Here is a 72089-nt window from a genome sequence, read left to right as displayed (position 1 = left end):
TGCTCAAGCTTTGCCCAGTATAGTACACTCGCTCTTTTTGCTGCCTGAGCCTCAAGATGTAGAACTTTCAGCTCTTTCTCCAGCACCATATCTGCATGCATACCACCATGCCTCTATTATGATGATAATGGACTAAACCTCTGAAACTGTAAGCCACCCCCAATTAAATGTTTTTCTTTATAAGAATTGCCATAATCATGGTGTCTTTTCACAGCAATAGAAACCCTAACTAAGACAGAAGTTGACACCAGGGATTGGGGTTGTGCTGTGATAGGCCTGACCATGTTTTTGGGACTTTGAGTTATGGAAGCAGTGGAATTCTTTAAGCCCTGCTTAATGGGCCATATTAGTAAGAACCTGGAAGACAATGGTGCTCAGGGTGATTTGAACTATGGAGACCTGGCTCAAGAGGTTTCAGAGGAGAGGAATGTTAATATGTTGCCTAGAGAACAGTCTTGTGATATTTGGGTGAAGAACATGGCTGCTTTTTGCCCTTATCCAAAAAGTCACTGTGCAGCTAAAGTGAACAGTTTTGGATTAGTTCCATTGACAGAGGAAATCTCAAAACAGCCTAGTATTGACCCTGTTGTATGGTTATTGGTGTCCACTCTTATGAAGATTCATAATGAAAAGAAGCAAGCTGAACAAGTAAAAATGCAGAAATGTACAGGTTGAGGAGAAAAGGGGAACCAGGAAGTAGAATGCAACTAACTCCTATGTTCAAGGAGATAAACAGATTAAAGAAAATGTAAATGATGTAAAATGGAATAAAGGGAGTGGTGACTGCAGGGCGAACTCCTTCCTAGCTAAGCTTCCAATTTGAGAAAAGGAACTAAAGAAAAGTTCAGAGCCACGTGTTATGATGCACACCCTTAATCCCAGCATTCAGAAGGCAGAGGTTGGTGGATATCTAAGTCTAAGGCCAGCCTGGTCTACAGATTGAGTTCTGGGACAGCCAAGTTTAGGCAGTGAAGGAAACCATCCAAAACAGAAAGTTGGTGAAGATATAGTTGGACAAAGAGGCCATGTTCCAGCCCCATCCATCAGCAGAACTTGGCAGCTTCAGCCAGGTAGTTCTGACATTAGAGTTAAGGATAGAAGAAAGGTGTTATGGGATCTACTTCCACAGCTAAGGAAAGCTGCTGAAGTCAGGCATGCTTCAGGGGTATCCTGAATGGAAGCCTAGAGAGGCCATTGTGGGAAGCTGTGAAGTTGAAGCCTAGATTACCTTGGGGACTTCAAGATGTTGGAAATCCCAGAGTCATGGGATAGCTGTCAAGGAAAGCTGATAATAGCAAATGGAACCAGCCCAAGAGAAAAAAGAGTGTTTTAGTCAACAAAGCTAAAAGTAGTTGGAGATCTAAAGAGTGCTTTGATATCAGACATGGAGATACAGAGTTTAGAGTTTTCCCAGATAGTTTTTAGTCTTGATTTGGTCCAGTATTTCCTCACTATCCTCCCTTTTTTCCAATTCAGAATGGTAATGTATATTCTGTGCCATTTTATCTTGGAAGTATATGATCTGTTTTTTTTTTTAATTTTGATTTTATAGAGGATTACATTTAAGAGACTCCATTAATCTCAGAAGAGACTTTGAATTTTTAAACATTGTTGAGACTATGATAGATATGGGGAGTTTTGAAGTTGGTCTAAATAGATTTTGCATTATGTTATAGCTACAGGACTATGAGGGCCAGGGAGTGAAATATGGTGGTTTAATTAGTTATGGCTCCCATAGACTGATGTGTTTTAATGCTTAGCCCATAGGAAGTAGCACCATTAGGTAAAACCTTGGTGGAGTAGGTGTGGCTTTGTTAGAGGAAGGGTGTCACTGTAGCGGAAGGCTTTGAGTTTATATGTTCAAGCTATGCTCAGCATGGTAAGCAGTCTCCTTCTGCTGCCTGCAGATCAAGATGTAGAATTCTCAGCTCCTTCTCCAGCACCAAGTCTGCATGTACACCACCAGGCTTCCTTCATGATAATAATGGACTAAACCTTTAAAAATGTAAGCTACCCCTAATTAAATGTTTTCGTTATAAGAGTCACTGTGATCATGGTGCCTCTTTACAGTAAGAGAAACCTTAACTAAGACACTTATGTATAAAGATAGTTGATACCTGGATTATTGGATGTAAAGTGATATTGACATTAGGATATATGTTTTTAGTCCAGGGTTTGGACTCAGGATCTTGTGCACAGTGAGACAGAACTCTACCACTAAGTTACTAAGCTATATCTTCATTCTTTTTTTTTCCACAGAGTCTTGAAATTTTGTAGCCAGAAGTTTTCCTGTGTCCTGCCCAGTCTTCAGTCACTCAAACCCAAATAAACACACAGAGGCTTATATTAATTACTAACTATATGGCCTAATGGCTCAGGCTTCTTGCTAGCTAGCTCATACATTTTAAATTAACCCATTTCTATAACTCTATTATTTGACACATGACTTATAGCTTACTGGTATTTTACATCTTGCTTCTCATGGCAGCAGCTAGCAGTGTCTCTTCAACTCTTCTCCCTTTCTTCTTCCTTTCTATCTGCTTGTATTTCCTGCCTGCCTCTAAGCTGCCTTATCATAGGCCAAAACAGCTTTATTTATCAACCAATCAGAAAAACACATATTCACAGCCTATAGAAAAATATTCCACAGCACTTCTCCATTTCTGTCTAATCAAAAAGGAAGGTTTTAACTCTTACATAGTAAAATTACATATAACAAAACAGTTACCAAGCAAGAATTACAGTTATATAGTCTATTTATATTTGCCAAATGCAAAGAAAATATTCTATCCTATAAATAGAAAATATTCTATTTATTTGTGAGTCTAAGGTTTCATATCTAACTTATCTTTTATCATAACCATAAGGAAAATTATAACTATTTAGTCTTCAACTGCATCAAAGACCTCAGAAGGATATAATATTACCTAAGTAAACAGGAAATACATTGTAAGCAACTTCCAAAATTCTAGAATGACAGAGACAGCTGGCTACCTGGACAGTTACCCAAAGTTCTTCTGCAACCTTGGGGCATCCATTCTTCAGACTACAGACCTAGAGTATCAGTCACTTCTCTCTGTGTCCTATAGAATGCCTGGCAGTTTCTTCTGTGAAGCAGGAACCTGAAGGACCGTCTTCACCTTGCAAAATTCAGTGGTCACCTTCCCAGGGTCCTGCATGTCCAGTTTATACAACTTATTGTCAATCAGTCGACACAAGGGCATTTTTTTTGACCAGTGGCTAACTTTTGACATAAGGAAAGCAAACTACATAATGATTTTATGTAATACCCATCATTCTCCTTGAAGTAATTGGTGCTGCCAGGAGTAGACGTGTCTCATTATCCAGAAAAGTCTAAGTTTCTAAAACATTTAAAATGCCATATTCTGTAGGCTTTGAAGTGTTTGAAGATTACCTGCCTAACTGAATTATATCTATATATACCTAGAAAACTTAATATGACTCTACATTTGACTGTCAGAGAAGACTAATTATTAATCTGTATTTCTTAATTATCCATTATAGTTTAAATGAGTTACATGAATATAATACCTTAAGCAAGAGTAGAAATACATATATATATAATAACAAAATCAACTCTAAATTTGTGTCAATAAACTAAAATCCATAACAGTGTAAAACAGTTTTAAACAAGTTGTTGCTCTTTAAAAGTAGGTTTGTTAATCTACTCCTTCATCCTATCATATCTATACTATCCCCTTTTCTTCTTTAGAAAGATACTGCATTTTAATCAACCTGCTTTAAATAAAAATAGACATTCATAAACAATATTTTGGGAATTTGGGTCTAGCTTCTCATGCTGCTTCCTGCTGGATAAGGGTGCTGGCAATCTAATGGGGATCCTGAGAAAATTAAGAATTATGGTCAAGTCCTGAATGAAGTAGTCTGTGATGCTGTATTCTCTGAGCCAGTTGCTTTAAAGTTGTTTTTGGATATTGGATCATCTGGACCTCCCTTGGGGTTTTACTTGATCAAACTATATTAGCCTGGAAGCAATCCACAGGTTTCCATCTTCTATGGAAACAAAAGCAGAATGTCTTTTCCAAAGCAACGTATCCTTAGACATAAATTTCAAAATCAAGATACCTTTAAAATATACATATTGTTTTAACTCAGCAGCTTTTACAATCAAATGTCTCTCTGCAGTTAAAAACCCCAAAGACAATATTATCCAGACTCTCTGTGTGATATCCATCTTTATGTGGCTTATTTCTTATATTACCTTTACTGTCACTTTAAAGACTTTATTTTTTAAAACTATTTCTTTATATAACTGTCTATATTCATTTTATTTTCTCTTCCAAGCCTATGTACATTTTTACACACATTGTAAACAGTTTTATTTTGTCTGAATCTGTCTTAATGTGAATCTATAATCCTTTTATGGCCAGGGGAGACTTTAAATTGCTAAACTGCGTGGCCAGGATGAAAAGAGGCAGCCTTGGCTGCTGATTTCACCCCCTTTCAGCTTTCAACATGACAGAGGTAATTCACCTCCAGCTCTGGGCCATGTGTACCATCAACTCTCAGAAGCAGTGGGTCTATGCCTCCATTAAAACAGTGTACCCCAGAAACCTGTGGTTTTTTTTGTTTGTTTGTTTGTTTGTTTGTTTGTTTGTACTGGCAAAATCTATGTCCACCACGCACCGTGTTGTGCAGCTTGCAGAAACCTCTCTGTGTAACTTGGCAGGAATCCACCATGCTGTAGCTCCAGCATGCATGCCGCCAACCTGCCAAAGCCAGGGGACACATCATTGTACCTAGGCCCACCATGAGTGACATGAACTAGGAAGGTGCTCTCAGACAGCTTTATATTGTCTTTTTAATCTCTCTCAGGATTCAGGTGGAAACTCTTGCCACCACGTGTGGGAACCATTTGTAGCCAGAAGTTTTCCTATGTCCTGCCTAGTCCGCAGCCACTCAAACCCAAATAAACATATAGAGGCTCATATTAATTACAAACTGTGTGGCCTAATGGCTCAGGCTTCTTGCTAGCTAGATCTTACATCTTAAATGAACCCATTTCTATAAATCTGTTGTTTGCCACATGGCTTGTGGCTTACCTACCTCTAAGCTACTTTGTCATAGGCCAAGACAGTTTTATTTATCAACCAGTCAGAGCAACACATATTCACAGCATATAGCAAAATTTAGTTCAGGCTAACCTTAAACTTAGTATTCTCTTTCCTCACCTTCCCAAGTAGCTAAGGTTACAAGAATGTGTACTTAAACTATTTTGACAAGTTACTTTGGTCACTCCTCTTGGGAAAGTAAAGTGCCCTAATAAAGTTGATAGGCAATGCAAGGGAAATAAATCAATCCAACAAATGTACAGTTGCACATGTGTAATTACAGGCAGAAGTGGACACAAAACTGGAGAAACAGTGTGAAGAAGGTTTAAGTAACCTTGATGGCAAGTTCTGTGCAGACAAAAAAAATTAATTTGATGCTATTTTTAGGATTTAATTTGCTAATCGTTATTCCTTATGCTTTTTAATTTCATTTTTCAATTTTATTTTATTCATAAATGTAGCCAATTTTTGTGACCTTAAATAGAGCATAATCAATGTTATTTTCATATGTATGCTTAATTGATCTCACCTACATGTTTTAAGCTTCCCATTGAAATTGATTATTCTGCTTCCATCAAAATATTTTAAACACATAAGCAATTGCAAACAAAATTGTCAAGATCCTTGAGATGTTTACATCAAACAAGTGGCACCTATATCTCAGTGAGATGTTTTTGTCAGTTTTAACATCAAATATAGACTTAATACATTTTAAGCTTGAGATCATGAGTGTGAAATCAATATTCACTGTTATTTTTCAATTGGTCCCACCAGCTTATCTAGTATGCTAACATGGTCAGTATTTCAAAGTACTATAAGTATATAAGAATACATTTGGATTCTTGTTTTCATGCTTTATTGACAAAAATTAATGCATTGAATAGTTACTATAGTTACCTGTAGTCCTGATGCTGAAAAGTTATAAGTCATTCCTGCAGATAATCAAATTCTTTTACATGGTAAAGGTAACAATTCATAATATAATCCTAATTCCTTTGCTTTGCCACTGCTTTGTACTGTATAAACTGCAGACTACAAATCACAGAATCTGTTCCTTATCTGTATCATCTGTATTTGAATATCTTCATGAATTTCCATTCTTTTATGTTTTCTTCCTCAAAATGATCACCTTGATAACTCTGTCTATATGTTGTAGAATATTTAGATAATGTGTCAACAGAATAAGAAAAATAATATACTGTCAAAGCAAATGGAAATTTAGGACAGACTGCTAAAGAGAAGAAAGCTGTTCAAAGAAAGTGAGCTAGAAATATAACTATAGGCTTTACATATTTTGGTTCAGACATGAACTGTGTGTGAATAGGGAGGGGCCCTAGAATAGTGGTTCTCAACCTTCCTAATTTTGCGACCCTTTAATACAGTTTCTCATGTTGTGGTGACCCCCAACCATAAAATTATTTTCATGCTACTTCATAACTGTAATTTTCATAACTGTAAAGAATCATAATGTAAATATCTGTGTTTTCCAATGGTCTTAGGGGACCCCTGTATAAGGATCATTCAACCACAAAGGGGTTGTGGCCCATAGGTTGAGAATTACTGCCCTGGAGAATGTGCCATGGACAGCCACAAAGACAGCCAGGAGCTGACTATATTCTGATGCTTCATGGTCTTGGGGGATGTACAGTCTGCAAAAAGCCAGAGCTGGTAGATGGCCTGTGTGCCTTTGATGCTGGGTTTGCATACTATTTCATTCTAGATATTTCTATATTAGTTTTTAACTGGAAACCTTCTATAAAGAAAACAATGCAGAAACTTTCAGAGGAGTCAGGCCATTTGGCAACACACTATCTGCCAAAATGCAATTCAACCTATCTGTCCCCATTGCCTCTCCCACAACCAAAGACAGAAAGGGTCATAATGGACTCCCAGAAATAAACCCCAAGCATCAGAAAGACAACATTGAAAATGATGTTATAAAATTTTGAACTAGCCGGGAGGTGGTGGTGCACGCCTTTAATCCCAGCACTCAGGAAACAGAGGCAGGTGAATCTCTGTGAGTTCAAGGCCAGCCTAGTCTACAAAGAGAGTTTTAGGACAGGCTCCAAAGATACACAGAGAAACCCTGTTTCAAAAAACAAAACAAAACAAAACAACAACAATTTTTTTAACTCCTAAGAGGTTCATTAAACTACATTAAAATATAGGAAAGAAACTACATAAACTATATTAAAAATACATCAAAAGAAGAGGATGAATGTATTAGAAACAAGATGAGGGATTTGAAGATGTGAGCTATGGAAATCATAAAATAAACTAAGTTAAAATTCTAGAACTAGAAAGTATGATGACAGAAACAAAAAAGTCAGGGTGTTTTAACAGAAGCTTGACATTGAAAAAGAAAACATCAGTCTTTGTGTAGCACAGTAGGAATCACTCAATGTGAAATCCAGAAAGAATGAGAAGCTAAAATATTAGGTATTTAGTAATCTGCAGAATAAAAAGTAGTTTTGCACATGGCATATGTCATATTCCCCCATACGTGTGTGTGTGTGTGTGTGTGTGTGTGTGTGTGTGTGTGTGTGTGTATGTGTGTGTGTAGGAATGGGGATTTGAGGATATCTGAAGTATTGCAAGCTAGAGATAAGTCACAGTGAAATCACTTCCTGCCTTCTCTTCTGTGTGCTTTCCTTCTGGCTTGTGCATACCTTTTCCTCCCTGTAGAATGCTCCCTCTCTGGTTATATGAGTCAGAAATATTAGCACCCAACAAAGGAGACTTTCACTTCCTCTGTCTCTCTTTTGTTTCTTGTTCCCTAGATCCTCACCTATAGCTCAGTTCATTATGTGTTTCTAACTCCTTTTCAATATGTTTAAGTTTATGCTCTAGAATAACAAAGTAAACAACAGTCACCATCAGATTAAACTTAAAACACAGTGTTCACAATTCATACTTTAAGACTCATATGTCTTGAGCTCTTTGAATGGAGAACTCTACTGTGTTGAACCAGGAATTCTTTTTTGTGCCTTTTTGTCTGCTGAGGCATTAATTTCTGTGAGACACCCTGCACACATAGAGTTGTGCCTGGTTTGATATTTCAGTGAACAATACAGCATTCTAAGCTCGTGCGCGCATGCGCGCGCGCGCACACACATACACACAGACACACACACATAGATGTGTACACATGTATATGCCCTTAATCTGTCAGTTTTGAAAAGCAACATGAAAATTCTAATTGCTGAAAATATTTCAACTCCAAGCTTATGAATAGAGAATGAAACCTTAGAATGCATTTACCATGATGTGAGCTTAAGAGCTTGAGTCCAGACTCTAAATGATCCTCAGAAGCACAACCCTGTAGCTGAGGGCAGGCAAGCATTCTTGATCTTCAGGAGTGAACAGGACCTCAGATCCATGTCCCACTAATTTCTTGTCACTCTAGGCATGATCTTTGTTCTCAGTGTAGCATTGCCAGAAAAATCAGTCCTGAGGATGTTTGGTGGATTATTCACTTTGAATATTGTTACTTCTCTTCAAGATTTAAAGTATCATTTTGTGAGCTGGCTGAGTACTGATGTTATGAAGGGACTACACACAGCTCCCTATTTGAGCTCCCTTCCCAGGCCTTTTAGCAGGTGCCTTTTTCTTCAGCTAGTCAAGGCAGATTTTAATATGTCCTCCACCTCTTTAAGCCCTGGAGACTTTCTACTCAACTGTTGTGAGCCATTCTGACCAATCTGCTGAGTGGATCCATGTCGCTATTGTCTCCTCAAGCACATCTTCAGTGAACATCTTACCATCACCAAGCCACCCTGTGAGCATCTCATGATCCTGTTGGAATCATTTACAGAATCCAGCACAGGATGTTTAATCTGGAAATAGTTGTTCAATGAAAGCAATTAGTGACTTCACCTCTTCTCTCTGAAGACTTTCATTGGGGATAGAGTTGAGGAATTTTGTTTTTTGGGTTTTCTGGGGGGGGGGATTGTTTAAGAGGCTGAAACCACTAAAGCTTTTGGTTCCTTTTGTACATTTCAGCAATAATTGCCTGATATCTCCAGAACCCATAGTGTGATCTCTCTTTTGAATGTAACAAAAGTAGCAAATAATTCAACCCCCTCACAGCTGGCAAGCACATCAAATGATACAGTCTGACTTAAAATTACTCTTGCCTTCCTCTCCCTCACCTCACAACTAATTCTTGCTTGCATTCCCCAAAGATTTGCCTGTATAGATCAGCAAAACCTAACATTTCCTTCCTAAAGACCTGACACTGCCTATTAGGCTGAGCAACTCCACATTTTCCCTTCTGTCTTAAAGTCACAATGTGTCAAAAATCTTCAGATTTACACAAATATGTAGCTATAAATGGAAGCTTGTTTTTCTCACACTATTTTATGGGCTTGGTCTGAATCTCCACGGCACCAAATCATAATCACTGCCAAATATGTGTTTGGTGCAACATTTACAGCTTCACATTCACAGTTATTAATTGAATATTTGACCTTGACGTTGCTACATGTTTTAAGAGCTATTATTTTCCATTATGTAAATAATATAATCACCATCTATCAGTTTTTAATGTCTTGATTTTTTTTCCCTGCAGTAAAAAAGATTTAATCTGGAATGAGACTGCTCCAACATTTTCTTGCTCAGATGGCAAAGTTCATTTGAGGAGGAGAGCGAACATTCACTGTATGGAGGGCCCCTCCCCAACTCGCTAGTATGCCTGCCTTTGTTAGTCCAGTGTAAAAAATCTGAGCCTGCTCCAAACCACATGTGGTTTGCAGTGCTCCAGTGTGGCACTTTCTCAAACCTGTATCCCACCCCGTGTGGACCCTCTGACAGAATCGTGCATTGTTCCTAAAAAACACCATTACCTTCTGTTTCTTTCTCTTTGCGTGTAATGCTACCCAACTTTACATCGCCATAGCAAATACCTGAAGTATAATTAGCTTAGAAAATATTCAACTGGGCTCATGGTTAGGGAGGGTCAGGCCTTGACTGATTGGCTTCATTTCTTCCAATTCCACACAGGGCAGCATGTAACTATGGGAATATGCGACAGAGAAAACCTGCTTACTCCATGGGTAGGAAAGCAAAGAGAGAGAGAGACAGAGACCGGGGTCTAGCAAAACGCTGTGAGGGGACCCTTCGATCTCAAAATAGGCTGCATCCCCTAAGTCAAGACCATCTCCCCAACATCTTAAACCAAGGGTCAATCTTTCAACACTTAAGTCTTTGGGGGATAACAATATCTCCCACACTAGCACATATAATGCCAATCATTTCCTTCTGAGGGTGGTAGAACCTGTTCACCTCTAATGAGCTCATGTTCAGACACCTCATAACCAATGCCAGCATAATAAAATAGTTATTTTTATGTGCAGTCAAGTAGAGCTTGCTAGGGTTCTGCTCACCTACAGATCCTTAGATATGCTTATTTCTTGCTTCTGAAGCATAATTCACTGTGGCACATGGATGCCACAAGACCTCATTAAAGCTGAGGATTCTGCCTGGCCTCTTGTTTCTAGAGCCAGACTCCTCTTCTCTCTGCTCTGTTCAGTGCTGTAAGAAAGTAGCACTGGAGCTACGCTAGGAGCTTCCCTGATCCTTGGAAGATTTTACTTTTCGAGGAGCTGTGGCGGCTCATAGAAGACTGGAGTGGAAGGCAGAGAGAGACCTGGCTCTTTCCTGCCATGTTTCTGGGGGGTGAGTGGATCTGCCAGGTCTGCCACTTCCATTGTCTTGTCCCCACCAAGCACAGTGGAGGTCACTGGATGATGGTAATACAGTATCCTGTCCTTAAGCGTCTAGGTCACTGGTTCTCAACCTGTGGGGTGTGACCACTTTGGCATTGCCTAAGACCATCTGAAAACATAATATTTACATTATGATTCATAACAGTAGCAAAATTACAGTTATGAAATAGCAACAAAACTAATTTTATGATTATGATTAAGGCCACTAGAACATGAGGACCTGTATTAAGTGTTTGCAGCATTAGGAAGATTGAGAACCACTGATCTAGGTCAAAAGGCATACACTAGGTTGTATGACCTGTGAGCTTCTGGAGACTAACTCTCCTGTCTCTGTCTTTGATCCTTCTCTAGAATGCTACATAGCAAGGCATTATTTTTTTTTAAATTGTGTGTGTGTGTGTGTGTGTGTGTGTGTGTGTGAGAGAGAGAGAGAGAGAGAGAGAGAGAGAGAGAGAGATAAAAAGTGAAGTCACTTTTCATGTGAAATGAATAAATTAATTATTCTACCTTGGTTGGACATTAAATATATAAAATAATTTTTACTATATAGATCAATTTAAGTATAAATATATATGCTTACCAATTGAGTTTCAAATCTAGAACAGTATGCCAAGACACATCAAAATATGAAAACCAAAGTATCCAAATTTAAGGACAGATGTAGTCATATGATTTGACTCAGCTTGAGTGTGATTGTTTGAATAGACATGGCCCCCTCAGACTCATGTGTTTGAATGTGTATCCCATAGGAAGCGACACTAATCGCTTCTCGGCCTTTTGGCTAAGATCAAGAGTAGGAAGCGACACTATTAGGAAGTGTGGCCTTATAGGAGTAGGTATGTCATTGTGGGGCCAGCTTTGAAATCTCATATGCTCAAGCTAGGCCCAGTGTGACACAGTCTCCTTCTGCTGCCTGTGGGTCAAGATGTAGAACTCTCAGCTCCTTCTCTTGTAGCATGTCGGCCTGCACACTACCATGCTTTCCACCATGACAATAATGGACTAAACCTCTGAAACTCTAAGCCACCCCCAATTAAATGTTTTCCTTTATAAGAGTTGTCATGGTCATGTGTCTCTTCACAGCAATAGAAATCCAAATGAAAATACGGAATCCACTGATTATAACTCTTTGTCATCTTGCATAGTATAGAAAGGAGCTGGGTTCCTGCATTGCAGAGTCAATAACTTATGTGGGTAAAAAAGGAAGAGAAAGGTATGCTAACAAAATAAGGGAACTATTTTAAACAAGAGGTGCAGAAATAACCCCTCTGAGGAGGTGACATTTATGCGGTAATCTGAAGGAATGGCAGAAGCAGTTTTAACAGTGGTGTAAAGGGCATTCTATAAAGGATATCTGAGTAAATGAAATCACCAAATTGAAATTTGAGTTCCTTTAAGACTAGGACTGTTTGGCTGGGCAGACAGCTCTAAGTAGGAAACTAGCATAATATGAAGAGAGAAACTGGGTCATAGACTTGACCATTAGAGCCTTGACAGTCACAGATTTTATTTTATGTGCAGATGAAACCTGTCAAGGGGAGCTATAAGGAGGTAACTATGAATTGATTCACACTTAGGTTACTAACTTAGAAGACTTATGGGGAAGAACAAGGAACATCATAAGCATGTCCGTAGTGAAGAAAGAAGATATCAGGTGACAGAGTAGAGAGACTCACTGTAGATAAGGCTAAGATTAAGGCCAGTGAGAGTTCAGTGGGAAGGGTGATAACTGACATCCAGCAACTGAATTAAAAACTAAACTGCTGATGGTGACCTTGGCACTTAAAAATTTTCCAGATACTGATTACTTCCTAGTTAGAAGAAAGAGATACTTGAGCGTTAGCATCATCTATATATCCATAATTGTACACGGATCATCAAGTGTAGCATTTCTTGCTCTGCTCCATCAGTTACAGTCCATTACCAGCTTTGGTATCCCAAACCATAATATTTGTTCTGCTTAAGTTATTTTTATTTTATGTGTATGTGTGTGTATCTGAACCTATGCCTGTGTTTCACTTGCATGAAAGTTCTCAGGGAGATCAGAAGAGGGTGCCAGGTCTCCTGGAACTGGGGTTGTAGCTTGATGTGAATACTGGGAACCATGCCTGGGTCCTCTGTAAGAGCAGCAATTGATAATAACGAGCCATCTCTCTTGCCTTTTGTCCTGTTCTTGCTCAAATGGGAGGACAGACCAAGTTTCTCACTTTTTGAAGCTGGATGAGTGTCTCCTACTGCCAAGCCTACCCCATGGGTTTCATTTCATTCCATTTTTCCCCATTACCTCTTCAAACTGTTTAGTTTACACCTTTACCATCAGAATTCTCTTGAAGACAGATTTGTTCACAAATGACTATGCATAAAGTTCAGGGCTCAGTTCTGAACTTCGAGCTTTTTTTTTTCTTCTCACAGATCAAATTCCATCACAACCAAAAGGTGCATTATCCTTGTATGCCTTTCCATAGGTTAGTCTCCATTTCCATAGAAGTCCCTGAATACACTTCAATTTTTCTTATTCTTTTGTGTAGCTTTAAATTCTATATAAAATTTCTATCTTTTACTTCTAGCCAAGGTAATTCTTCTGAGTGCCAGGCTAATGTATCTTACTTTGACAAATCTTCATAAACACCTCATAAGCATCTAAAATTTTGCATGTTCATGTTTGATCTTGCTTCCGCTCCAGCCCTCAACTTGATTTCTGTGAATTGCCTATCTCAGTAAAACGATATCAGCATACAATGCTCTGTGCCAGGGCTACATGCAGCTCCTTTGCTAGACCATCAGCTACCTTTCATGTGTGTGTGAGAATCTTAATTCTTCAGTGAAGGAGCATCCCAGATGAGCCTAGGAGGAAACAATCGGGAGGCAGAGCCCTCCTGGGAGGGGTGGATGCCTTTCTCATAGGGATGGGTTGACTGTTGATTGACTGACGTCCCCTTTTCTTCCTCCTCTGTGGTTTTTTTTGCCTTTCTGAGTTCCACACCGTTCTAAGGCAGCAAGAGACAAGGCCTCACCAGACAAGGCCTCTGGATCTGGGACCACCCAGGGCTCATCTTTTAAAGAGCATCTTAACTTTAATTATTTTCTCCAGCTCATATGCTCAGTCATATGCTCAGTTATCGTCACCAGAAGCAGACAAGACATTCTCTAAATAAGGAACACTGGGACGTTCTTCCCACAGTATCGTAGTCAGACATGACCCAGAAAGTCTCCACGTTTCTCCTGCACTACTTTCCTCATAATCCTGCCTGCTTCTTCCTTTACTACTACAATAACTCACTAATTGATTCACCTGATTACCCCATTGCTTCCCTCCACTTCCCAGAAAGAAGAGAGCATACCATGGTGCCTTGTCTCCAGAGGCACAAGCAATCAAACACAGCAGGGTTTCTACTCACATGCAGTACTTCTCTTTAGCTGATTCAAAATTTATTCAATTGCACAATTAATTCAAAGAGGAAGGCACCACAAGGTTGAAATTTCAACTGAGAAAACAGGCATCCTGTGGTCCTGGAAACATGTAAACATTTCTACTCTCCTGGGTTTGTCTCTTCCTTCCTTCCTTCCTTCCTTCCTTCCTTCCTTCCTTCCTTCCTTCCTTCCTTCCTTCCTTCCTTCCTTCCTTCCTTTCTTTCTTTCTTTCTTTTTCTTTCTATCTAGCTATTTATTTATTTATTTTTGCTTTGTTTTCTTGAGAGCTTGCAACACTGTCTCAAAAAGCTTTGAAAGAAAAGCATTTATAAAGTTTATAACTCAGCTGGGTGGTGGTGGTTTACTCCTTCAATCCCAGCACTTGGAAGGTAGATCTCTGTGAGTTCAAGACCAGTCTGGTCTACCAAGCAAAAACAGTTTATAATTCATCAGCGTCATTCTTTGCTTTCTGGAAACAACAGTGTTTTGGGAGAAGGAAGAAATGAAGTCTTGTATCTCTATTTCCCCATTTCATAAGTTTTTACTCTGCCAGTCTGTATCTATAAAATTGCCAGGTAACAAGAAAGAAAAAACAAGGAACCTTTGCATGGGGGCATTACTTGTAAAGTTAGAAAACTCAAGTGTATATTCCTTTGCTGCTAAACCATAATCTGGATCCAATACATTTTAGATCTTCACAACTAAATTGCAATAAATATAAACTTAAAGGACAAATCGTTTAATCAAAATATGGTATAAAAGGATATGAGTCTTTTTAAAAATTTTTACATGCATGAGTGTTTCACCTGCATATATGTGTAACATATGTGCAGTGCCCATAGACGCCAGAGGGAGGCGTCAGGTCCTTTGGAACTGAAGTTGCAAATAGCTGTGTCCTACTATGTGGATGCTGGGAATTGAACCCAGGTGCTCTGGAAGAGTAGCCAGTCATCTTAATCCCGAGCCATCTTTCCAACCCAAGGATATGATTTATGGAGATAAACTGATGTGACTTTCAAAGTTATCTTCCTCAGTGCAGGAAGCTTTGTGTAATGGAAGACTTACAATTTTTTTTTTTTTTTGTTAAACTGTATACAGTAGCATCTAATTTGCCAACACCAGCTGACTGGGTGCTTGTTAGTTTTACAAGCATTCAGAACTATTAGGAGATTGCAAATATCCCAAACTGTTTGAAAAATGTATTCTTTTTCAGACCAGTGACTTGGCCCACAGTCTACCTCCAAAGTCCTACATTGTAACCTGATTCCCTGTTGGAACTCAGCTATCACAAGGAGGAAGGAAAGCTCTCGTTCCATGCACACAAGACAAGCCTCTCCATCACCATAGATGGTGAGGTGCTTTCCTCTGTGTGTAACTCTTCATCACTGTCCAGCCTTCTCTAAAAATCGTTCTCAGCTATATGATTTTGAATTCACATCAAAGTTTCCAGTCTGTAGTTTCTAGAACCCTTTTTATTCCTTGCCCTTCATAAAAAGCTACATGATCATGTTTCTTCCTTTGTTTGGAAACATTGCTGCCCTCCTGAAATTCTCCCCAAGTCTGTGGTGCCATGCTCAAAGAGCTATTTTGGTATGTTTATGGATAATTCTTTTGATCCTACAAATTTGAATTTGGTTGAAGCAGGAATAATTCCTTTCTGCATTGTCATAATACATTTCAAACTGCAATTCCCTTTTAATGAAGCCATCATCAGCCTTTTCCGAACTGAAGATAGACTGAAATTGATGAGCATCAAAAGAAAATCCAAAACGAACACAGACTTTCATCAAACTCCATCTCCAAGTGCTTTTGAGCAGTTGAAACTTAATATAGCCAAAAATACCTACTATTTTATAAGAAGCTTTGCTAATTTTTTCTTCATGAAAAATATGCAGCAATACTACATTACTCTAAGTTAAGTTCATAAATATTATAGTATATTTTTGAACTTTTTAAAAGCCACAAATGTCTGATTTTATAGGATGCATAACCAGATTTTCAAGTACACAGCATTAACAGAGAGAGGGAGCTGTGGGATATACATTAATCAGAAATATGTGATTCTTTCCCATCCCCCACACAATGAAAACCTGAGATTTATTTCCCTACATGCTTGCAAGAGGTGAGGGATGTGGCGCCTCAGCAGGGCAGGCTGGGGGTGAATGTTTCCTTTCACTGGTTAGTAAAGCTACATATTAAATTTAACCACCTCATCTTCTTGCTACAGTTACTACATGATAGAGTTTCAACAGCGTTTTTTTCCTTCTTCTGCTCATTATGGAGCAGATATTATAAGGGCTAAAAGGGGTCGTACATTAACTGGATGAGATCCAATTATGGGAAAAACCAGAGCAGTACTCCTGGGCAATCTCAAAGCTGCACAGAAGTGATCACATGACTATACATTAAGAAGCCTGAATGTTCACTTTTTTTCAAAATAATTTAATATATGTATATATCAGTAAATGAGTAATGAGTGTCTACTTGTTAGATATAAATACAAAGCGACTAGACTTTGTAGAAAAAAGAAACACTTTCTGCCATTCAAAAAAAGCCATTTCCTAATGGATATTTGCTACTATGTCCTCACTTAAATTATTATAGAAGTATGCAAGTGTGAAATGTAGAACTGAATTATTTACTTGAAAATAAAGAATGCTTTTGGCTTGTCTCTTTTGTCTAAAATATGTTTTTATTTTCAGTTAGTATTTCTATAATGATATGGCTGTGTTCTCACATAAATTGTTCGACAGCCTGAATTCACAGCCTTTAAATATAAAAACCATGCATCCTTCTAGGGAATGCTCACTCTCTGAGCATTAGTGACATTTTCATCTATGTGACCAAATACTTGACAAAAAAATAACTTAAAGGGAAAGGAGGTTGGGGGATGACAGTCCCTCATGAGGGGAAAGGCATGGGAGTGGGTTTGTGAGGGAACTGGCTCAGTCACATTTGCTGACACAAAGCTGAGCAACTGCAAGTATGGCCAGAATACCAGACCCAAGATCTCTGCCACCTTCCTCCAGGAAGGTTTTTCTCCTAAAGGTTCATCAACTTTCAAAAAGCCACCACCAGCTGCCAACTAAGTGTTCCAATACAGGACCCCAGACGATTCACATTCAAAGCACAAGAGTATTAAGGGAGGTGCCCCAATATACTGATGCCAACAGGAGTTCACTTTGGGGAACAGAATCTGGTCATTGTTTAATTATACATAGAACATATCATTTCAAGTATAAACTTTTGACATTAAGTGGGACTCCATACAACTCTCAGGAAATCTTAAGTCTGCACAATACTACTAGAGTCCCTTTGTTATCTTTAATGTTTCAGGGGGATTTTTCCCCTCCAGAATTTCATATTTGGATGAATAAAATAGTTGTAAGTAGATATTCCAGGGAATTCACACAGAAATTTATTTAAGTACTGTTTTTGTTATAAATCAGAATATCATAAATAATACCAAATATCACAAATTATTTCACTTGTTAGCCTTTTTTTTCCACAGTGAAGTATTTCATCACATTTCCAAATCTCTTGCAAATACATAATGTGATAAGCAAAGATTCAGAGCCAGAGCTGAATCCAGTAAGCAACAAGAATGCAGAACACTTTTCACGTGGATAGAATTGGCAAATGGAACCCTCCCCTCCCAGTGAGGAAACAAAGCTAAACATGGCTCTACTAAATGTGTAGATGACCATGGACTCATCCACCAGTAGTAAGAAAGGCCAACACATGTGCTTACAAATGAAAACAAGGTTGTTTTGTCTTTTATTATGCATCTAGTATTCAGCTAAGTGCACCCAAAGTGAAGGATGGCATCCATCCCACAGAAAAAGAGATCCAGTTCTGATTGATTATCTGAAATAAATCAGGGAACAGTGAAAAAGAAAGACAACACTTGCTTAGCCATTTATTGTCAGCCAAATCAGCCCTACAATCTAAGTCCAGATTGCCTTCATTTGGGCTAAAATTAAATGCACAACCAGAGAATATTAGAGCACGGTTGTCCCTTCCCCCCCAGCTTTATTCAGATAAAAATGACAGAAAATTATACATACTTAAAATATAAACATGATATTTGATGTAAGTAGATACTATGAAATAATCAATATAATCAAACCAATTGACATACCTATAACCTCAGTCTGTAAGTGTCTGACTGGGGCCGTGTGTGTGTGCATATGGTCAGAATACTAAGGACTCTCTTTGCAAAGTTTAATTATATAATAGGTTGTTATTAAATAAATGATTGGTGGAACTTACTCATCTATACCGGAAATTCTTCTCATTTCTCCACCCGCAACTCCTTATAATTACTGTTGCATTTTGTTTCTATAACTTCAAGTGTTTGGATTCCATATATAAGTGATGCTAAGCAGGATTCATCTTCCTATGTACCTTACTTGACATAATTCTTTCTGGTTGCATCCACGCCTGTGTTAAGGTTTCTACTGCTGTGACAATGCACCACTTGGGAAGAAAAGAATTTATTTTAAACTTGCAGTTCTACATCACGATCCATCGTTGAAGGAAGCCAGGGCAGGGAATTCAGAGGCAGGAGCTGATGCAGAGGCCATGGAGGAGTGCTGCTTACTGACTTGCTCCCTGTGGCTTGCTCAGCATGCTGTCTTATAGCACCCAGGACCACCAGGATGAGGGTGATACCGCCCATAGTGAGATGAACACTCAGATGTCAATTGAGAAAAAGCACCGCAGGCTGGCCCATAGGACAATCTAGTGAGGGGCATTTTTTTTTCCCAATTGAGGTTCCCTCTCTGCAAATGGCTCCAGCTTGTTGGCATAAAACCAGCCAACACAATATCCTTGCAAATGTCAGAATAATATATTTTGTGAATATGCTGCCATGAACAGTGGTTTAATGAACATGAGGGTAAATATATCAAAAATACTAATTTCATTATAGATACTTAGATACATAGATCCAGAAGACGGCTTGTCGCTGTGTTTTTAATTTTAAGGGAACTACCATGTTGCTTTCCACACAGCACTGCCAGTTGGCATTCCCTTCAATGAAACACAAGGGCTCCCTTGTTACACCCCCTCAGTGGCTACTATCTTTTAATAGCACATGCTGTAATAGGCATGCTACTAGTAGTGACTTGATATCTCATTGTGGTTGTGATTTGCATTTCTCCAACAGTCAGTGGCATTGAATGTCTTTGGAGGAATGGGTGTCCGGGTCCTTGGGCAAGTTTTAAATTAAGCTATCTGTCTTTTGCTATTGAGTTTTACAAGTTAACTATGTCTTTTCAATGCTAACCACTTATTAAATAAATGCTTTGCAAATACCCTCCCAGTCCCCCTTCTATAAACTGTGTTTTCACTTTGCTGTTTGGAGACTTAAAAAGTTAATGTTCTATTGTTATGTGTGCATGCTTTTGGTGTGTATGTGTAAGTGCATGCCATGGCAAGCATGTGAAGGCCAGAGGACAATACTGTAGAGTCAGTTCTCTCCTTGCACCTTTAGGTTATTTCCAGGGATCCAGTTCGGGTCACCCAGCTTGCACCGAAAGTGGATTTACCTGCTTGGTCTACCATCCAACATCCAGGATTACCAGGAACCAAGAGCGTAGGCACTTCCGGATCTCAGGTCTTAAGGGCTTCCGTCTCAGCCCACCTCAAGGTCAGGTCATAGGTAGGCATGACAGTTACCGATGGCCTCACTGGGGATAGTACTTCAAGGTCAAAGCTGGAACAGCTACCCACTACATTGTAGTATAATTTAAGATACAGTGTGTGATTCCTCCAGAGACATCCTTTCTAAAATCATCTGGGCTCTTAAGTATTTCTGGTGTATATGTGTTCTTTGTTTACTTTATAATTGATTTTTATCATTAATGCAAAACTGTCAGTGGAGTTTTGATGGGGACTGCCCTGACTGTAGCTCGCTGTTGTCCAGGAGTTGACAATACTGGTCCTAGATATGCAGTTCGGGGGCTCACCCACTGTTTAGGTTATCAATTTCTTCCACAAGCATTTTTGTTATTTTCATCTCACCAATCTTTTACCTTGCAGCTTAAATGTATTTCTAAGTGCTTCTATAAAAACACTACTACAACAGAGCTTTGTAAATTGTAGGATATTTTCCTAGTTTGCTTTTCAATGGTGATTATGGAACCTCTAACTTTACTAACTTCACTGTTTTTCATCATTTTTTGATGGATTTTTATGGGTTTTTAAAAATATGTGAAGTCATACCATTTCCTAGCATGTATAAGTTCTAAAGTTGATGAAACGTATGGCTTAATATACATTCACTCACCAGGAATTCAGACCAGAATTTCAAAATGGTTACCACTGGGCCAAGGGCCAGCTGCTTTGGGGTCTTCAAGAGGCTGCCTGCTGCTTGTTCTTTGGCGACTGATGGTAATCCTTGAGACCACACACTTCAGTCGCTACTCTGCCTGTCTGTTGCCCCACCTTTGTGTGCATATTTTCTTCTGTGGGTTTTAAATACCCCTGTCATCCTCCTTGCTAAGGACACATGATTACATTTGAACTCCTCACTTGGATAATCAGGATTGTCTTCTTCATTCCAAAATCTTGCATCACATCTGCATCTTTTACTACGTAACCTTATGTTCATGGCATCCAGGTGCTATTACTCAACATCAGTATACTACATCAGGTATCACCTTTAACAAAAGCCTAAATATTTGTAGAATCTGTTGTAAGGAAGCCTAGGTATTCCAGCCAGCTTTCATGAGAGGAGCTCAGACACCCCGTATTGCTCAGTAACACTCAGAAACAGCCACTCAGTTCCAAGCAGCTGTCTTTTTAATATTTATGACTAACTTTGCTTATTTTTGAATTACACTTCATGTTTCTGTCATTTTAAAGTTTGGTGTATACAAAATGCCTACTCTTTTTAAAACTATGGTACAATAATCTTTTTTTTTTTTTCCTAAGAGCTGGACTATTCATTCATGGAACATTTTTTTTTCCACTGTCCACTGTGAGTTAAGCACTTTCAAGTTTTCACCTGAATATTTTATAACAGGTGTTCCTAATTACATACATTTTCATAACTTCCAGTAAAAATGAATCAAATTGATTTACCCAAATTCCTTATGGCTATGGCTTGAATTAGCACATCCCGGCGAAAATGTTTTATAGAATGCTAAGTATGTCCTTAGTGTTTTACCATATTCTTTGAAAAATAAAAGGCATAAACCATTGTCAAGGAATTATAGAGTCTTAAGGAAACAGGAAAGTGATGTAGCTTGAACAGACACAGGGTCTCAGCCAGCACAGCAGGCTTAAAGCAAAGCATACGTTCATGTGGTTCCCATTATTTTATCCTGCCTGCCTTTCATTTCATACATGGAATTTAACGTTCAAGGGAGAAATTACCCCTAGGAACATGGTGTTTCCTAGAGTGAATGAACTCGAGGTCTTGGGTCCTGCAGCCACTGGTTGTTTTCATGACTCTATCATATGTGTAAGCGAACAGCTCATTTGCTTTCTGCATTGTTGCGTAGTGTGCCTAGATAAAGTAAGCCTCTAAGTTTGCAAAAGCTACCATTAATTCAGACAACTGAAGCAGGAAAACAAGAAGAAAGTCTCAGCTATGTGGCTAGAGAGGCTATGTGTGCCTTTGTGCAAGACATTTTTTTTATTTTATAATTTGATTTGATTTTACATATCAGCCACCGATTCCCCTGCCCTCCCTCCTCCCGCCCTCTCCCCATCCCACCCCCCATGCCCATCTCCTCCAGGGCAAGGACTCCCATGTGGCAAGACATTTTTAAAGATAACCAAGGCTATTTTGGAGGTACTTAGGAAAGATGTCAGAAAGGCAAGCCTTCAGCCTTTAGCAAATGAAGAAACAAAAGAAATGAGTAGAAAAGCTAACACACAAACACATACAGAGACATGCATACACACATGCATTCACATACACACACATTTATACATGGACAACATGCATGGGCACATACAGACACAGGGAGATATTCATACACACATGCATGCACATATGAGTACATGCACAACATGTGTGGACATACACATGGTGGACAAGAATGGACAGGAGGAAGAACAGGACAAAGATACAGTGAGTGAGACTAACATGACGTGTTTGTATAACTGTGAACAGCAGTCCTGGTTACATTACAGAACGTTATATAAAACTAGAAAATAATGGTATGTGATTAGTGGAGGGATACAGAACCATAGCCATTAAAAAATCAGCTAAAATGGTTAAATTCAATATGACAAGAGATAGGAAACCACTGAAGTTCTTTGAGCAGAAGAATGACATGATGGTGATAGATGATAATTTGCATACATAGCAAAAGGATTTAAAGAATACTAATCAAATGAAATTGGAAACTGAGAAAAATATAGCCTCTGAAATAGACAATTTAATGGGAAATTGTGACAGTACCCAAACAAATAACACAACAAGAAAAGGGCTTTGAAGGATATTGATTGAATGCGTCACTTAAGCAACAGAATATCTCAAATGTGCATTATGCATGCTCTAGTTCTTTGTACCTTGGACAGCTTATCTATTTACCTCCCTCCAAAGAACAGACACACTTTTCTGCATGAACTGTTTGTTTTTGATGTATAGACTTGAGCAGTGTGATAAACTGCATCTCAAAGGAATGTGGCACTTTCAGAAGTTACTCCTTCTTTACCACACATGGCTTGGAATATCATGAATAAAAATGACTAAAATTAAACTCAGACCAGCAGTAGATAACTGCCATCATCATCGTTTGTTGAGAACTTATCACTGCCAAAGAAATCACTTCAATATGCACAAAAGTTTGTAAATTGCAATTTGACCCCATTGTATAAATTTCAATAGTCATCTAAAACATTGAAAGAACCCATTCAAAATAATTATGTGGATTCTAAATTGTGTACTCAAATGCTGTGTTCAGTTCAGTCTGGGCACAGGACAAGAATATATGCCATAAAAACAAGATGAAAAGTTGAAGGTAGCTATCAAAAAAATTGTTAATTTCAAGATATGGGCAAGGATATTTTACCTCTTTAAACAGAGTGAAAATACTTTAAAGAGAAAAATGGTGTGAATATATCCATATATTAGGTGTAAAATTAGACTTCATTGCATGGAAAGCTGTGTAGAAATCTTTTCTGATAGAGAAATATATGTCACTCCCTATTAAAATGAAGCAAATGCCTTATTTGGGCATGGCAGCATGCATAATTTAATTAGATGCCCTAATATTCAGGAAAATGTCATGAAAAGGCTGCTTTGATACGTGTAGCAATTCTGAGTTTTGGTGGCATTCTAGCTAAATAGTGTGTGCTCTTGCAGCACATGTAGCAATCTCCTTCAACCTGGCTACAGAGTCTGGGCAGATTTCTAATCCTTTAATGCGACAAAACACAACAGGCCCAGGAGTGACAGTGTGTGTAAGCTGAGAGGCAGAGAGCAAGTTAGATGAACTTCCTAATGGTGATCTGAGCACACCAAGGTTTACAGTGATCTAGAAAGGCTAAGGGCTGCAAAGGCTATAGCAGTGGGGCATTGGGATGGAAGGGGAACCGTCCTTGCAACTGAGATTTTTCCATCGGGGATGCGATGTTTGATCTCACCGTTTCCTTCATGGATGTTAGCAAATAAGAAGAGTGGCCTCTCTTTCTTTGCAAAGCTCTGGGTACTTGTGCAAAGCCCTCTTTTAGGGAGAAGTTAGAATCAATTGAAGAACAATAATAAACTTGAGCTGCCCTCTCCTCTTAGGGAGTTGTTATGACTTTAAATCAAAGAGACAATCTGGATGTGAAATGATAAATGACATAGACAGAGTAAAAACAGTGATTGAAAAACTGATCTAAGGACCGTAATGAACATCAGACAATTCACAGGCACTAGGGAACATAAGACATCAAAGAGACACAGTCATAAGAAATATACTCAGACCAATATTCTAGACAGCTGGGGTATTAGGGTTGACAAGATTTGAGTCTCATAAATATGAGAGGTTGTTTCCTTTATTATAGCCTCATATGTACAGTCTATTAAACAGAGTAATTACATATATTCATATATATATATATATGTATATATATACACATACATATACATATAATATAGTAAAGCCTAGGAATTAATGCTTTTCTCATTTTACATGCATTGTTTCAGTGTGTTTAGTTACATCATATCATTTCTTCTTATAACATCAGAAAAGAACATTATTCTCATTTTTTCTTTCCCCATTGGTGATATAGGTCAATATTACATTATCAAAAAAGATTTGTTCAGTCTTACTATGCATATTACAAATACAAATTTATTTAGAACTCATATGGTACCTTTGGCAAAAATTAGACAACATGTAGCAGTTCTTTCAAGAAGCTTGGCTGACACTGAAGAAAGATTGTCTTTATTAAAAGTCTGCTTATTATCCATTCCAGGGAGACACTGGGACCTCTTTACTTATAGTATGAAGGAATGGTTAGAAATATAGTCTGGATGTCTGTTTCTGTATCCAGCAGAGAATTGTCAATTCTCAATCCTTAGGACTAATGTCTTTAGGGCTTGAATGACAGCTGTCAGGACATACAAGATTCAAAACACAATTTGTCATTGAACCAAAATCTGAACATATCACTGCAGAAAACTGGAGAGTTATCATTTCCACATCTGTGCGCTCTATGTCCATTCCTTATTGCTGAAGACTAACATAACGTTTACTCTATTCTTAGTGAGCATAATGCGCAATTTCCTTCCTTTTCAGTCTGTGCTCTGAACCCAAGCCCCTTAGTTATAATTCGCCGTTTCAAAAAAAAAAAAAAAAAGGCATTGGATTAACTGATTGGATTTCTAGCCAAGGCCCAAACCTAGACCATGGAGGACTGGCGCATGAGAAGTGCTGCTATGGGATTTCCTAAAAGACAGATCTATAAGAATCCAGTATGGAGGGCCACAATGTCTGTTAGTGTTGAGCTGATCACACAAGTAGTGGCCCAGAGGAGATGATGATTGAAATGCTGTTCCTTCCTGCAGTGACCACAACTTTCCTGATGCCCTTCATGAGACTGAACGGTAGAGCTTTATTTGTGCACATACATTTTAACCTAAAGGCTAGTCCTATGCCTTCAGCACTCAAGTTTAGATCAACCCATGTCTGTTTTTATTCTCCTCCCATGCAGAACCTGAACCTCAGGTTCCATTACCCTTCACCCCTGTTTGTGTCCTCTGAGGTTCTTTTCATAGCTTTTCACTACCTGGACCCTTCTGTAATGCCAATGGTTAAACAAGATATTTTCAACACAACAGTCATCTCCTAAAGCAGTCAATAAATGGTAGTGTTTTCATTTCCCTCACCTCCATTACTTTTGACTAAGATATAGTGGAAAAAAGTTTTGGTTTGTGTATTTGGTGGGTAAAAGGAATGATTCTACTTTTTTAAGCCTTTGAGTCAAAGTTTTATTTTCCCCCTTTATGTATTATTCTGATAAATCCTAACAGGAAATGTCTCCTCTGCTTTTAAGACCAATGTTAAAATACTACATCCAGCACCACATTTTTCTGTCTACTGTTTGCACTGCTTATACTAAAGCTTTAAAATTTTAAGCTTCACTGGTGGAACTTTCTACTTAAATTATTAATCCAATTTAATTTAAATTTTCATAAGTTATTAAAGTAGATTCCATGTGAATAGCTGGTTTTCAGATCTGGCAAGTCCTAATTCAAGACAGTGCTAACGTGCAGCCTTTGGGTATTAGCTTTCCTTAAGTAATGGATAAAATCATTTCTCTCATCCAAGACGAAATGTGAATAGCAGATGCTTTTCTCCGGGTTTAATTAATTATCCCAACATTAGACCACCCAAGAGCTGGAAATGAAGTTGGAGTTGACTATATTGTTGAATCTCAGAAGTCTAGTGCTAATCTGAATACTTTCCATAATTGAAACTTTGATAAATACCTACCGTGTGCATGATGGCATGGATTTATCCAGGTTAAGAAGTTAGAGTCACACAATAAAACATTGTCCCTTATGTCTTCTGCTGTCTTTCTTTCTTTCTTTCTTTCTTTCTTTCTTTCTTCCTTCCTTCCTTCCTTCCTTCCTTCCTTCCTTCCTTCTTTCTTTCTTTCTTTCTTTCTTTTTTCTTTCTTTCTTTCTCTCTCTTCCTTCCTTCCTTCCTTCCTTCCTTCCTTCCTTCCTCCTTCCTTCCTTCTTTCTTTCTTTCTGTCAGTGCCAGTAACTAATTTCTTAAATTTAGTAGACTGTTAGATGCTGGCTACCATTAAAAAAAATTAAGTCCATGGTTATCATGGCCTCGGAAGTATTTCCTTAGACAAATAAGAAATATAAAAGAAATCTTTGTCAAATAAAGATCCTAAAAGTCTAAAACTATCTGGTCGACCTTTCTGTAAGTATTCCCAGCTCCTGAGTAGTGGTTCAAGTATTTCAGCCTTGCCATGTCCTTGTGTCACAGCACATGGGCATTTGTAGACACTGAAACTCAGGATCATCACAGTCCATCCTACCTGTGGTGTCAGAAGAAATACTCATACCTAAAGCAGAAAGAAGTCATGAGCTATTTCATGGTATTAACTTGAGGATTACAAAATGATTTTACTCTGATCAAAATTTTTTTCTCTCCAAGTGTCACATTGCCTACAATTTTCCCACTGGCTGCACAAATGAATAAATGATTTATCTGGTTGTACCTACCTGAGAGGATACTGTTTAGGAAGACAACACTCCTAGGGATTGTTCTTTAACCCACCAAGACAAGTACAACACCACACAAATATTTAAAAAAAAAAAAAAGCAAAAGTTTAATTTGAAATCTAGCTTTGGCAAGAACAACAGTATCACACCAAAAATTATAAGTACACACAAATAAAGAAATCCCAAAGTATCAGGTATTGAGAAAGAAGAAACATATAACTCAAGATGTCAATAATTGTGACCACAGTTGGAGTTGTAAATCAAAATCACCAGGATGTCCAGGAGTAGACAAAAGGAGTAGCTAGCCAAAATCAGGGGTGTATTTTGGGGTTGTGTGTGAATCAGGGGAGCCGAATTTTATAGACTCAGTTTGCTGCTATGTGAAGGATGAATGGGTGAAGCTTTCTGGAACCTCTTCCCTTGAAGTTCAGTGAGTAAATATGCCATTCTTTGAGAGTAAGTTGTGGCACAAAGCGAGGAGAAACAGCTACAGTTGGGAAAGAGGAGAACAGAAACAAACAGGAAGCCCGAGAGAGGTTCTTTCCTTGGGGTGACTATCACACCACCAGCAAGGTGCTGGTTTGTAATATTATGTTCTAGTCTAAGAGTCAAGTCTTTGTACACAAGGGAAGTCAGTTGACCAGAGGCATCAGCAGTACTCAGGGCTTTTACTCTGAATAGTCTAAGACCATACTTCAGATCATCATAAATACAGCCTGTGTTTTAACAAGGCCTAAGTCCTTCATGTGCACAATGATTTGAAGCATTTCTGTTTGTATGTGAATGTCAAAGCATGATATATTGATAAGTGAACATCAAACTCTCATAAAATCTTTGTTCTTTTGTCTAAATGTAAGTGTGCTATATTAATCTGATTAGGCAACGATGTCACTTTGTGTTGGTCAACTTAATTCTAAACATATAGGATCTGTCTATGTAACTGCTGTTCTACAATGAAAGGAAAACAGGAAATAAACTTTGCCTCTAAATCAGCTGAGGGTTTGGGATTAGAAGATTAACATACCAGTTGGTCAGATTGCTTATTTTCTCATTTCTACCTGATGCTGAACAGCCGCATGAAAATGAAAAATCAAAATATTGAGTTATTGGCTGTGCCCTACATAAACCATGCATATATTTGGCTAATTTTCATTGTTTAAATTATTTAACTTTTGATTACTTGTAAGAAATGTAGTCTTTACACTCTAGAGAAAATAATAAGTCAAGAAAAATTAAAAGCATTTTAGCCATTTCAAGGTAAAAAAAGTCTAAGTTTCCCAAAAGATTAAATTTTGTCTTTTGGCATTGAACAAAAACTGAGAGAGGTTTGCTTTGGTGTGCTTGGTTCATCTCTCTGTGATCTGGCCACACTTCCCAATGTGTGCTTATTGGAAATTCAGGATGGCTGAGAAACTTCCTGTCCAGATAACTCATTTTCATCTGATCTCAATTTTCCCACCCAAGGCTCAGACCACCCATGGCAAATAAACAAAATTACCACCAAGAGCTAATTTTGTAATGAAAACAATTTGAGCACAAATGTGTGAAAGCAGAAACTTCTGTTACTCTTTTACTTTTGAATGAAAGTTTGAGGCCATGATTCAATTCTTAATCTAGTAATTTGTTTGCATGTTCAAGACACACATCATTGTGTCCTCACTGTAGTGTTAAATGTTGAGGATGTGGAGACATAGAGCTGTTTCTATTTTATTATTTCTAGACATCATAGCATTTTCAGGTTGCAGTTTTCTTGTATTGATAGGGTAATACTTATACCTATTTCTTGATTATCTTATATTGTGAGTGTCATTGATAAATATGAAATGAAAGTTAAAGAGCCTGAAGATGCAGTGACTCCTCTATGAATATAATGGATTGTTATTGAAAAGTATATTTTCTTGGAAGCATTTTTGGATTCATAGCATGTTCTATATCTGGGCTTATCTAATTAATAGCATGTAACTTAGTATGTTGAATTCTGCCATCAATAACTTTCATTTTCCAATACATTTCTTTCTGAATGTTGAAAGCCAAAATGTTCCTTTTAATCCAAATATTTTTATGTGACTAAGACTTTTTGAAAAGTTTATCTGAGTACATTTAAAAAGCACATTCATGCAACTTTGAAAATTTGAGAAAAATACATCATCATTAAATGAATTTATTGGTGTTATTTCTATTTTCATTGCTGCCAGGAGAAAAGTGAGTGGAGTTCCACAAAGCTTTAAATAAGAGAGAAGATCTAATCCTAACTAGGATGCATTGGCTCATCTTCGTTTAGAACGCTCACCTGGAATGTGATAGAATAAACCAAGGGATGTGTAGGGTATGCTAATTATCTAGGTATTAAGTTCTCTGAAGATGATTTGATCTTTCTCCTATATCACCTTTGGTCTCTGGTAGACAGTGAAACTTTCATTGAGTTATTGCCCAATTTGAGGAAGAAACAGGGACTTTGATGTTGAAAGTGTTGTGTTCCTAGGATTGAGACATCCAAAGGAAAGGATGTTGTGCAGTCTACAAGATCTACAATTTTGGCTTTCAGCCTGGGAGGAGGGGAGGGTGGGGCAAACAGAAACCAACCTTCAGTATCAAGTTGTAATTAGCAACAGTGTGGTGAATGGGAAGCAGAGCTTTCTCTCTTCATTGTATTCTTGCCCTCTGTCTGCTTTAGTTCAGCATTCACAAGTACAATCTGTTCATATACTAAAATCTCTAGAGTAAAAAATAAGGTCATAAGGAGACTACAAAATACACGTCTGTAAAGAGACCAGAGGAAGCACAGTACAAGAAATGAACAAGAAAAAGTCTTAGAAAGGTAGGAAGAATATTAGGAAAATAGAAGACCAAAAGGAGGCACACTTCCAAAAACATGGAGCAGTGAGCTTCACAAATAGTTCAGACAAGTTGGCTTATTTGAAAGACTGATAGTTATAGGTAAAATTTGATGACACAGGGGCATTAAATTGTCCTATTTAAAAGGCAACAAGGGGGGAAGGGCAGAACACTGAATTTCCCAGGTTGAGATGGACATTTTGACCCTCATTTTGAAAGGTTCTAGGACTTGTTCTCCTACTAATTGATGTGTTTCAGCATTTGGACCAGTAGTAGTGCTTCTGATGCCCAGAACTACACTCCAGAAAGTCTTCAAGCTCTTATGCCATATGCTACAGTGTAAACCTGTTGTGGGGCTCTGATGTAAATACGATTCTACAGTTGTGCCTTGACTGTGTTTCCAGTCCCTTATGGGCCGTATTACAATATAATCTGAGTCTGAACCTAGCGTATATTGATGACAATAGTGAATATTCCATACTTATGCTTAAATATTTGAATATGTTGCACCAGGAAGGGAATAATTGAGGTACTTGATGCTTGTGAAGACCTCCCGAGAATTCCTGTATTGTCTACATAAAAAGAGAGTTGTATATGTAAATAAATAGGTATCACAGGACACCAGCTACGAACTACAGGACCTTGGACCTTTGAAACTCATTTCCTCATCTATGAAATTCGGGTAATAGCAACAGCTGGCAGCTTCTGGGCAACCAAAAGTCAGCTGTTATTTTTAAGGGTGTGGCTGCTGGTACTGTGCTTCAGTGGATGCCCCACACCAGTGAGTAAATTGGACTAGATGGGTTATTTAAGGAGAAAAAAACAAAAGAGGATACAAACGGGGTGGGGAGGTGGAGGTAGATTTGAGGGGAGTTAGGGAGGGAATTAGAGGGCAAATATGATTAAATCATGTTCTAAGAATTTCTCAAAACATTAATAAAATATACTAAAACAAACAAACAGCTAACTCAGTTACATTTGTGAGGATGAGATAAAGATGTATTCTTGATATATCCCTGGCATAAAGTACAGTATCCAGAAATAACTGTAATTATTCTGGGAGCCATGAAAATGGAGGCATGGACAATGGGTTAAGATCTGAAAGATAGCATTGTGGAAAATTGTGAGTCTCTCATTGAGAAATGAAAGTAATAAAGTAGACTTCATGGGTTATCTTGAAGACTGAATAAATGAAAGAGTGACTGGCTCTTTAGAGGTACTGTCAACAAGGGCAGGGTACTGTTCCGCAGGATGGCTTTCATTTGACATAACTGTCCATTAGTGTTATGAAGCAGCCATCATTTGTCTGGCACACCCACATCACCTTGATGATCTTTAAGGGACCTCAACCTTTAAGTTTTAACGAATACCTCAGGTGCTTTAAGAAATCTAACACATAAATATTCCCAGAATAACTGGAAAATACAGTTTCCAAGTTTCATGGACATTTTGTGTTACTTAAAGAAGTAATTAAAGACGGGCTTTGAGTGAGAAGAATGTATTTCCTCGTTAACCCAGTTAGTTTGAGTCCCTGATTTAATTACTTTGACATTTTGCCTTTTGATATTTTCCAGAGTTATTCTCCCCTTGGTTTTCTCCAAAATGAAATAAAGACTCAAAAACTTAATTCTGTTGCTGGCATCACTAATGAATAATGTAGTGTGTTGGTTTAGAATTGCACCAAAGCCTCCTTAATTTTCAAAATAAAATTAGGAAACTTATCATTGGAAGACCTTGATTCTATGCTCCTCAATATGACGAATTCTGCAAAGGAAAGCAATGATAATTTATGTCTGTCATCTCTGAACCTGAGGGAAGAGCAACAACAACAACAACATTTTTTCTTAAAGGCAAATCACACACAATATTTCTGGTCAAGGGGATGAAAAGGGAAAAAGAAATCTTGCAAAAGCTGAGCTTTCCACCCCCTCCCACAGTTTCTGGAAGGGATGACTTCAGTGGCTCCTAACTGATTCTGCCCCTGTAAAATCCTACAGTCATTCTTCCACACATAAAGGACAAATAGGCAGAAGAGGAGGATCTTGATGCTTTCAGTTTTAACTCTTCACCAATAGTAGAAAAGGCAGAATGCCTAAGCTATGGCTCTGTGGCCAATAGGATGGCTGTGTGTCTCTCACATGACTGCCTGCCCCTGCCTTTCGCATGGGCTCTAATTTAGTTCAATTCAGAACTGCAGATAGTACGGTTTCCACAGGAGCGGGGATGCCTGAGTACAAGTGGCTGAGTTCCGAGGGACTTTAGGAAATGCTTCTCCGGCTTCCTGGGCAAGCAAACAGGACTCTGCACCTGCACCCCAGCCTGGGGAGAAGCCCCTGTTCTGCCTGCAGGCGTGAGGAACTACAGCCAGAAGCAGCATTTAGAAATTGTAAGTATACATTTCTTTCCGTCAAGTGTGCTGATTCAAATAGTTTTCTGTCAGAAGCGTAAAATATTCGAAGATTTGTCAGGGAATTCTTTCATGTGTAGTTTGAAAGGTAGCCAAAGGGCAGGGAAGCATTCCAGGAGCATTTGTTGCATGCTTTCTTGTGTGAAAGATAAAGAATTAAAAAAGAAAAGTCAGGCTTTCTGCAGAGTAGCTGCAGGAGGCTCCGCACTGGGACATTGCTCCAGCACGTTGCTTTGTTCATAGGGAAAAAATGAAGGCACACACACATATGTACTTAGTTCTTCTTTTCTCTCTTTATGTCTAATCAGTTTTGATTTGTCCTCAGGAAAAATAAAAGACAAACTTTGCTGACTCCACTGACTGGGGCACCCCACACTTTCCAGACATCTGACAGTTATTATAATTAGCCATGAAAGACTGCTGAAGCCACTTGGAGGCAAATAGCTCTTAAATCTGAACAATGGCTTCAAGCCAGGGCTTTCTTTTGATTCATTTTCGAAGTGTTTAAAATTTTACAATAATGACCGAGACTGAACTAGGTTTTGGGTTTTGTCCACAAAATGTGAAATGAGGTCCGAGGAGGAGTGCTGGTAACTGAAAGTGGTCACACTGTGGAGAAGGAAAAGACAGCTTTCTGTCTTAGGAGGAAGGCCTCCATAGAAAGATTTTTTTTTTTTTTAATTCCTAATAGGGTGGGGTGAGGATGTGGGGGTGGGGAGGAAGCATGCCGAAGCTTCTTCATAGAAGAATCCTCAAAGAATAAAATAATTTAGGATTTCTTCCTGCTGGAGGGAGCAAAGCTATAAGCTCACATCTAAGTTACATTTGTGGTAAGATTTTTTTTTTTTTTTTTTGATGGAGTTTTAAACAGAAGTGACATTCAGAGCTGTTTTTTTTTTTTAATTTATACAATAATTGGAAACAAATGGTAGAAAAATGTTCCTGTTACTGCTTTTTTTCATATTCAGCTAGAGCAATCCAGCAGTGTATTATGTCTTTCCTTCTAGAATCATCCAAATCCTTAAAAAGTTCTAAGTTTAGTCTCGTAAGAAATGAAACTGCAAATCAAATCCGTGTGATTATGACTGATGAGGATTTTGAACAAAGCCCCGGACAGAAAGAGAGTTTATAAGAACACACTGCCCTCCCCATTCTTAAAAGAGAATATTAACTCCATCAATTATTGAAAGGAATTATTCAAAGGCTCCAGACATAACTAATTATGGCTTAGAGAGGTGCCAGAGCTGAGTCTGTGCTGTAATTATAAAAGTCCAAGACACTAGGAATCGTTTTTTCTAAAAGGAGGCTTGAGCACGAATTTTCACATAATCTTTTAAAAATACACCAGTTTTTCTTTGTCTGCTCTCATGGTATCTACACCTCCCCCACCGCCGCCCACTGTGTGCTGAGACACCTGAAGGCTAGACATAATGATCAACAGAGCTCCAGCCTGTCTGGACTCCAGCCAGGTTTTTTTTTTTTTCTCTCCCCCCCCCCCCCCTTCCACAATCAAGGAGCTTGCACGCAATGCATGCCGAGCCTATTCCACTGCTATGTGCAGATCCGGGATGGAAGTCGTACACATACTGCGGAAAGATTAAAGACAACAATATCCCCTTTCTCCTACCCTAGACAGACTCAGTGTTTAACCCTTTCGTTACCTTTAAAACCAAGATGTCTCAAGCACTCGAAGGCAGGTCCCCAGGGACTCTGCAACTCCTGCACCATTTCACGTAGAAGCACACGCCTCATTTGGTGTGGAAACCCCATCTCCACGGATCCTGGCAGAATATTTGAGGATTCACAGTGTGTTAACTAAACGAAACAGAATTCGCCTGTGTGGGGAAAGCATTTTTGAACAAACTTAAGCTCTATAAGATCGCGGGTGGGTGGGTGGGGAGCAGAAGTCGGAGGTCTGTGGGAAGGTTCTTGCAAGCTTTGCAGAGGGCTGCAGAGGGTTTCTGAGGGTGCTGTTCTGTAAGCACCGTTCTGTTCGCCTCGGTGTCTTTCTCTCATTCTCTCACACACACTTAAGACGTACACACCAGCCAGACAAATACATCACAGCGAACCCAGGTTAGCTGGTGATGTCATCACAGATAAAATTTCGCCTTTGTGGGCAACATTTTCGATCACCTAGACGCCAGCGTCTGCTGGGTGTGTGCCCATAGGAAGTTCAAGTGTTTGTGGGGTTAACCGACACCCACAGGAAGACAGTCTTTTCTTCGGAGCTATCGCTCTCTTGAAGACGTGTTTACGGGGCAGTATGGGTGTGCTTATCATGATATATGTAGTCAGGCAGAGTTCTCCATCTCCAGAACGCCTTATTAATATGCTGATTGAACATGTCAGAGGTGGCTGAATTTCAATATGAATGGGTGTAGAAATGAAAAGCGTTTAAAAACCATTTAGCTCAGCATTTTACAACACTAACAGTCGTTATGAATCAGTATTCGTCATTTGCTATTAATTTTGGTGACTTTTAAATGATTTTTACTATTAAAATTCCTCGAGGAAAGGTTAATGTATACAAATGATTTTGAAGTGATGTCCATTCTTGTGCCTTTGTGAGTAGGTCTCTGGATTAGATGAAACTTGGATTCAGTTTTTGTGCAGGACTTCCCGCTCTTTATTTTTCCTTTCTACTTTGTGAGTCTTGCCCTAAAGAGTCACTCACCAAACAAGTGCTCAGATCTTTATTAACGTACGTATGATATTATTTTATTTTTCTTGCATCAAATGGAAGAGAGATAATTACTTTTACCACACTGTATGACTGGATTTGAGATACAAATGGAGAAAATTCTAAATATATACTACACCTTAGCTATCAAGTTTTGATATGTAACTTATTAGTAATATAGGATGATGGGGTATATACCAGCCTGGCATTTGATATACAATTTTGTAAGCTCTGGAATTCATTCTCTGTGCTTCTAATTTAGAAAAGCTTTTCAAAGCACATGTGTCTCTGAACAGTTCCACTAACGTATCAGCACATCAACGGATTTATTTGCCAATGTATTGTGTGATTATTTTAAAGCAAGAGAATAAAAAAAAAAGATTGCTTCATGTGATTATTGTTCAGAAAAGTATATAGTTGAAGAATTGACACATTTTGTGCTTAGAAAAACAGTTTAGGCAAGTTGAGTGGCATTTCTATGGTGTAGCGCTCCACTGTAAACTAATAAATAGATTTTTTTTTTTTGAGGCATGACTTTCTAGCTTTATGTAAACCATCCCTTCCAACACATACTAGAATCCTGAGTCCTGGCCTGATGAAAAATAATTTTATTTTCTTTATCCAAGAGAGAAAGTGAGGAAATAGTTTTATTTAGAGTCCACCTACTTTCTGAAAGCCAGGCCTGCTTTTGCCCTCTGGGGACACAGGTTACTAGAAAGGCATCTTTCAAAGACAAGAAGATAATGGACTTGATTGAAATAGCGGGACTACGTAAGACCAAACCAAGAACAAATGGTTTTTCAGAACATAACGAAGAAAGAACAATTTCCTATGGCTCATTCTCCTTTCACACTGGTAATGACTTATTGGAGACGGCAGAACCAACAGTAGATGAGTGTACCCAAACACAGAACAACCAGAGGTATTTTATGTCAGGGATGGATCAAGACTCTTTGGTTACAGAGAATATTCTTACTCCAAGTTTTTTGTTGTAGATTTCACTGGCTGTGTGTGCTTCTCAGCATTAGCTGAGGCTGTGACCGTGTATGCATTATATTTAACATCTACATTGAAACACAGTCTGCGACTGCAATTCATTTTTGTTATTATATTATATATGTGTTTGAAATTTTGTAGAGTGTGGTGTATTTTAATACAAGGAAATTTGGGTAACAACACCAACTGATAATGATTCTTTCTAAGTGAGAATTATGCTCAGGTATTGAATAAATGAGTTTATTGACAAAATAATTATTATGGGTACTTCACAGAGGAAAAAAAAATACTTTAATCAACCCCTAAACTGCAGTCCTAATTTGATGGTCAGAACCAAAATGACTACAAAACTAGACAGTTTTTGAACACTTGGAGTCCTAAAAGTAGACTCAGCAATCATAATCTCTCTTCATGAAGAGAGAGACTGGTTTTTTTTTTTTTTTTAAGCTTAGCCTGTAGGTTGAAGGCCTGACATTATTGTGCACAGATGCCCAAGCGCTCTTCAGAGAGTACACAGGAAACTCTGGTTGCAATAAGCAAAGAAGGGAAGCTGGTTTGGCTGCTTTAGGCTCCACATTTTATTCCTCCAATCTGGATGCGTGCTACACTCAAAATTAATCTGAGTGAGGACTATCAAAGTTATTTTTGTAACTTACAAAAGAGCCACTGTTTTGTTAGACGCCCCATGAAGGCAGAGAGTTCGGAAAGTGATTGACTGACCCTCTGCTTGCAGCCCACTCAGGCTCAGTGAGGCGCTGGGGTCAGACGGGCTCATGAATCACTGATAGGAAATGAACCCAATGCATATTTGGAGGTTTAAAAAGAAACATTTAGGACAATGTGTGTGTGTGTGTGTGTGTGTGTGTGTGTGTGCCGTAGATGGATTTTGAGTTGTTTTTTTGGCACATCTTTTAAAACACCAACCCTTAGTTCAGCTGAAACAACTTTTTATACGTATAGCTAGGGCCAGATGGCCGCACACTCCTTTCTTATTTAGATGAGATTCTTCCTTTCAATAACATCTTTCTTCCTGACCTGCTTAAAAATTCCAGCGAATGAAATCAGCAGAGGATTTTCAATTCTAATTGACCATGTGGAGAGGAAGGACGGGGACAGAAATCAGGGGAGGCTTTGTGAGGCTCAGTTCTGTCTTTGTGCTTCACCCTACCAGCCAACCTAAACTGACTGAAAATATTTAAAAATTTTACCATTAATATAGCTGCAATGTTATTCTTCAGTGAGAATCGTTTGATGGATCTGATTCTCTTATTTCATCTTAAAATTCAAAAAGTTTGCATGCACTTACACAGCTTGGTTTTCCTGGGTTAAAAAGTACATTAAAATGTTAGCATGATGGTTGAACTGGCAGGAAAGAATGGAATACCATTTTTATTTTCCCCATCATTTAAATAAATTGTTATTAGAATATATGTATGCATTTTCAGTTTTCCATGGAAATATCAATTATCAAGATTTTTGGTTTATTATATATATGAAAAATAAGTAAAGAAAAATATTTTCCTGGAAGTTTATCATACTTTTACTAGCAAATGTATTAGAAATAGAAGATGAGATATATATGTGCATATGTATATAACATAATATGTAGTTCAGTGATTTATGTATTTTAAATATATAAATATAATACACAGTTCCATTAGTTATATATGCTTTGAAAGTGGACATCTACTTTGGTAGCCATCCATTTTTTTGTTGTTGTCAAATTCTTTTTAGGGACATGGTGATATTGAGGCTTGAACCCAAGGTCCAACATGTGCTAAGCACCCATTCTACCACTGAGCCCTCTTTTGGATAAAGTCTTAACTCAAATCATTGTCTTTATATTTATTATTGCAGTTAAAAATATTCTGTTCTAAAAGTGTATTTTTGGAATGGCAAACCTGTGAGATCCTGACATTACTTTGACATACAAACTTACAAGAATAGTTGAACTCAAGGTGCACATTGCAAAAACAGGTAGAAATTAAGAAAATCAAGATCAATTATCAATTTCACTGAAAACTGAAGAGGGCTGACAGCAGTTTCGTCCATGGTTTCATAGTTATTCTCATTATTTTGAGGGGAGTTATCTGGTCTGAAACTAATATACCGACTGTCCAAACAGAGATGCTTTATTAAAGGCCACACTATGCAAATGTTGGAAAATATATCTTGGGAATGGAAACACTCATTAGGATTGTGTGTGTGTGTGTGTGTGTGTGTGTGTGTGTGTGTGTGTGTGTGAAAGTTCTACAAAAATTGAAGAAGACTGCCCGTGGAATCTACATTTCTGAGAGTCATTATCTAGCCACTAATACAATGAAGTCAATTCTTTAGAAACCTTGGGAAAATTAAAGTTCTGATATCTTATATGTATCTTCCTGTGAGTCAATTTGTCCTTCCGTGCATTAGGGTGAGAACTGTCATCATATGTTTAAGCATTTGCTTTTATTGCTGTTCTCATATTAAGTGATTTTTTTTTATAACAACTTAGAATTGGAAAAGCCAATTACAAAAGTAAGTTCATAGCTGTGATTTAACTAAACCTAATTTATCCTATGTGATTATGTTTAAAGTCCTAAGAGATCAAAATTATGAACTGACAACAACAATGACAGTGAGGTGGCATCTAAGATGTTAATTTATAAATAGTTAAAACTCATCTTTACCTTCAGAACCATAAAGCGTATTTAGTCATGAATTGTAGCTGGGATATAGAAGATGATGTGTAATGGGATCATGAGAATTATTAAATTAAATTGGTATTGAAATTTTTGTTTGTTCTTACCAAATAATAAAAATATAGATTTAAATAAGGATAATGACTCTAGGATGCTTCGATTTCCCTCTTTTCTGTTGTATGACTGGCTACTAAGCAAGTCTTGATTCTGTGGGGTTTGTCTGTTCACAAATATTTAATACAACAATAACTCTTTACATCTCATTAAAATGAATGTTGGCGTTTTTCATTTATGTAGGTTCCTGGTTGAAATTTCTTACTCTATTTTGCTTCATGGATCCTAACTTTCATTTAGGTAAAAAAAAATCCAGGAAAAATTACAGTCAATTATGGAATCTTTGCAGCTGTGCAAAATGTCTGCCCTCACCATAGTCCCTTTCCTGTCCTGTGAAACCGTGGGAATGACTCTGTCATGGAGCTCCATGGGAAATCCAGGCCCGCTTCAGCTCTCCCTGGACACCATTTGCAGCTTTCCACTCTTAGGACTGTTCTGCAGCTTGAACTTTGCTGTACAGCAGTCACCACCTCCCATCCAGTGTGATGTGCACTCAGCCATTGGGACTAAGTGAGCTTTTGCCTCATCCTTCATTGAGACGTTTGTGAGTCACGCACATACTAGTGTGCTCTTGTGTTGTTTTCTTATTTTATATTCTTAACTGTAAAGGAAGCAAGGCTATCTGGACAGATGCGAGGATAAATATAGGGGCTCACACAGATGTATTTGGCATTCTGAAAATCTGGAGTGTCATAAACACAAGCCACCGAATTTGCCTTGGTGGCTCTCACTCCTAGCTTGTGCCATGAGCCCACCTCCAAGTGGAAGAGTTCTCTCATTTAATAAGCTCAAGGTGGAGGCCCAGTTTATTCTTGTGTTCCCCTTGAGTACATACATTTCCTGGCAGAAAACAACTGATTTAAAGGAGCGAATTTCATTTCATTTTATTTTTTTTAACAAAGGTTAAAGGGAACAACCAGAAGACAAGTGTGCAAACATAAGATTATGCTAATAAAATTATCAGAGGACAAATTGTGTCACCTAATCTGAAATTAGAAGAGTCTCAAAATTTGGACGTTTTCAGCACTCATAAGCACATATGGAAACTCATATGTAAATTTAACTTCTATGTGATAGTAAGTGAAAGAAAGACAATTCCTTTTAAGGGTTTAAGTATTCATTTAAGTCTACCGCAGTGGAAATATTCATGAAAGAGACACGTTTTGCTGATTGTGTAGTTGTTTAATTGTCTTGATCCATTAGTCATTTACCAGAACTTTATTCAAAACATTTTAGGAGAAAAGGAAGCCCTCAACCAGTACTCTGTCTTAGGAAACACTTAAAGCGCCCCTTGTCCTGGAAAGAGTTATGGATGTAAGCTAACAGTGGCATTCTTTGGTTAAGAAGGGAATGCAAAAGGGTTAAATTTTAAAATCTTTGTGAAGGGGAACGAGGGGGAGTCTCTGGAAGATAAAACCTAAACCAAAACCAAAGGCTAAGCTGCCAGTGATTTGGCTGTATTTATGGATTATGGCACATGTTGAAAAGAGAGAAATCAGATGTAAGATGACGCTGCGGGGGGCGTCTGGACTTTTCACTGACTCTGAAGTCTGTTTAGTCAACGCTTATTAAGGCCTGGTGTTGACCTTTGCCCCCTTCACTCCTCCCTGTCCCAGGTGCAACATTTGTGCAAGTGCTTGACCATTATTGGGCACTCGGAGCAAACTTCCCGTCCTGAATGAACAGACCATGCTGAACATTCAAAAGCTGCATAGTGGTCATGATGGGCACATTTTTCAAGGCTCTGTAAACTTACACCAATTTCCTTTCTAATTCATAAACAATGAATGCGGGTCTTCTTTAAGCTATACATGAGGCTGTTAAAGTACAACTTGCTTCTAAAACACATTAATATATTAGTATTATAATATTTCTGTGAGGATGTCTAAAATAGCTACTTCTACCCAAACTGAGTCTCTTTCTAGGGAGCATGGATGTTTTTGTATAGGTATTTCTTTTAAATCATTGTACTTATGTGTATTCTAAATAAGTATACTCTTATATTGCACATTCTTAAAACATTTATTTTATAAGGTGCAACTAAGAGAGAGAAAAAGACCAAAAACAATAGCATTTTCTAAAACCTTGGAAAACTTTTTGCAATGAGATCTTATATATTATATTTATGTGTTTATATTGTATTTTAGAAGTGTAGGCAGTTTAACTAAAGCAGCCAGACTCATGCCTTTAAAATATAATGATAAATTGCATGCATGAAGCATAATATGTTTCAAAACTCAACCATAGAACACAAGTGAGAGAGAATGTTAGACAGCTATTAAACCACATTTAAAAAGACTGGACATTTTGTTTTATTTTAAGTGTATTATTTTAAACATACTTTTGAATTCCAAGAAAAATTGAATCTCTGACTTTTGACCAAAAACATGATTTTGAAATTCACTGGTGGGGTCATATACAATGTTTCTCATGGCAAAAAAAAATATAGAGAGTAAACTTTATATTAACTTTAAAGTATTTCAAACTATACAGAAAATTAAAGGCAAAATAATATTTAGATCCACGTAATTACTATCAAGATTTACAATTTATTTCTTCCAAACAATTAAAAAAAATTGAAATACAGTTAAAAATGCCAAAACTACTATGTCTTGATTTCCCTCTGGCCATAGAATGGAAGCCTGTCCTATAGTTGGTTGGTCATGTCAGAAACTACTAGAACGAGACATCAAGAGCAAAATTCCTAATTAGCTGGCTTAAAACTCATCTTAAAATCAAGGAAGGGGAAGAGGCGAAATGATCAACATTAGATATGTATTTACTTATATAATTTGGTAGCTGTTGTGGTAATTAAATATAAAGACATTAAGAGAGGTTTTTTTGGGGGGGGCAGTATATTAAGAAAACCTATATCTAGCTTCCCTTCATTCAGAGCCTTTACAATTTAGCCTTTTAAACTATGTTTTCATGTTGCATAAGGCATGGATAACAAGGCTACAACATCAGGCCTTAGCGTTATTCCTGCTTACCAAATTCCCCTGCTTTTTAAAGGGTTGTGTATTAGAGCAATATTCATGCATCAATGTGTTCACTTTTCTCTCCTAGATGACTGTAAGGATGCTTTATTTTAAAATATTCTGAGGAACTCCCAGAACTACACTCAGCTTTGTGAAGGAAATTCAGGAGTATCTTACATAGTTATAGAAATGAACACTGACACTGGGTAATTTTTTTTTTTTTTTTGGCTTCTTATTTTGGAGTCAAATGTCCACCTTATAAAGAAGAAGTGGATGCGTTTCTGGAGAAGTGTCTTATTTGAGTGTGTTGTCCCTAAAGATATGCATTAACCACATGGCAATGCATTCTGATGCAGGAATGGTCGGGGATCTTTCTGCGCCTGGGCATTAGAGTATACATCTCCATCATCACTTCATGTGTTATCTTAAACAAAATCTAAGAAAGAAAACTTTAATACACATGAGTAAGATGAATGGTTTTCTTTTATAGATTCCTTAGTAATTAAATTACTTGCACAGAGTATAAGGGACATCTGCAGAAATTTATAACTTAAGCCAAAAAGCTAACACTTCAATGGAAGAGACTTAACTGAGATACCGCGGCTAGATACTTAAAGGCAGGTATTCATGTGAACTACAGTTAGCTTCCGTTTGTAAACTATGTGTTATCTCAAGACTGGGTAATTAGAATCCAGTAATAAATATTGACTTGAGACAATGACCTAACATGACCCAAAGATGATGACTGAGGAGTATAGAAAGCTTTATTTCTTTTTCTAGCTTCTATTCAGAGTTTATCACAAACCTCCCTAAATATAAACACTGATCATTTTTTCTAGATGTAACTAGTAAGATGATTTCAACTGCAGTGTTTCCTTAAAACATCATATTACTGCTGCACAGTAAATTTTAGATTATTTTCAGATATATTTTGTAAACAAAACCATCTATTCAGACATCATATTTTCATTACAGAGTACATTAAAGAGTAGGGCTCTCTAAAGGCTTTCATCTTAGGGTTTTATCCCAAGAATTACAGACGTATGTGCTAGTATTTTAGTGAGGTTTTTCTTTCTTTTGTTATCTTCAGCCATTTATATCCACTAGCCTTTAAGCTACCAACATTCTGCTACTGCAGGTAATTACATAGTACCACACACTTAGCCATTTTTATTGTTATTTTTTCCAGCATCCTGGTCAATTAATTAACAGTCTTTCAAAATCCTCACGTCTGGTTCTCATTATGCTTATTCAACAAATAAGAAACACCTTGGTAAGGACCAAAAAGGATGCTTCTCAGGAAATGTGATGATTCTCTATGGACCTGGACAGGGTAATGATTCTCTAGGGACCTCTGGTTTCCTATCAGTGACTGACAAAGGTTGGGCAAGGAGATCTCCAAGATGCTTGCATATCTATCTCTATGCCAGTACAATTAGATTATATTTACTGATGAGTTCTGAGCTCTCAAAATACTCATGGGTATTTATGCAAGTGTTCCATCCTTTCAAAATGTAGACTTACTTTTATACAACATTATTCTTTTTTATTTATTTTCCTCTTTAAAATGTCACTGGGCCTGAATTTTTTATTCCTGTGTGTCTCTTCTGGGGACACCCTACCCCACTGCTTTTCTGAGGGTGTGGTCATCTGTGAAAATCTCATAGCTGAATAGGTCAGATAATTTTGATAATATATGTTGCTGATAAAATGAAGTGAGGGAAACTTGCCACTCACTGGTAAAGATTCTGTTAAGTGGGAATCACTCTCCAAGACTCTGAGGTCAACTGGGCATACTCACTGGCATGGTAATGGGTGTAGGGCTCAACTGCTACCACCATTGGAAAGCCATGATTTGACCCAGGGCTTCCCCAGTGCTGACCAAGATATTAAAAGGAAGAATAAAATCATGGGTATTTCAATGCATTATGAAATGGACTAAGTTTTAATGTGGCATTCTCACCATATTTATTACAAGGAAGTTAATACTTGACTGAATGTTGAGAACTTGGTCAATGTTTTCACTCCGAATTTTAGCAATGCAGACTTGCTCAGATTTCTTATTTGTGAACATCTTCCTTATAAATTCTCGCGATAATTCAGACTATGCTCCAGTATAACCCAGCTTGAAACTGTGATTAACAAATGCTTTCTCACACTTGGAATGACCATAGAGATTTGAACTTAGAGTTTCAAATGCCAGACATAGAAATAGTATCAAAATTTAGGACTGCAGCATGAGCAATGGGAGCTCATGAAGGAAAACATTGCATCAAGTGATTTAGATAATGGATGTAATATACACTTCGCCAGTTATCAAGATATAAAAGTTTTAACTATGTTGAAATTATTTTTCTAGTGTGTTCCATATAAAAGACTTAGTTTGTTCATTTAAGAAATGATAATCAAACAAACATTCACAACATACCATGAATCTGACAGCAATAAATTTCTTAAATCTATTTGTGTGCCCAAACTATCTCTGCTTCTAAAGTAGTCTACAAACATAGAATAGATGCAAATTGAACAGCTTTTGTAAAAACTCAAATGCACACAATACATTGTTAATGATTACATTTGGACTTGAATCCCATTACCTCTGTCACTTTTGAGTATATAGGTCTTAATCCTCTTACAAGACATTTTTTTAATGGAATGTTAAGCTAAAAAAAGAACTGAATTGGACTAGAAACTGTCAGTGCCTACAAAAATGTGCATTAAAAATAACATTTTGTTAATCAAAATAAGAGGTTTTTTTAACTGAAGGTCAGTCATTTAAAGTAAAAATTCAGTGTTCAAGAGATTTATTTAGTGAAATGATGCAATATTATTTTCTATCAAAAATCCATCCAAGAGATTACTAGAGGATTAAAAAATTAAATATGAACAGGGTGGCAGTGGTGCACACCATTAATTCCAGCACTTGGGAGGCAGAGGCAGGAGGATCTCCGAGTTTGAAGCCAGTCTACTCTACTGAGTGAGTTCCAGGACAGTCATGGCTACACAAAGAAACCCTGTCTCAAAAAACAATAACAACATGGATCTGGGGCAGAGAGATGGCTCAGTGGTTAAGAGCAAATATTGCTCTTGCAGAGGATCAGGATTTCATTCTCAGTACCTCACACTTCCAAGAAAAATATCTGAATCTCTAATATCAATTTGGGCAATTTCTTTTCTTTTCCTTTTTTTTGGGGGGGGGCAGTAGTTTTTCAAGACAGGGTTTCTCTGTGTAGCTTTGAGCCTTTCCTGGAACTCACTTGGTAGCCCAGGCTGGCCTCGAACTCACAGAGATCTGCCTGGCTCTGCCTCCCGAGTGCTGGAACTAAAGGCATGCACCACCACCGCCTGGCAATTTGGGCAATTTCTAAGGAGCAGGAGGAATCTGCCTGTCTGCCTCAAATATCATTAAGGTGAATTGCAAACGAGTAAAAGACAAAACAAACCACTCCTCATGAGTAGAGTATACAAAAGAAAAGTTGAGAGGCAGTGTTGGTAAGGTTGATAGAATAAAGGAGTTCAACAGTAAGAGCAAGGCTCTAAAACCATAGCAAGTTTGAAAGCAATAGAAAGCAAGAAGTCGATGAGAGTCAGATGAACAGTTTCCCAAGTCAATAACTCTATGAGCTCCTGAGAATCACACTCCACATAATTCAGTGTTTATTGTGTAATTCTAAGATTTGGGTATAATTCCAGGATATTTATTCCTCTTGTCATCCTTCAGAATTTCAATTATTTGGCACATGTCTTTTCTAGACACTTCTGTTCATTTAGGATTATATAGGTGTGTGTGTGCTTACTATCTTCAAATTCAAGACTTTTACAAATAAAATGTTACATAAACAGAGAACATTGGTTTATTTCTTAAATCTTGACAAAAAAAACCCATGACTATAATAACATATAAATGACTAAAAATTCTATGATGTTTTCATTATCCAACCCAGAATCAAGATTTTTTAGAAAGATGAGAGAATCAAGAAGAAAATGTTCAGGCATTGACTTTTATGCCTTCTCCATGTAAGAAGCTGATCTGAGTCACAGTTTCACATCTAGAAGCATTCAGTTGAAAGCTTAGGAAGTCACGAGGGAGATCTTACGGGTCACACCAAATTTCTGAGTAAACCAAAATTTGGTGGGGAATAGAATTAAATCAAAGAAATCAAGAATTTTGAAAATTCTATACTTCTAGTTACATATTTTCACCCCAGAAAACTCCATGAAACCACTGAAGAGAATATTGTCAACATATTTTTTTTCCAATATTTAGAGCATGAATTGTATACATTCTCACTGCCTCACTCAATGAGTATTTTTGATTGAGCACTTAGATTCAGTTTGGCCCTTTTGTAAGGACTGTGGTGATTCCTTTCATTTGAACAGACAGCACCATGGGATGGACTTCTGGACTACTGTGAATGACTTATAGAGAGGCTTGATACAGTTGTAAAATGGCAAACATTTCTAATATACTTTTTTGACACATTATTCACTTTGATGGACTAATAGAAGATTGCATATTGAGTAGGTAAAGGAGATTAAAACCCAGAAAACTGATGAACTGTGAGGAAATATGACTGGCATCAAATGGTCTTCTTGAAACAGATACAACTGCTGTAAAAATTAGTTGTATATTTAGAACCAGAGAAAGAAGCAGCCATTGCCTTTACATTTGTACCCTTGGTGACACCACCAGGCTTCAACTGGTAGTCCCAATCCAATGGTCACACAGATGGCCCTGGTTAACTAACACACATAAGTCACACAGGAAAATCAAGAAGTTGTCAATCTGGAAATAGAACAGGTAGGGAAAGAGGAAGTGACAGGAACAGAAGGGAATTAAGGGGCGGTGAAAAGGAAGAGCAGCCAAAATGAATTCCATACACACGAAACTGTCAAAGAACTAACTTAATAATAAAAAAGAACAGAAAGTTACCCACAGCGGTCATTCTTTATTACGGTGTGTATCGAGAGAGATCAGTAGACAGAAATATAAACAAGTACAGTAAATTGACTTATCTGTAATGTTTAAATATGTTTCTTTTCTGTCTTCCCTGTAATAGAACTCATTAGAGATCTGACCCCCACATCCAAATATTGATTACACATAATACCATGAGATAGCACTTGCATCTTTCTTAGAATGAATGCTAGCTTGCATTTGAAAATGCTTTACTGCCTTGATGCCCGCCCCCCCAACCTCTCAATGATTAAAACAGAAATGGAAGAAAACAAATCATGTGGATTCACCGGTATAAGTCTTTATTGCTTCAGGTTCTAGTCTGAGCCCTTAAGTATTACACAGCTTGGGGATTATCACTTAGTCACTTTGTAAAAGTTGCTTCATTTCCAAATGAGGATAATAATAGGATTTATCTGAAGACAGTCTAGATGAAACCTCTCTCTCTCTCTCTCTCTCTCTCTCTCTCTCTCTCTCTCTCTCTCTCTCTCTCTGTGTGTGTGTGTGTGTGTGTGTGTGTGTGTGTGTAATTGCTTTGATGTGCATTTAGAGGATGACTGAGCACAGACGTGGAAACAACAGAAAAGGGATGAGTGCTTCTGCAGGAAGTTTAGTTCTTCTTTTAAAACAGACAGCTGGACCTCACCTTCTTTTTTCTTCAGCAGAACTTTTATCAAAGCTAATGTTTGCAGCCAGATGAGTTCATATATCCCTTATGTTTCCTTGTACCAACAATTTTAAGGACACACAGCCAAGAAGTTAAGAGCACCATGCCCATCATCCTGGTTATTTTTGTCATGAATTTGGATTACTATTTTCTATCCTCACTCTTCTGGAATGTTTAGTCTTTAGTTGTGTTTGTGTACATGTTTGTTTGGTGTGTGTGTGTGTGTGTGTGTGTGTGTGTGTGTGTGTGTGTGTGTGTGTGTGTGTGTGTGTGTATGTGTGTGTGCAGGGGTTATGTCCATGTGAGTGCAGGTACCCATGAAGGCCAGAGACATTGGATCCCTAAAGCTGGATTTATAAGCAGTTCTGAGTCACCCAGTGTGAATCACTACAAAGATTTTGAGCTAAAAATCAGTTTCTTATCTAAAAACACAAAATTATTTTATAAAGGAAATAAAAGTTTAGGTTGACAGCGAACAAATGAGATGGAGGACAGATGTGGGACATTCTGACTCGGGAATATGCACAGAGCTCCTGGGGCATTCAGAAACAAAAGCTACAAGCTAATAGGTAATAGAGAGCTTCAGGTGCACAATGCTAGCCTTATAGCAATTTCAAGTGCCATGAAAAGCATTCTCTGCCATTCTGCACGTTTCTCTCATTTCTGTGGAAATGACACTTCAGTAGGTTTCCCAATAGCGATCATAACAGTCACAACGATGTGCTCCCTGGAGTGTGTTCTCCCTTCCTGACAACATAGCTGATTTTCCCTAATGAGCCTTTTGGTGTCAATGCAGCTCTTTATTAGCCATCTCTGAGCTACTGTTAGGTCTTTATGTCCTTGGATTATGTTCTTTACAGTATTGCTGTATTTCTTTGCCTTAATGCAATCAGTTTCAAGAGATTTTTGACTAATTGGCCATAGTCTTTATGTGAATAAGTAGCAAATGATATTATGAGGTGGAGGTTCTATTACTGAGAGGGTAATGAAAAAGAAGCTTTTTTATTTTTAATTCTGGGTCTTGAACCCAAAGCCTTGAACATGCAAATTGACCTGTGCCCATGAAAGGAGAATTTTCTTCTTCTCTTGATTTTCATGTTTTTGTCTTACTGGAGAGAATTGTTATCTCTGAATTGATGAGCACACTCCAGGAAGAAGAAATCATCGTGTAGGACCAAGGCAAGAATCATCAACTTCTCTACACTAATGTCTGGTGTGTTTTAATATAATAAAGAATTAAAAGATTCTGTAACAATAGTATTTACAACAATTAGCAAAGTATGAGAAAAAGAACATAGTTAAAGCTATTTGATGTGTTTATAGTCAAGTTTAAATTCCTTAATGTTTCAGGGGAAGGTATAACACATGTGTTTTCTTTGTAAGTCTTAACATATATTTATCAGACATACTACCATAATTTTCATAGATATTATCATTTTATTTAGAAGAATTAATTATCATGAGAACTAATCAGGGTTATTAAAAGAGGGAATAAAAATAATTTACTAAATTAGACACTACTTTACATATTGAATAGGTTTTTAAAGTGAGGCATCCCAGTAAGCTAATGAGATATACATGTTGCTGTATGCTGGAAATAGGAGCTCCTTTGTAGAATCAAACAGTTCAAGCTATGCATTGTTTGAAAAACCTGGCCTTCTTGAAGCAATAATCAGGTCCTCCTTCCCCGCTCAAGCTCTGAAATTGAGCGAAAACGTAGAACGAGTGGAAATAGACTACCATTGTCATTCCTGCTACAGCCAGCTATTTTGTCAAATGCGACTCTTCTCTTCGAGCATGTAGACTGAAAAACTGCACTGTGGGGAGGACCATCCAAGAACTTACATACCCAGGAGACAGATCAGTTCCTTGGGGATAGGAAAGGAAAAATGAGGATGGAGTGAGACACGGAGACAAGGGTTAGAAGAAAGAGAGAATGAGAGAGAAAAGGCGATATGGAAAAATTCATGTTCATGAGCACAGTTTTTCCTTCCACATTTCTTTATTACAAAATAAGTAGAGTGTGGAAGCAGAGTAGATGGAAGAGCTAAGAGTGTTCAGTTGATGGAGTTCATTACTCACGAAGAGTCAGGAGTAAGAAACATTTCTTCATAAAGATAGTCATAAAATTTAAAAGACAGACAAAGTATAAGAAGACAGTTTCTAAAGTGAAAAACTTTAGAAATATGAACTTCAATTCTTTATTAACATTGTAAAGATAGCTAACAATGTGTACATTCACAAACACACACACATACACACATTCACACACAAACAGTGATGAGTAGCTTTTCTACTTAGAAGAGTTGAAGTAGTTCCCAAAAATTTAATCATAATTAAGATTAAGAACCACTGAAAATTTATAATAGAGATCCAGACCACCTGTGTTTCCAAGAAAAGGCACAGTGAAATGCAAAGACAAAACAAACTGATCCTTCCTCCAAACCTTTAAATACACTCTTCCATTCAACACACCAAGAAAGGGTCCCATGAAAATCATCTAATATGGATGCTTAAAATAACCGTTCAGAGCACTTTTAAGAGATATAGTATTGAACACTAGGAAGACTAGCCCTATAAGGCAGACTAATTTTAGTGTAAGAATATAGATGATACATTTAACAGACTTCTGTTGGCTTAGCTCTAAAATAATTTTAAGAAGGAGTCAGGGACAGACTAAGGTTTTTAAATATCCAAAGAAGCTTGTCAGTATTTAGATAGCCATCTTCAAGACATAGAAGATTCTCACTTCAGAATTTTTTTTTTGGGGGGGGGACAAAATTGACAGAATATTAGTTCAAGTTGTGCTAAGGAATTAGCTGAAATGACTGTAGGTACTGTCAAGACCAGAATCTGTAGGGTAGGTCACAGATAGGCTGGACATCAGGAAGAGCTGCAGTTCGAGTGTAAGGCCAGCATGTTGGCTGACTTCTCATAGCGCATGTATCCACAGAGACAATTTCATAGTACCCCCCCCCCCCAAAATGAAACTCAGCAAACATGCAGATTATTTTCTTCTGGGAATCCCCTCTAACTCTGTTGCTGCATATGACTCATCTGTACAATGCTGCTCCACAAGCACTTATAGTAGACAGTTGACAGTCATTTGAAGATTATAAACTGAAGTATGAAAGGGTGAAGTTTGCCTCTTAGAAAGTTGATTCAGGAATTCACTCACACGAGTTACTTTAGATTTACTGAAATGTGATACTAGGGTTTGGGTATGAAATGTAGCCTTGCTTAAAAGAGTTAAAAACAAGTAGCCATTTCCCCTCCTTAGCCTTGTCCTTGCTGTCAAATCAATCAGACTAAACATAATGTTATTGTCTGTAAGTAGAGAACACACCTGTAGTCTACATGGGAAGAAGTCTCACTAAACATTCTTGACTTCTTGGGAGCCTGCACCCTAAAAGGCCGATGATATTTGGAACTTCCAACAACTCACATAGATCCTAGCTAAAGGATCCAGTTTCCACAAGAACATTTAAAACGCAACTAACAAGGAAAGGATTGTACTTTTGTGTGTATAGCACACAGTGCTGACATTCTAGTTTACAGTATACTCCTTTCTTATGATATATGTTGGAACAGATCAAGAAACTTATAGTGAAGTTACGATTATTTGCACATAGAAGATAAAATGTTGATTTTTCACTAGAAATACCAAAACGAAGAGCAGTTTTCTGCAAGGATCTTTAACAAGTTCTCCAGGTTTCTGTTCACTGGGTGTGCAAAGCAGGAGAAGCACTGCACTGTTAATGCACAGGTACACATCTCACTGTAGAAGCCAAGCCCAGAGGCCACTGTTTGAAACTGTACATATTACTTAATGACTTCTCTCATTGACCTTGGTCATTGAGAATTTCTTTTGGTTAAATTATAAACCAGAGAAAACAATAGAAAACTTTCCATGTTAAGCATGTATCCCCACTGCACATCCAAGTGTATTTAGCTTTTATAAAAGAGTTAAAACCCTCTTCTATAGAGAGTGTAAGCAACCACAGCCCAAGGTTTCCTATCATTATGTGGAGCTATTGTTGTGTTTCCATATACCTCTCAAGTTTGCTTACACTATTTCCTCCTATTGTAATTATTTTTTTTCTTCCTGCTTTTTGAACATTCAAATGAAGTACAACTGAGATGGAATCATTCTAGATGCATCACCCCTATCCATCCTTGCCCAATGGAATCCCTTCTTTGAACTCCAATAATTTAATACCTCTCTTCTGTCTAGAGCACTCACCACATTTTCCTTCTGTAGTATCTCTTCATTTCTTGGAGACCATTCTGTAAATGGAGTTCTCATTTACTAAACAGTATGTCCTTAATATAATGAATGCCAATACAATATTTATTGAAATATTGAATTAATGGGTAAAGATTAAGGGAAAAATCATCAGACGTCAAAGAGGCAATCCAATGACTGAACTATCTCTAGAAGTTTTGAGAGTATCAAGTTCTTTCTGCCTGAATGATAGCATTCAAACAGCCTTATTTATTTCAACAGTCTGAATAAAAAAATGCCTCTGTAATTGAAAATCAGATAGGAGTTGATTGACTTGTATTATATAAATTGCATTTTCCTTAATTTTCATGACTTTATAAGTCTGTATTTAACAAATGACCAGTATTGAAGACAATGGTATCAATTATTACAAAGTACAAATGATGAGCTCATCAAATAAACCATGGGAAACAAACAGGCTTTTAAAAAAAGAAGTACCATTATATGACCAGGAGAAGAGATGGCTTTGGAATTCAAGAAATAAATTAGCCAAAGAGGTCTTGGGGTACATATAATTCTATGTCTGGCTGCTAGTCATACTTTTTCATCCAACAAATATTGATCACATATTTAAATGTCAGCGTTCTTCTTGATGCTGGTAAATGAAGGGTTAGCAACTTCCTATCTCACCATAAACACACACTAGAATATAATCTCATATGACATAAATACTAAGAAAAGAAATCAAAGAATGGTGAAGGTGAGCTATGAAGTTATATACCTATGTGTCAAGAAATACATACCTAAGAGGTATTTGACCTAAGTCTTAAAGGAAAGAATATGGGCAAAATATAAACTCCAGGAGCTCTTTCTAGACCAATGACACAAAAGTGTAAATTCCCTGAAACACAAATGTCATTATGGTCCATGAGGAAGAATTAAAGAGGCAACCCTAGTCAAAAAGAGTGACTCTAAGGAGGATGGGAAGAGATACAGTGAAGAAGTTGGGGTGGCAGGTCATGTAGGGTGCTTACATGTTTAAGATTTGGAGTTTTATTTTAAAGCTGCTAAAGAGTATGAACAGGGGTCTGTGTGATTTATCTTCAGTGTCAATCGACATCATTACTGCTGCTTGAAGAGCAGGTCCAGAGGGATTGAGTTAGGGCCTGGCATGGAACCCACTTAAAACAGTGTGCTTCCCCAGGGTGAGTAGCAATGGAGATGGTGAGAAGCAGCTGGAGCCTGGATATAGTTCAATTGTCAGCAAGCTTTTCTTTTTCCCTAAGACTTGGTAAGATTCAACCTAGGTAGATTTAAAATGTGTCTTTATGAGAGGATTCCATTGTATTATATTCATAGGATAATTATTCTTCAACTTCTCACCAGAGAGCTCAATGTCAGGACTAACTCAGCTCTCTGAGCGGCCTTGGTGACATGCATTGTGTCATAAGTCAAGCTAGACCCCAGAGCTCAAGGCTTTGGTTCTGTCCACCAAATTTCACATTTTTTAAATTTCTACATATCCAAGAAAATATTTGATTTAATGTATAATTTATTTTTAGCAGAATTAGGAAAAAAAGTTGAATTTTAAGTGACTGGCTTCATAAAGAACTGTTAATTTGTTTTGAGAAGATGGACATAATGATTTTCAGCTATGTTTTGGATTCTGTAGACTGAAAACCAGTATTCAGCAAATCAGTTTGAGAAATTTTAGCAAGTATTCTGTACAGGGCCATGCTTGGTCTCTGTGAGCTGTGTTTTCTGTATTACTTGGGTTTTAAATACGTGCATTTTAAATTTACATAGTCATAAAAGGGTGCTTAAAGATACACCTAACAAGTTGTTAAATGTAAAGTTAAATGTTAAAATGTAAGTTTCTTGCTAGTCTTGATCATTCACGTATTTGCTTATTCTTATACATTAACCAAGGACAATTTTTGGTCTCAAAATACCTCTTTAACAAATCATGCCTGTATTCAACACATTAATAAATTTACTAATAAATTTCATTATAATGACCATGTTGCACTACAAAATGTATATTATCAGAACTATAGAGTACCAACCTATTCTTTTCTTACTATCATTGAATAAAATTTTAATAATTCTTGGACACTTTGGTGTTTAGCCCGTGAGAACATGATATAATTGCTCAGTTTTAACCAGGAACTAGTGGTAAAGTCTTCCCCTTACATACTTGTGAATCATTTTTCCTCCACAATATTCATTTCACACACTCCACTAGGCTCGTATCTGACTCACTTAGACTCTGCCTCCTGAGTCAAATCCTCATTCTTTTTCCCAGCCTCCTCCTCTGGAAACTCAATGAATGCCCTGTGCACCCTTCATGCCCTTCATTTGCTTGGCCGAGAAGGAATAATAACAAAGAGTTGAAGACAAACCTTACTTTCTAAATAATCAGTGAAGTTCAATCTAAGCAGGCAAAAACCCTTTCCATTAGTTACGGGAAGCTAAATAATTGATTATCTAATGATGTCTACCAATGGCTTATTCTTAAGGCAAATGAAGTGAGTATCATTTAAGTGTTCAAAGATAATTTTAACCCTTTCGCTGCCCTATTAATGAAGCATTTTGTTATTCCCTTTAGAATGCTTTCCTCCTAATCTTAGTTTTTTTAAAAAAAAAACACAAGCACTCTCCTTAGTATTGTTTGAATCTTGATTAGAGGAAGTGTGTTAAGTGTGGGAGACAGACGAGTGCAAGGAGCAGGAAGTTCTTATTTTCTTCTGCTTGGGGTTATTTATGTTTAGTAGAATGGGGAAGGACTGCCCTGGAACAGAAAAGGAACCTCATCACTTGAGGAATGCATCCTCACCAAGGAGAACCAAGACCATACCAGATTTTCTGTAGACAGTATCATTGGTTACAAAATGTGTCGGTTTTGTCCCAGTGAAAACATAGCTTCTCTTTAATGTTCCCATATTGAATTGAGGGGAAATGAGTGCTTTTTCTTGCTGTAAAGACATGACAGTGGATACATACAAATTTGCTATAAAAGTAGTTTGTAATAACTTGCTCTGTCAAAGCCATTGATGCTCAATTCTGTTTTTTCGGAGATAATATTCATGAAATCAGGCACACTTAAGGACAGTTGCAAATTTTATGTAATTTAAGGAGATTATAGAAGAGTTGAATTTTTTCTGTCCTGATTCCAGTGAGTACAGGGAGGATGATAATAGAATGTAGTAACATTCTTAGGGCTCAGCATGTTCCAAGCCCATTAAAACGGTCTATCTCTTAAAACCACAAATATTTTAAATATTTAAGTTTAAGTTTCCTCAGTCTATAACAAGCATAGAAGATATTTTCTCACAGGACATCAAGCCATGAATAAACACTTCTTAGACTACAGATGGGAAACTAGTAACATAATACAAAACTAAAAAATTCTTCATAAACATAATATATTGTTATCACTGCTATCATCCATAGTGTTAGTAAAAAGTACCTTTTAAAATGTATTGATACATGATGAATGACAAAATAATGACTAAAAGAAAAAGTAGCCAGGCAGCAGTGGCACACATCTTTAATCCCAGCACTGAGGAGGCAGAGGCAGGTGGATCTCTGTGAGTTCAAGGCCAGCCTGGTCTACAGAGTGAGATCCAGGACAAGCACCAAAACTACACAGAAAAATCCCTGTCTCTAAAAAAAAAAAAAAAAGAAGAAGAAGAAGAAAGAAAGAAAAGAAAAAGAAGAAGAAAGGAAAAGAAAAATTTTAATGGTTTTACTTCAAACATTGTTAATAAAGTAACTTTTACTGTAGAACTATAGGATTCTCACACTTATAAAGTGATTTTGGCTTTATCACCCTGTGTTGCCAAATAAATATAGGAAAAAGTTTACAATAAACCAGAGAGGAGACCGGTTTTTCCTCCCAATACCTCTTTCCTCTTAGCTATAACTAACTAAACATGACTGCCCTTTCCCTATGAAATGTGAAAGCCAGTGACGTAGGATGTGCCAAATAAATGGACACACAGCCTGTTTTAAGAGTGACTGGTACTTGGGCAGGGAATGAGGAGACTCTAGAAACAGGCAGAGCTGTTTTGCCTGCTAGTTTCTAGGTGGGAGTAGGCATGCCACTATCACCCTACAAGGGGGAACTGAAAACTCAGAGCAGCTGCGTCCCACGCAGAATGGTGCAACACCGATTCCACTCATGAGCTGCTCACACATTCTCTAATTTTCTGCTGAGGGAAATGAATGCTCATGTGAGAATAAGTTCTCAAGAAATCATTTACTAGGCAGCAAGTCGAATTTGAGATGAATCACGAGTCTACACACTGTTCAGAGAATCCAGAGGTTATTAAAGTTGGGAACTTTTCTCGAACAGCATTCATGTTTCTTACTTAGATGAAAAAGAAAACACAGCTTGTAGTTAAAATTGCTTTCTGAAGTGTCTACAGACTTTTGTAAATAACAAAACAAAACAAAAGTCCAATTTTTAACATATTAAGGGTAGGGGGGTGTTATGGATACTTGTTAAGCCACTGAGACGAATGACATGTTTTTGCTTTCTAAAATTAGAATTTATAAGCATAATTTTCTGTGTGTGGCAAAATGGATTTGATTCTCTTTGTAAATGGTGGGAAAGATGAAGCAGAAAGAAGAAATTGATTGGCAACAATGATAGTTCACTGTCTGACTCTAATTATAAGGTGGACAATTTTTTAAAATATATCTTGAGTAGATCCTGTTATGTATCATGGGAAAATCAGTGATATTCTGGTACTTAATGACACTATATGTGTCCATTCCTGACCTATAATCATACTGCCCATAAAATTTTAATTGTTACTTTAGTATAGGCCCATTACAACCATCACTGATTTATGATGGAAAAGAAGTTAAAAATTGCTCCTCGCTCTTAATAATTTCTGCTGCTAGCACATTATTAAGAAAATACGATGTTTTCTTCCTGGAGGCTCAGTTTGTATTACAGATTACAGTGTTTAGAAAATGACAGTGACAGGAAATGTATGGGGATGTGGTCACTAAAGTACACAAAAGAGCAAGACAAAAAAATCTCCAGAATTTGAAAGAACATCCCTATTTGAGGAACTGTGAGGTAGTCTTAGATGTCTGCTTGATGATAAGGAATCTTCACAAGGAACAGGAAGGGACTGTCCAAACTGCTGAATTACCCAAAAGAAATACACCAAAGCTGTAGCTGGGCCGTTGCTCTTCCATGACTTCTGTTAGTGAGAATTGCCCAGTTTTCAGTTCCTTGCTGACCAACTACAGACAGCTTCCAGCTTGCACTACAAATCCATTCTGTACCAAATGTACTTCATTGTTCCTAAAGTTAACTTTTCCAGCTTCATTATATACGTATCTTTTATCTCTTTCAAATACCTAGTAAAGAAAATTTTCCATGACCAAATAGCAGAGGCAATACTCAGGAAGCCAATTCGAGGGTGGTTTTGAGATAGATTCCCAAAAAAGAAATGAAAAGTAGAAGAACAATAGAAAACAAAACAGAGAAACTGTCACACACTGGAGGGATGAGCAAACAGAAGAGTGAAACTCTTGGTTCATCTCTTGAGACTAAGAGACCATTTCCCCAGTCCTAATATGGGGCTTTGCTTCCTGGATCTTAGCTCTTCTGTCAATGATCTTACATATCCTAGTCAACCGCCCCCCCCCCTCACTGAACTGTGCCCACAGCTCCTTTTGATATAAAATATTTGTCCAAGTCCAGGGGAAGATATAATATTGAAGTTCACATCTCTTTACTATTGTTTTATTCTACATAGCATTTTCAAGTAGTAAAACAAATTCTGCTTGTTGTTTTGTGTGTTCTAAGACAGATACTCACTCTGTAGCTCAGGCTGGCCTGGAACGCACCTGGAGAGACTCAGCTGGTTTCTATAACTGATGATCCTCTGCCTCAGATCCTAGTGCTTGGATCACAGCCATACTTACACTAAATTCTTAATACTTTCCTACACAGGCATGGTGACTTGGTGACTGTGTGACAGTTATGCACAGGGCTCTTTACTGTTCTTTCTTTAAACTATACTAAACTTGCTGCATTAGCCTCTTCGAGGGACTAGCCATTATGCTTTGATGGAGTCAACGAAAGGAAGCAACTGCTCGTCTTCACAGCCGTCAATGGTTCTGTACAACCTGAGAAACCAGCCTAGCCGGGTCTCAATGGCTCTGACTGCTCCATTAAACACAAACTCACAGCACCTATATATGCCTTAGGACAAATTATTTTCACGAATGAACATCTTTAAATATCACAGCATGTAGTAGGATGAGTTATCCTGCAAAAATAAATAATTTAAAAGCCCTTCTCCTTCCTCTTCTCTCTGCCTCCCTCCCTTCCTCGCCTTCACCAACCTCAGAGCATTCAAATCCAGACATAGTAAGCAGTCTACTGCCTAGCTACGTCTACAGTCCTCATTTGCTTTCATGTAAAATTATATTTAACAGTTAAACTAATCATTATAAGCTTTATAGTTTATCCTTAACAAGCTTTACTTTAAAAACAAATGGGACATATTTTGTGCTTTCTAAAACATCAACTTATAAGTAGCATGAATCTGGCTTTTATGTATCTGTCTATGGAGATCTGAGAAGATAATACTCTATTGGAATTGTCTTAATAATTAATAGTATACATTTTCCATCTTGTCCTTAACAAAATACACCTTAACTATAATCACTTGAATTTCTGCATATGTTTCTTACCTCTAGGCTTTCTAATATTTTGCAGCCTAGAAAATTTTTAATCTTATCTTTGAATTAACAAAACTATATTCTTATTTATTCCAATTTAACTGTTTTTAAATACTCATCTCATTGCTTACAATTTACACAGTTAACGTAGATGCTAGAGAGATAAAGTGAGACATATTCACTTCTTTTCATCCATGTGCATGTGTGCTTGTGCTCACCCCCCCCCCAACACACACAGATAAACTTGCACATGGAAATACTTAGGCCTAGCTAACTTTTAGTACCATTTCTCTGTCTTAAATATATAATTACTGAGGTTTAGCTAAATAACAAGGTGTTTTTTTTTTTTTTTTTTTTTAATTCCAGTGTCAGCTATGTGCATGTGCATTACACATGCCCTGCCTTGCAGAACATTGCGTAGTTTCATCTTTCTGGAGCTAAGGCCCAGACTGAGAGCAGTCAGCAAAGCACATGGCTGCAGTTCCTTGGCACCATGGAGATGTGTTTTTGCTGTGACAGAATGGCCAAAATGCATTTTTTTCACATGGAATACATGACCTAACAAATGAAACTGTCCCTTACTTTTGATAGCACATCTTATTCTCCTGTTCATTTTACAAAATCAGAAATACACCTTTGATTGAGCTGAGTCTTACATTTAACATTTTTAGAGCAATCACCTTTCCATTATAGGGTTTAATTTTTTTTTACTTAAAAGATGAAACAATTTACTATAAAAATTAAATATAAAGTAAGTAGCTAATTCTGCTTTTGAAACTTTGAACTTTGAGAGTACAGTCAATATTTCCTTAGAATAGGAACACCATACATCACTTCAGTTTGCTGCTTTCAAGGTCACAACTGGGATCGGACAGTCCCCATTTTTTGATACAATTAGAAGATAAAGACCTGTCAATTCTCAGAGAGCTTAGCCCAGAGCTCTGAGCAGAAGTGGGTCAATCGCCCTGCCCTGTTATCTGCCTAATTAATGATGCATTTAGTTCAAGACTCATAAATCTACTCATCCACTTCCCCAAACACTTTGCATGTACACAAATTCTCCTACTATGTATTACCATTTCCAAATGATACAGTAAGAATGGACCTTAAAAATCTCAAAGTAGTACTTTAAAAATTCATTGTCTTCCTTCATAATTACTTGCCATTTTTGTGCCTAACTATTAACCATGTCAGCCTCCTTAAATCACTTGCAGATATTATACTGTGGGAGAAATGGATGCACATGCCAAGCATCGGCTTGAACAGTCAGGAATGAAAAATGAATACTCATTTACTCCCAAGGATTATATGGGAGTGCACATCTCCAAGTGTTTCTGTCCTGAAGCACTTGGGTGCCACACTCTGCAGTGGCTTTGTCCCCAGCTTCTTTTCATGTTACTGTTTGGGATTCACTTGTAGGCAAGCGTCTGCTTACCAGCTTCCTGTTCATTATGGGAAACAGGTTTTCTTAAAATGTCGGGAACACTCTTGCAATTCTTGTTCCGACGCTCCAGACCAGATACCCACCAGCCCTTTAATATGTCTACAAAGCAGCAAGCTCAGTTGAAATTCTTTTCTTTTTTTTCTCCTGCCCTACAACTTCTGATCTCTTACAGAAATGAAAAGACTGAAAGGGTAGAAACAGATTCTACCCAGTTATGGGACACCGAGGTGACAAATTTATATACTTTGGTTGTTTACAGATACACTGTGTGAATTCTGAACTCCACTCACTGGAGTTGCAAAATTCAATAAAATAGTAAAGTGCTAAGAGACAAAATGTATTCTAATGTAAACCTATAAAGAGGAAAAAATACTGCCTTATGCCTGATGTGTTACAAAGCTTTTCTTACAGAAACATCTGGTCAGCCCATCTAGCCTGTTTTTGTATATGCTCCCCCACCCCTTGGTGTATGGGTATGGTTGCCACCCTTACTGCCCCCTAAAATATGAGCAAATATATTTGCATACATTAAAATCATAAAGAACCCAAAACATCTGGAAATTTTAGGAGCAAAGCAAAACAGTCAGGGGAGAAAATCCAATTTTAAAATGCAGATGTTTAATTGTGCTGTCAGTTTTGGTACAAGGGAGTAAGAGCAGAAATAACCAGAAGCTCCTGGAGGAAAATTAAAATACTTTCTTGAGTCCTCACCGTGGTAAAAAGCAGTGAAATCGGTAACACAATATGGACAGGGCCTTTCTAGACTGAGGTCTGAAAATGTTACCATGTGCAATTTCATAAATTGGCCATTTCCAAAAGCACAATAAAAGTTTTTCATACTCCCCTCGTTCCTCCGGTCATCAACATCAGACAGTTATTCGGGGTTTGGCTTTCATCAATGACAAGCTCTTTCTCCCACCCTGCGCCCCCTTTCTAAGTCCCTCTGATAGTGCTGAGTGGCCAGAAATTACAGATGCAGGAGAGCTGACAAATGACGGCGAGGCCCCTCCCCCAGGGCCTCGGCAGTCTCAGCTCCTGCCAGAACACGCCTGAGCACAGCGCGCCTTCCAGACAAAGACACAAAGATTCCATTTTCTCAAGGAAAATAGATTTCATGTGTAAAACACTGGTGAGAAAAATGGAAAGCTGACACATATGTGCAGTCTCCAAGAGGCGGGGCTGAATCTCTCTGAAGATTGAAATTTCACTTGATTGCATCAAAGCCTAACAAATGTTATTTAACCTAAAAGTATTTCAGTCTGTATAAACGACATCCAACAGTAAGATGTTTTATTTGTTTAAGCACGTGGTTAAGAAGCTAAAAGAATTTTGAGCTTAGTAAAGGGGTATTGATCGGAGACACTGTTGGGTAAGGAGAAATCGACACTTGCTCACATCACCTGGTCTACAAAGTAAGGGATTTTTTTTTTAATTAAAACCTTATTGAATCAAAGGCTTTAGCAAGATAGTATTAAATTCTTATGAGTATGTTTCCTGTGAAAAGAATCTCCTTCCAACAGCCCCAGGATATCATTACCGGAGAGGCAGCTAGTACTTTATTAGAGATGAAACCTTGGTGCATGAGCCTTGCCAAGCACGCAGGTTTCGTCTCGTGGGCCCAGAGCCCTATCCTCCACAGCGAAGGCCATCTGCCTGGCCTCCTGGTCATGCCAGGCAATGTGTGGGTGCAAAGGCTGGATGGGAGAGACAAAGAAAGGCTACCTCCTGAAAAAGATTATGCTTGTCTTCTACTCAGGAGATAAGTTCAGTGTTTGCAGAAAACTTAGCTTAATATACATAAAAAAGTGAACCCTTAACAGGTTAAAAGATAATGATCAGTAGCTGTCAGGGGCAATAGACCAAGAAATTGCACTGAGGATATTTTAATTTTTTAAAAAGTCACACAACAAATTAAAACAAACAAACACATTTTGTATTTTTTCTGTACCTTTCCCAAGATCCTGCAGTTCTTAAATTTCTTTAGTCTGTAGAAACATCAGAGTAAGAGGGAGAACAACGACAAAATACTTCATAATCCAAAAAGAGAAATCATGGAGGATAATGAGACTATTAAGTAAACCTTATGACGGTTAACATACTTTATTTAAATGCTTTATTCACACACACACACACACACACACACACACACACACACACACTACATTTCAGGACACTGTAGCTATTCCGTCCAATCTGGGGGAGATGAACTAGCATTGTAAAAGATATTTCAAATGCTAGTGAGCAAAGTTGACACTTCATGTATGGTATTCAAATACTCCACCTAAGCAGGCTGAAAACGTCAATATGTTTGTCAGAAACCAACAGCAGTTTGGCTGGAAGCGTAATTTTTCTTCTCGATTCAGCCGAGCAGCAGCCTGCCTTGGATGACATTCTCAGTTCCCCTGCTTAGAATATAAAGGATTTTGCAAGTTGCAGATAACTTTTGGAGATCAATCGTTGGAGAAAACTTTCTCTTCTAAATGCAGATTTATGTGGTGAGAGGAAAGGATGTGAGGTATTTGCTGTTTTAAAAACGCACATGGACAGCATGCTAAGCAGCTCTGCCTCCCTCACGCATTCGTTGACTTAAACCAGTCCAGAGCTCTGTATTGGGAACACCGCTGTACTGATGGGGTGTGTGTGCTTTTCACGATATTTCATCATCTCTGTAACTTGAAGTGTAATACTCTGCTTTAAATTTTCTTAATGTGGACACCACTCATACATATTGATTCTCTCTTTTCCCCCTTGACCATTAATCTACTAACCCGACTGACACAGGCTGGGGTAGAATGGCATGATAGGAAACATCCCACTAGAGAATAGGGCTCTCTAGCTCCCTCTCACTCGAGAGAGCCTTTGTCAGGAGGACATGTGGAGTGGTTGGTATCCTTCCTCACACTGCCAGCCAACAGGGTCATTCTTTCCTCTTTAGCTTCATTCTAAGAGGTCCCTGGAGCTCTGCTCCGGGAGACAGTGAAAACAGACTATAATGGGAAGAAGACAGGCTGAGAGACTAATAATAATAATAATAATAATAATAATAATAATAATAATAATAATAGAAAGCCAGCCACAGGCTTTGAAAATAAAAGTAATAAAAATACGTTTAAATAAAAAATACATAATGACCAACCTAAGAAAGTCACAATATCTCTTTTCTGAGAATTTCAAACTTCAACAATGATCTCAGGCTGAACAAATGATATAAAAATAGCATGATATCACTAGGTAAGCTCTTCTCTTCAGAGAAATAAGGTGACAGAAGCAAAACTAATATATTTAAGATATTTTAGAATAAAGAAAGATTTCACTGATAATTGATGCATTTAAAAATATTTTAGATGGTTTTGTATATGGGAAATACATTCCACAGAAGACTAATCATTATAAGGTCGCCAAAATTATTAGCTTACCTTTACCAGAGTCTTTTGTTACTGGAAAAGGTGTATTTATAGAAGTTGAGAACTTGAGTGGTCTCTGGTACCGAAACTAGCCATAAGAAGGCAAAATGGAAGACAGGAAAAGCAGGCAAACCCTGTGGACTGTGGGATGGGAAGCCGTCTCCATAAAAGGATAAGAAGAAGCTTTGGGTAACTTGCTTGCTGTAGCCTGGGTTCAAGAGAGAGTCTTTTCTTGTTTTGCATAGGCTCTGGACACAAGAACCAAGAAATCCATGAAGGAGACTGAAGCCAGCTCCATCTACATGTTCAATGGCAACCCAGTAAGAGCCACAGCAATGTGCCTATCTCTGAGGAACACAAAGAGGTTGGTTCTCTGTACCCTAAAATTAGGATTGATTAAGGTACGTCATTTCTTTGAGTTCACTGGAAACACTTTGTTCTGTTCCTGTTAGAGTTTCTCCTCTTGTTTTCTCTCTCTCTCTCTCTCTCTCTCTCTCTCTCTCTCTCTCTCTCTCTCTCTCTCTCTCTCCCCATCCCTCCCATTTCTTCTCCCTTTTATTGCTCTCATTGGCAGATGTCTTTTATAATTTATGTTGTTTACTGTCCTTTCATTAAATGTAGGCTGCATAACTTAGACAAGGCAGCAGCCAGAGCATCTAAGTCCACAGGGGAGGAGAGCGCATGCAGGAGCCGCTCACACTGTCTCATCGGGCAGTTCTAATAAGCATCTTGGTGCCACTGAATGCAAAGCTGCCCTCAAATGAGAGCTTTCATCTTCATGCTTTTTTAAATATAAAAGTAACCCTTGAAGCCCTTTGAAGGACCCCACGCAGCAACATACACAAGGAAATAGATCAGCAAGGCTTTGAAAAACATCCTTGTACAAAACTCTGTAAAGCATCTCACCATCTTCATCAAGAGAGACATCTAGGTAAATAATGGCTTTTAATAAGACACATGACCGTCTCAATTATGGGGTCATTATTGTGTGTTCCCTGTGCTGTTTTATGTTCCCAGCAGGGTGTGTTTCTTTTCTTCTCCCCCTCACATCTAAATTTTCAGAACTGTCTACAGTTCTCTGTGTATAAAATGTATCCACAAAGCTACAGTAGTTTGTGTTTTCTTTGTTTTTAATAAAACTACCCCCACCTGCACACACACACACACACACACACACACACACACACACACAAACTTTGTTAAGTGGGCAGACAGACTGTAACTAGACGGTTATACATAAGGGGTATAAAATGAAGGGTAAAAGGCTATAATTTCTTTTCTGTGGTGGCAACCAAAATCAGCTCCTGGAGTCAGGTGACTTAAAAACATAGCTACTGGAGCCTGAAGCCTGGAAGAGCAGACTGCCCAGTCTGTGGTAAATGGGACCCCACTTCTGAGGATGTGCTATGTGGCATGATGGGAAGTCCTCACTGAGTGCTTTTCCCAGTTAGTGCCCAGGTCCCCATACCTGTGACCCACTTCCCAGTCAATTGTATCCCAGTCTTCCACAGCTCCATGTTTGATTTCCCTTCCCCCTATTTCATTAATTTAAAGCAAAATAAAACAAAAACAACAGCCACCAAGCCCCTGACTTCTGTCCCAGGCTGAGAGCTCCTAGAGAGGAAACAAAACAAAACAAAACAAAACCTCAAAAGAACATGTTTTCAAAAGAGACACTGCTGTCTAAAAGCATCCTCAGTGGACCAGAGGTCCACGCAGTGACTGTGCTGGGGCTGTAGATTGTCGGTCCCAGCCCCTTCTCAGCAACACACAGGTTTTAAAGTGATAAAACTCCAGAGGTGTGTCTAGCTTGCGTATTCACCGGGCACTTGAGATTTTTCAGTTCATAATTTAGCTAACTCCCATTTTCATCGGATTTAACAGAATTATAAAAATGATAGGAAGCATAGGCATTGTACAACATGTGGCTCATGTCAGGTGAGAATTGGGGGGTACTGAAGGTAGACCCCTAAGCCATAGAACTAGCTGGAAGTGTCATTGGTTTAATTACAGGTTTGCATATGTGTACACTAAGAAACACACCCTCAGAGTGGATGTTGCAGAAATGTGTAAGGAGAAATATAGTTATCCAAATACACACGTTCAGCAAACGGGGATTACCATTCAACATAGACAAGAGTGTGTTTTAAAACTGCCTGAAGATGTTCTTCACACAGCAAACTGACTTCAGTCATGTATCTTCTGACAACTGTATAATCTGCTCGTAATCAAATATTTTCCTTTGGACACATGTGCAGCACCCATTTGACCTTTCTGTATTCTAATGTGTTTTGCTCACATTCCTGTAGTTTTGACTGCTCAGGAGGAGGCCTAGAAGAAAAGAAGGTAAGTTAGTGCATAAGCTGTGTTAGGTCTTCGGTAATTCGTCCCTTGTTTTCAGTATCCTGTTTAAAAAAAAAAAATGGGTGAGATGAAAGCCCACTTTCTCAGTTATGAATATCCCCATAGAAATGTTAGCTGTAGGATCAAGGAGGAGAAGCATGACAGACGAACCGATACATCCTCTCATTAGAAGAACTGGCAGAATTCTGTACAAAATACAGTTTATTCTGGAAGATACGACTGGATAATGTTTAAAAATACGATATTTAAATATCTCAATAAATATTATGTACATTAAAGTTGTGAAATTTTTGTTGTTGATTTTTGAGATAAGATCTTATTCTGTAACACAGGCTGGCCTCAAACTCATGGTAATTCTCCTGCCTCTGGCCTTTAGAGTGCTAAGATTATAGACATTAGTCCCCACGCTTGACTTAAAATTTTAATTATATCCCTAAACCAACTTTCTAGCTTTTATAGGAAAATCAATTTCTTAAAAAAAATATTGCATTAGCAATTGAATCATTACATAAAAATATGTAGTTTTAGAAATTAGGCAAGTAGGATGTCTTAGTTCCAAAAAGCATGCTGCACTTTCCTATGGTTAAGAAGGCAAGCCTAAAGTAATGTTTTTAAAAAGTGATCACATTCTACAGATGTTTCTATTGAAATGTCTTAAAGATGGCTGCCTCTTGAGTGCAGCATGGCAGTCTTGACGAAACAGTAGTCTTTGAGTCGTTCTCAGTCTCTACCAGCAAATGCCATTTGCTATTTCTGCAGGAGGAACATCTTACAAACTGAATGTGTACCTAAGTAAGACAAAAATTCTATAATAATATTTTTAAAAAATAATGAAACTAAAGTTTTTTCAGTCACATTTCTCCAGTGTTAACTTTGTGTAATAAAATTATACTGTATTTTGAAAGGCATCTTCTGGGGGGATATCTAGAAAGACTTATAGGGGTGTCATATTATATAAATGCGAAGAACATATTCTAGAGTTACTAGGAATTTTTAAAGGCAAACTGAGAGGTGTTCATTGGTCATAATTCATTTCATTTAGAAACCGGGCTGTATACTTTAGCATATGATTCTGAATTGAGAAAAACTGCAGATAAAATACGGCTTTATCAAGAACACTGTTTATACCACTATCGAAATGAGCATGTGCAATCTTACATAGCAGCTTGCTTTTCCCAAGAAGGTGATTAACAAAGGTGAATATTCATGTGGGGCACGAAACATATAACTCTGAATTTCAACACAAAAAGAAACCTTCAGTGCAGACCTCCTGCTGATCCAAACCAATTAGCTATATTTTCTGCACTGAGGTGAAAACTCTTTGGAGGCCTCAGAAATTAGAGTGGAGCTTTGAGTAGAAAAGAGGGGAATTTCACTCATCTCATGGGGCCACGCCACTGAGATAGAGGCTCTCACTCCTCATGTAGGCACAGGAATCATAGTAACCGTGGCCAATTTACATTGAGTGGAGAGTGTGTTATTTTTCTCTAGGTCAGGGTCACTCATCCTGACCTCTGCTGATATATTTAATCCAGATAATTCTTTTCATGGGGAGATTTGGCAGCTTTGGCTTCTGCCTGCTGGGTGACAGTCCCACCCTCTCTTAGCTCTTCCTATTCAGACACAGTCACAGGTCCTTCAGAGACAAGCTCTCCCTGACTGAGAGCTACCTGCTTAGATATTTTGGGTTTCTTCTTTGATCTATACATAAAATGAGTTATATCAGATCTTCAAACTCACTTTAATAGAAATTTTGTGTGCAGCAATTTTCTGAACAGAGCGAACAGCTCTGACATAAATGCTCCTACAGAACAATATCTCATCTGTGCATGTTAAATGGCAATTCCAGCTGTGCATTGACCACTGGCATCACTCATGTGGTAACATAAGGGTTTTAAGAGCCATCGAATGTGGGCTAATACTTAATGTTTCAATTAAAACCCTTCCAAGTGCCCAGCTATGTTGATATAAAATGTTTGCCCTAATTTGGATATAAAACACTTTTCTCGTGTGATATCATTAAATATAGTAATTCATTTTCATAACAGGAAAGAAAAGAAGGTGATGTGAAAGATTCTATGTGAAGCTGAGCTCACAAAAAGAGTCCTAAATGTACTTTGTCATCAGTTTGGGATTTCTCTAATTACTAAACAGCATTCTTCAAAAGGCACATTAAAATATTGAACAATGACAGAAATGTGAAGAGATTATATAGGACCACCAGAGAAAGGAGTTGTTAATCTTGGTCTTTTTTAAGCAGTAAGGAGGAGGTAGAAAAACTACAAACTTGATATACCTGTGAAGGCCCACAAAGGTTTCCTATTGAGATCTGAGCTTGCTTTACCAAGCAGAGCTGCATTAAAGGATTGCTTGACCATATGTGTGGTTACCAGGGCATTGGAAAGTGTCTGCACTTGGATGTGCTGGGGAGGTCTTTGTTCCACCCCTTGGCATTCCTATAAAAGGCCCTTTAGAAAAGACAGAAGGGGCTGGTGGATAATGATCCAGGCCCTCCCGAGTCTGTCCTGTGTTTTTATTTGTTTCTCTCCTCTCTATCCTTCAATCTAAATATTTCTCACTCCTCTGTCCTCAAGACTACCCTGGGGAAAAAGTAGGAATGGGCCTCCCACAGACAAATGGGTAGCCCCCCCCATACACCTTGCTTTTGTGTGTGCATGTATATGTTTGTATGCTGGTTGTGATTTTTGACTGGAAGGAAGACATTAAAATATAATAGTCACATAGAAACTAAGAAGACAGGTCATCAAAAGAAAGTACTCTGTGAAGTACAGCATCTTAGGCTGGAAATGACAGGGAAATATATTCTATGGCCTTAATTTTTTTCAAAGTTGTTAACATTACTAAGACAGTATATTTTAGTTTGAGCCCACATTAATAAAAATGCTACATGAAAACTCTGGATCTGTTCACTGACTTCCTGAATAAGTTTATAATCATCCAGTGAGCGAATGTGCACATGTGTTTGCACATACACATGGGTACACGTGTATTATGACATGGCTTCCCCTTTGTGCACCTGTTGTGACAAAGCTGATTTTTCCCCCCTGTTCTGTTCAGGTTTTGTTAATTTTTCTAAAGTTTCTGTGGTTCTATGCTTTATGACCTGTACCAGGTGATGTGGAGGCAGTAAAAATTAAGCATGCCATGTTTATACGTCATTGTGTGTTTGCAGTTTGAGATTTTAACACGTCATCTGAATCCACGTATAGTGAGAAAACCGGCTTTCCTTTATGGCCTGAGCTGTACCCTAAGGCTAGCTAGACACGGCCTCAAATCCACTCTGAAGTCCATCGTAACATCACTGAACTTACAGCCATCTATGTGCAGGGTCAAAATTAAGACATAAAAGCCAGGAGACGTTGGAGCTCCAGTTTGTAGTCAACTACATCACAAGGTGGCATTATGCTGACAGCTCATGCTCTCCTTTATGAGCAGTCTATACCAATTATGATTTGCATGCGGATGCCACTTTAAAAAAAATCACAATGGAGTCTTTCCCTAGTAGTAAATAACATGATGTGAAATAAAAGGAATGAATATATTTCAGAACTTATTGCTAGTAGATGTCGCGTGGGAAGTGAATGAGTTCACATTAAGAAGAGATCATGGTGTGGTTTTAATGATAGACTGGGGAACAGTCTTCAGCAACTTTGTCCCTAAAGCCACTTCTAACTATCCCAGACTTTTCCAGAGACAGAGTTTCCCAAATAGTGGTTGCACAGAACTTCTCAAAGGCTTTGTGAAAACATAGACTGCTCAGCTTTGGGCCTGGAGTTTGTGCTTCGGGTGAAGCCGGCCAGCCTGCATGCATGGCCAGTACTCCAGCGATGTCCAGTGGTCACTGCACAGCCTTCCTGACATCCAGGAACCACCATGTAGTTTGAGTTAAGACCTTTGCCTTTCTTAGAAATGGCGAGGACTATGCGGGTTAAATAAGTAAATTCATGAATTGGGAATACTCACTTGTAACAGACCGACTTAGCTTTAATAGCAGAATCGATGAATTATAAATGAGGCTGTTTTCAATGAGATCCTTCACATGCTATCGAAAGAGAGGAAACTTTAAGAGAAAACAAAATAGGTGATCTCTTCCTCAATACAAATGTCAATCAGCTTAATTTTAAAAATGCATCTATATAGTAAGACAAAACTAAAAATACCTGTTATCAATATTTTATTCATCTTTTCCCTTAATTATCTCTGTTCCATCTGCTCTCAAAGACTTAATGACTCTGTTCTCTCAGTGTTCACCCTTACCCTAATATCCAATATCTCTTAGACTCATATATATTTTTATTACTTATGTGCACTGCAGGTCTCTACTAACTCAATACCATGACTTAAAATTCATCAGGATTCTATTAAATTTAAGTAAGTACTAATCCATGGAATATAATCTGTTTCACATATTAGCCAGAACTGCAAAGCACATTTTGACTGATAGTTAGGGCTCCCTGCAGTGGTGGTGGAGGCCACACACCTGAAGTACTGGTGTAGCTGATCAGCTGATCATATGAATGACAACCGTGGGAACTGTGAGCCGATACATATGGAATACAGGGTTGCTGAGTGTTTTCTTCTCTTTGTACATTGTTTGAAAGCATTCAAAGTAAACCAGCTATCTAAGAAGTCCCTGAGGCAGATGTAATAGACTACTCATCCTAAAACAGGAGTCAACTTTTAACCCTAACTCCCAAATTTGACACAGTGATGAAGCATGATGTTAAGAATGGCCCATGCAGTGTGTGATTGTTCAGATGAAGATTATCCTGCACCACCTCTGGTCAGGTCTTATTGTCCAACTTTCCACAGGAACTATGGAATGCTTGATGTTTTAGGAGGTGAAGGCAGCTGAAATGAAGATGAGGTGAAGTCCTTCTCTTTGTGGTTGGGCGGATGAATCTAAAATTGACTTGCAACTCTCACAGGAAACCAGGGCACCAACTTCTGCTTATTTGGCAGAAACATTGATTCAATTAGCCAAATAAGCAACAGAAATATTTCAAAACAAGAATTAATATCTGAGCTGTCAATAAATATGTGTTACGTTTGACAGTGAATTATGCCACACTAAGGCCTGTATGCTTTAAGATTTCTCATAGAAGTATGGCCTCTTCTGTCTATTTGTGGAATGAGCGTTTACAGAGATCTGAAAAACGTGTAGTTGTTCTGACTACATAGCAAGGGAGGACAGAAAGTAATTGCTGATTGAATATCACAGTCATCCCCCCCCATTCAGTTACTGCTACTCGAAGAACCTTGAACAGAGGTGCTGATTCATTCCCGAGTCGATATTTTATATTCTCAAATACAGTGGATAAGGTATATGAGAACGCTAATAATTATCCTTCATTTTTTTATTTCCTGGTTTTATAAAACCATCGTTTTCCAACACCTTGCCAACATTATCTAAATTTGAGATTCAGGATTAGAAGTTGGCTCCTGTTTTAGGACAACTGGAAGTCGATGTGAATATAATAACACAGGTTTGAGCCTCTGCCCTGTCTGTTTTCTAATTTAACAAACATAGCCCTCCTTTTCCACAGAAGCAAAAGTACAAATCTCTTTAAGACAAAGACCTCCAGCTCGTTGTGTGCATATCCAAAGCCCTGGCATTGACGCAGGATCCGGGGTTTCCAATGGGGAGGATAATCTGTGATAACAAAATTGTATCCCTTTCTTCCTGCAATTACCTCAGCGTCCTTACAGCCTCGACATCTGGAAGCCCCCAGTTACTGTCGCAGCTGCCATTCCTGTCCCACTGCAGCAAGTTAAGCACATGTTCCAAAGAATACTCATTGTTTCGTTATTTTCTGGGAGCTCAGAATGAAGGCTATTGGCGAAAACACTACTTGGTACCACACACATTATGGAATCATATACTCACGTGTGACATGCCACAAGATGAACCTCTTATTTCCAGGTGGTGCAGGATTGTTTTTTGCTTAGCAACAAACACACACACACACACACACACACACACACACCACATACAGTGGACTATCTTGAATCTTATCTTTGCTTTAAAGACTCTACTGCCATCATTTTCACAAATAATCAAGGTTAGTTAGGAGGATGTGTGCCTGAAGATACACTCCTATTTAAAATGTTGGGAGAGAATTAAATCAGAAAGTAAGTGTAATGAGATGTGTGGCACTCTGTGTTTGTTCATATAGTACTGCAGATAACAGTCAAATAAACTTTCAAATACTTGGGAATCAACTAAAATAAAATTTAGCTTCCCAAATGAAATACAGAATCACTAAGTGTCGGGAAAATCCAACTGTCTTTTGGCATCAATAAATGTGTGGAATGATTTTGTGATTTAAAGATGATGAACATTTATGGCTGTTTATATGGCTCACTTTTATTCTTTTAAAATCATCAAAAGGAGTGGGTGCTACATGGATTTACTTATCTTCAAAAACACCATAATGATTATCCTCATTTTAAGGGTATTAGTGGGTTTTGTTCACAAATTAAGAGTGAGATGGGTTTTTCTAATGCTCTATAATCATTTTGTTAATCAAAATGATTGCCAGCAATCTTCTAAAAACTAAACTGATTTGCTCCATAATAGATTAAGGATTGCTCTAACTCACAGCACCACTTGGCAAAAATATAATTGTATATGACTTTTTATTTAGTTTACTAATTGTATTTTCATTTCTGTTAATC

The 72089-nt window shown here is 37.9% G+C and overlaps 1 long non-coding RNA gene across 1 annotated transcript; it reads left to right on the top strand.

Moving 5' to 3' along the window:
- Positions 1–31938: 31938 nt before the first annotated feature.
- On the top strand, positions 31939–65449 carry LOC114707205. Its single transcript, XR_003736619.2, has 2 exons — positions 31939–32145; positions 63272–65449. It is a non-coding gene; the product is annotated as an uncharacterized LOC114707205 (long non-coding RNA).
- The last annotated feature ends 6640 nt before the right edge of the window (positions 65450–72089 follow it).

This window comes from Peromyscus leucopus, chromosome 15 (genome assembly GCF_004664715.2).
Source record: "Peromyscus leucopus breed LL Stock chromosome 15, UCI_PerLeu_2.1, whole genome shotgun sequence".
Classification (NCBI taxonomy): Eukaryota; Metazoa; Chordata; class Mammalia; order Rodentia; family Cricetidae; genus Peromyscus; species Peromyscus leucopus.
Note: the sequence above shows the minus strand (reverse complement) of the source record. Positions and strands in the feature narration are given on the sequence as shown.